This window comes from Bos javanicus, chromosome 7 (genome assembly GCF_032452875.1).
Source record: "Bos javanicus breed banteng chromosome 7, ARS-OSU_banteng_1.0, whole genome shotgun sequence".
Taxonomy (NCBI): domain Eukaryota; kingdom Metazoa; phylum Chordata; class Mammalia; order Artiodactyla; family Bovidae; genus Bos; species Bos javanicus.
Window position 1 is genome coordinate 2,982,284 of NC_083874.1, and position 60,948 is coordinate 3,043,231.

Here is a 60,948-nt window from a genome sequence, read left to right on the forward strand (position 1 = left end):
AAGATAATCAGAGAATGTAGTTTTTAAAAGAGGTTAAGCAACTACTGGGAAGATAATAATTACATAAAAGAGATGAGGACAACTGTATTTCTGAAAGAGGGGACACAGAGCAGGGACTACACGTTTTCTGTAAAAGACCAGATTGAAAATAATTTAGGCGTGAGGCCACACAATCTCTACCACATTATTACATTATTAATTATACTTTTACCATTGGAAAGCGAAAGTGGCCACAGAGGATATAAACAAATGGACATGTAGCACTGCAGTCAAACTTTATTTACAAAAACAGAGAGCTGGATCTGCCCAAGGGTCATATTTTACTGATCCCTGTTACAGAGTCACAGAGCCCACCAAGTGCCTAGCTACATGACATGAATGAAGACCCAAAATACAACACAACATCATCATGACACTTCAAGACATCAGGATGAAGATGAGCCCGGAGAAAAACCACACACAAAGGCTCAGAAATCAAACAACAGGCTTCTTGACAACAATGCCAGCAGCTGCAAGGCAGGTTGTGGTTTCAACGTTTTCTGGGACAATTTTCAGTGGAGTTTTAGGACCAGCCAAGTTATCGGGTATGGAGAAGGAAATGGCAATCCACTCCAGTATTCTTGCCTTGAGAATCCTATGTACAGAGGAGTCCATGGGGTCACAAAGAGTCCGACACGACTGACTGCCTGACTCACACATACAAGTTACGGGGTAAAACCATTGGAAGAAGTCAAAGGTCCGCTGAAGCATCCTACCTCTCAGCAAGCCACTTCCAGCAGGCAGGAAGTACACTTAGGAAGATGCAGACAAAAACCCACAACAGAAGAGTTTTCCGGGCGGCCTCAGGCAGAGCGACAGCCTGGAACTGCATAAGAGGTTCTAGAGAAACCAAGTCTGAGAAAGCTAAGCAAGTGAACACGGAAAGCTCTACAGGACACCAAACGCTAATGTCACTGAATACGGAGAGATTTTGGAGAGAAATGCGTGTACACCAGAGAACTCAGGAAGTAGTGGTACAGTGGCACAGGGGTTGCTCCCTGCAGCGTGGCTCCTTCTCCGTGCAGTGGGCTTGAGCATGAGCAGAGGCCAGGTGTAAGTGCTCCCAGGCGAGTCACTGTCGCGGCCCACCCCTCGGAGCTGGCTCCAGCCCACCTATGGCTGCCTTCCCCAGGTGCTCAGTCCTCTGCCCACTGTGCGGGTCTCCTCGTGCCCTGCCCTGGGCGCTCCTTCCCTCCTCAGGTGCCCTCTCCTGGGGGCTCACCTCGGCCCACCCTGTGCACAGATTCCCAGATGTCCCTTCCCCTGGATTCCCCGTCGTGCATGTCCTTTCCTGGATGTCCGTCCCGGGCTAGTGGTAGTCTTCCCCTAGGTACTCCGCCTCTGGATGTCGTTACTTCTGCCTTCTGTCCGTCCCTCCCCAGTGTCTGCCTCTACCCTTGGGAGCCCACCATAGCAGCCTACCCCCCAAGACCTCTCAGGCCCGCTCCCGGGTGCCCTTTCCCTGGGTGATACCCCGACCCCCGCGGCCAGTCCTGCAAAACGCTCTCACCCGTAGAGAATGACGTCATAGAGAGTGCGTCCCTGTACATTGAGAAAGTGGGCGTAGCCCGCTCGGGCCGAAGTTGACGCCTCGCCAACCGCAGGACCCGGAAGCGGCAGCTCATTGGTCAGCAGACCTAGGAGAAAGGGCGCCGAGTCCGGCCCGCGCACGCGCACTAGGGCACGCTCGCCTAGCAGGAAGCAGGCCCATGTTGCGCCGCTAGCGGAGTCGGCGCCCTGACAGCAGCTGCTGTGAGCCAGGTGGCGCCTCGGGGCCGCGCGCAGCCGCCAGCTCCAGGCCGGGCCGCCGCACCCTGGAGCCGCACCCCTGAGCAGTGCCGCGGCCGCCATCTTGGGGAGGAGTGAGGCGGCCCGCGCAGCAGCTCGGGCGGGCAGCCGGACGCGCGGGGCGAGTAGGGGCGCCGGGAAGCGGTGCGCGCGGGCGCCACAGCGGCCCCTGGCTGCTGACGGGCGGAGCGTGCGCGGGGCGGGGTGTGCACGAGCATGCGCGGGCTGGGGGCCTCAGCGGCCCCTGGTGGCGGGCGAGCGTTCCCTGCCAGAGAGGCCAGGGTGAAGGTGGGCGGAGCGTGCGCCCGGGCGAGGCCTCGGGCTGTCGCTCACACACCCATCTTGGGCTGACTTCTGCTCCTGCAAGTTGGCCTGCTCCTCAGTTCTCAGAAATGTTTCCGCTTGCTTTATTGTGTTGAGACGCGCATGACGTGAGCTTTACCATCTTTACCATTTGGGGGTGCACATTTCTGAGCCATTGAGCGTGTTCACACCGTTTTGCAGCCATCCCCATCATCCACAACTTTCTTATCTTCCCAGACCAAAACCCCGCCCGATCAGATGAGCATCGCTATCTCCCTCCTAGGGAGGCCTGGCGTGTTGCGATTCATGGCGTCGCAAAGAGTCGGACACGACTGAGCTACTGACCTGATCTGATCTGATCTCCCTCCCCAGACCCTGGGAATGCCAGTCCAGTCTGTCTCTATGGACCTGACACCTCTGGTAAACTCACGGAAGTGGACTCATGCAGTATTTATCTAGCTCATGTCTACCAGGTTCCTCCATGATGTAGCATGTGTCAGCCTTTGTAAAGGCTGATAGTCCATTGTATATATATGTATGTGTGTACACACACACACACACTACATCTGGATTATCCATTCACTCGTTGATGGGACATTTATGTTGCTTCCAACACAGAGGGACTTCTTAGGTTGCTCAGACAGTAAAGAATCTGCCTGTGATGCAGGAGACCTGGGTCGGAAGCATTCCTTAGAGAAGGGAATGGCAAACCCTCTCCAGTATTCTTGCCTGAAGAATTTCATGGACAGAGGAGCCTGGCAGGCTGAGGTCCATGGGGTCTCAAAGACTCGGACACGACTGAGCGACTAAGACACACACTCTTGCACACAGCATGAACACATGCTGAAAGTAGAGATGTGCAACTCTACTTTCAGTTCCTTTATTGTGTAGAACTCACACTCCTGTGTATCTTATATTCTGGCACTATCCTTCACTTCTGACACTTCTGATCACTAAATGTGGGGGGGGGGGCGGAGAGTTCCCCACATGACACAATTTTCTGATACCAGCTAGGTGTTTTATACTTTAATTCAATTTTTAATCCATCTACCTGGAGATAGCATCAGATCCCATTAGACTGCGTGCACGCATGCACACAGACACATACATATTTTCCCACCCCTTGCCTTCAGATGCCAAAGTCCAAGTTGCACCCGTGCTTCTGATCCCCCAGCTATAGATCAGAAGTTCCAAAAATCCCCCTCCTTGAGTTCAATTATTTTGCCAGAGTGGCTCACAAAACTCAAAGAAACTGTTTTCTTACCAGATTACTGATTTATTATAAAAGGATATAACTCAGGAACAGCCAGATGGAAGGCTGCAAAGGACAGGGTATGTGGGAAGGGGGATGGAACTTCTCTGCCCTGAGCACAACCCACTCTCCCTAAATCTCCGTGTGTTCTCCAACCAAGAAGCTCTCTGAACCCAGTCCTCTTGGGGTTTTATGGAGGCTTCATTACAGAAAGATGAGTGATTACATTATCAGCCATTGGCTATTGATTCACACCTCCCCAAACGTTGGTGTGGGGCTGAAAGCACTAACCCTCTAATCACAAGGTTGGTTCTCCTGACAACCAGCCCCCATCCTTAGGGGCTTTTCAAAAATTACCACATTAACATAAAGGAGCTCCCTAGGGTTTCCCAGGCCCTTGATCCCCTCCCAGCTGGCTTCCTGGTTGTGACCAGTCAGGTCTGGAATGTGGTTTCACTGGCCTTGCATGGAAAAGGTCATGCTCTGTTGAGCCTGTGTTCCAAGGGTGACCTAGCACCTCCCTGCAAACCCTGTTGAGGGCAGGGAGGAAATCACTCGAGGACAACATGGGGTGGGGGTGCATTCCTCCAGCCTCACGTCACCCCATCCCTCGCCAGCAGAGAACATGCTTCTCACCAGCACGACCCACAGCAAGGGCCAGCAGACTGACCCCGAGCCCCCTGGAACCTGACCTGACCTTCCCAATCCAGTGCCAAGCTCAGCCCACTTGGTTGAGCAGAGCTGCTGCTGCCACCGGGGACTGCTTCAGTGCAATTTAACTCAAATGAAGTCAAATGAAACTTCGCTCCTTACTGCATGGGCCACACTGAAATATCCAGAGCCACACTCAACTGGTGGCTGCCTCTGTGAACAGAGCAGGCGGCACCTCCCACCAGTCTAGTCTCCCAACCAGCACTGCTCCAGGCCCCCTCCAGGAAGCCTTCCCAGGTCTCTGCACCAGCCTGGCCAATCTGACTGCAGGGAGACCTGCACATAGGCACCGCCTGGCTGCTCCTCCTCTGGTCCTCTGTCTGCGGCTTCTCATGCCTACAAGTCTGGGTGGAGGGAACTCGGAACTGAGCCTCAGGGTGCCTCAGAGAACCCCACTCACTGGCCTGGGTCCAGCTCGGGGCTTAGGTTGCTGCTGGATCCCATGCACAGCCTCCTCCCTCTGAGGCCACAGGCCCTGGAGCTGTCCGGAGGGGTGGGGATCTAAGAGCTAAAAAATAAGCAGCCCTGGGGGTCCCAGACCCTGTTTCCCAGCTGGTGCCAGCCAGGGTTGTTTCCTGTTATTCTCTGCTCATGGCCTCCTCCCTTCCCAAAGTCAGAAGAAGGAAGCTGCCCCCATTCTGGTTACCCCCTTCCCTGCAGCCCTCCACGAGCTCCCTGAGCAGCCGGTGAGTTGGCTCCAGCCATGGAAACGGATGAGAATGAGACAAGGCCATTCTGTCTGATCCTGCTCCAGCCACCTCCCTGGCCTGTCCCTGCCCCTGTGCAGACCTGGGTGGGCCCCATACAGCCTGAGGACCCCAGTAGGCAGTGAAGCAGGGTTGGGATGACCAAGGCCCCACACACCGGCCTGCTCCAGAGCAGAGGAGATGAGGGACGAGGAGCAGTGGTTGCTCAGCTCTCCACCCTCACAGCTGCCCAGGCACCAAGAGGTACTGTTTTCTAAGTAGTTACATGAGTGTTAAGTGCCAAGGTTAGCAGTTGGGCTCCACCTCTGAAAATCTTAAATACTATGTCCTGGATAGGAGATCGGAGAAGGCAATGGCACCCCACTCCAGTACACTTGCCTGGAAAATCCCATGGATGAAGGAGCCTGGTAGGCTGCAGTCCATGGGGTCGCTAAGAGTCGGACATGATTGAGCGACTTCACTTTCACTTTTCACTTTCATGCATTGGAGACGGAAATGGCAACCCACTCCAGTGTTTTTGCCTGGAGAATCCCAGGGACGGGGGAGCCTTGTGGGCTGCCGTCTGTGGGGTCACACAGAGTCAGACACGACTGAAGCGACTTAGCAGCAGCAGCAGCAGATAGGAGATGGACATCCTGTTAAAATACTGGAGTGAACCCATGAGATCATGGTTATAACTGTCCCGAACATCAAGAAACGCGTATGACGCTGAGACGGCTAGTGACCTCAATTGGGAGGACATGACTAAATCCTAAGTCACCCCCATCAGAAGCTCACAAAACACACAGGACCGCGGTGGTGCACCCAAGCCCCTAAGTTCCTGAGACAGGAGTCCTATGCCTTAGGATCCCTTCTGTGGTGACTGAGCTTTTAGTTTGACATCTACCTTCTAATGCAGGTCGCACTGCATCCCCCCAATTTCACATTTTGGAACCCTAATTCCCAAAATTAGGAATAATAATTCTCAGAATGGTGCTGTGTTTGGAGATGGGACCTTTAAAGAGGTGGTGAAGGTAAAATGAGGTCCCTAGGGTGCACCTTAATCCAATAGACTAGTGTCCTTGTAAGAAGAGAAAATGAGAGCAGACACACCGAGGGGAGACCACGTGAGGCCCCGGGGAGGAGACCGCTGTCTACACACCAAGCAGAGGGCTCGGGTACTGACACCTTGGTCTCGGGCTTCCAGTTTTCAGTACTGTGAGAAAGAAATGTCTGTTGTCTGAGAACCCAGTCTATGGTATTACACAGACCGAGCTGACTGAGATACTTTCTAGAGTAGCGCCTCCATCTGCAGCTTTCCTCACAGCTGGTATGCTCTTGATAACCTGTGGCTGATGGGCTGTGTATTAGTTGAGGTTCTCCAGAGAGACAGAACCAATTCAATATACACAGAGGAAGAGGAAGAGATTATAAGGAATTGGCTCACCCAACTGTGGAGGCCAAGGAGTCCCCAAATCTGCCATCTACAAGCTGGAGACTCAGGAGAGCCCGTGGTGTGGACCCAGCCCGAATCTGAGTCTGAAGACAGGCGACCAGTGTGCTAGCTCAAGCCGTCAGGCAGGAGTTCTCTCTGACTCTTCTTGTTGTTCCTCTCCGGCCTTCACCTGACTGGACAAGGCCCACCCTCCCTGAGGCCCATCTGCTTTAACTCTGTGCAGATCCAGAATCACCCTCATAGACACACCCGGGATCATGCTTGTTCTGGGCACCCCCAGAACCCAGTCAAACTGACACATGAACGTGATCCTCACTGGCAGTCTGCAGGCTGAATCACTTCTTTGGGAGCCTGCCTTTGCCCTTAAGGGAGCAAAGATTGGATGAGGGCCACCCATACTAGGGAGAAGGGTCTGCTTAATCAAAGTCCCCAGATGGTTGATGTTAATTCCATCTAAAAACACACCTTCACCCCAACATCTAGACTGGTGTTGGACCAACCCACTGCACACAGAGACTCACAAGCTGACCCCACCCAACTTCCATGTCACAGACATGCAGCACAGACTTCCCTAGCAGTCCCTGGGCAGAGCCCTCCTCCTGGGACCCAAAAGCCTCAAACTGCATCTTTGAACCAGTTAGGAGGGGGAGGACTGAGATGCTGGACACTGGACAGGCTACACGGCATAGGGGGAATTGTGGACTGATACCAAAACTGTGGTAAAAGAAGGGGGCAGTGTCTGCACAGGCCCTAGGCTCACACGTGCTGGGGGGCTGTGCTGAGCTTCACACCTGGCTAGGGGGCCTGCGGAAAATGGTGAATCCCTGCTCTGGATCTAGATTCACTTTCCCTCTGAGGCTCTGCTTCCAGCACTGACATCTGGGACTTCATGGGGGTGCGGCTTACCTGGGGCCAAGGCTCACTTGGCACCTCGGACCAGCCAGTCAGACCCCACAAGGGAAAGAGACTCAGTCTGCATTTGGCATCTGACCAGAGGCAGGCTAGGTTGGGGTTCATCTGGGCTTGGAGATTGGCCCTGGGACCTCAGAGAGGGTCTGCAGCCTGAGAGAACCCCTCAGGGTCTGCCGTGGGCTGGAGGGAGTCTGAGAGACAGCAGGGGTCCTTGAAGTCTAGACCAAGGTGGCTCCTTGCTGGCAGCAGCTGTTTTCCCTATTGTGCTCACCGTTGCTCTCCACAAAAGCTGACACTGCAGGCTTTGGCCAGCATCTGGATAATGCCAGGGCCAGAGATAGGACCGCCCCTCTGTTCTCTGCGCTACCACCTTGGGCTCTAAGCATGCATGCCTGGCTGTTCTTTGTTCTCCTCCAGCCGCATCCCTCTCCTTTGGGCCAAGCCTATTGCCTGGTACAGAGTGGTACCCGAGTGTTCCAGGGGGCTACAGGGGCTCAGCCTGGGCCTTGCTCCCTGGATGGCCCCTGAAGAGTGGCTTCCTCTCCCAGTCATCCTAGAGTTGAGCCGTGTGTCCCCAGAGGCCAGTGGTGGACACGCACACACAGGCATGTGTGTGTACTCAGACTCGTGCTCACACCATACCCCACATGCATACAAGCACACACACACATGCACACGAGGCTGTAAACAAAAGTTAGTTTTATTTCACTCCCTTTGTTTGGAGGCTGTGTCTGAGTTGGAGAGGGGGCTGGAGGGAAGAGGCTGTGGCAGGAGCTTCAGAGTTCCTTCCCTCAGCGTGGCCAAAGTCATAGCCCCTGACCACCACCCTGTTGGTCTGAGTGGCAAGGGAGGCCAGTGTCTTTTCAGAGTTTCAAGTATGTGCCCAAGGAAGGGGCCACGCCAGGCCAGCACAGAGCTGGAGAGGGCATGATCCCACCCACCCTAGCCCACGCAAGGCCTTAGCCCCAGACCTGTCTGGGTGGAAACAGGAAGCAGGGCGCAGTCCCAGCCGCACTCGAGGCAGCTCACGCTTGGGACCTGGTGGGGGTGAGGCATGAAGTGGTGCCGCCCAGCACTGGGTGCAGCCCCCACCACTGTGCTCACTGTTTTTCCTTCTACACCAGAAGACCTGGCATTGCCTCTAGCTTTGCAAGAACCAGAACATGGACTAGAAGAGTGAGGGTGCTAGGAAAGGAGTGGGGATAAGCACAAAACCCCTCAACACCCAGGCCAGGCACCCCTGGGCAGTCACACACGGGCTTCTTCAGGGAAGCAGGGCAGGATGGGTAGAACTCCTGCCTGGAGGACCCCCTTGTCCTGAGGGGGCCAGCTGGGTGGCTCTGGGAGGGGGGCAGTGCCCCAGCCACAGCCCTATCTCCCATCAGGGCTTATGGGTCAGAAGTGGGGACCCTTCTTGGTTCCCAGGCTGCCCACCCTACCCTGGAGGAAGACAGGGCTCAGGCAGGGAGGGGTGGTGATGCAGAGAAGGTTGGTGCCCTGTACCCCCTCCGGAGGGGGTGAGCAGCCAGCTGAGGAAGAGGGGGCAGGTTGTGCTCTGCGCCTTAGGTGGTGTCCAGCCCCTAGACTTCCCCCAGAGCCCCCTGCCTCCGCCCTGGGGAGGAGGGAAGATGCAGAGCAGCCGAGGCGAGGCCTCAGATCCACACGGTGGTCTTACCCTCCCTGCTGCTGCTCCCGCTGCCCTTCTCTGAGCCCATCCTGGGTTTGATCCCCTGCCGACCCTGGCCCCCCACAGTGCCCCCTGATGTGGCACTGCCCGACCCCGACGCAGGGGCACCAGGCTTTGGGGGGCCCCTGGCATTCGCTGGGAGGCCCGGGCCGGGTGGACTGTCGAGGTCCCCAAGTGCCCGCCGGTCCTGCAGCGCCTGCAGGGCCAGGCTGGCCAGTTCCTGGTCCTGGGCGCGTGCACGCTCAGCTGTGCGAACCACCAGGCTATAATCAGGCGGGCAGGCCAGGCCTGAAGGCGCAGCGGGCAGAGCGCAGGGAGGCGGCCGCGGCATGGGGCCGGGGGAGGTGGGCAGTGGGCGTCGGCCGCGCACGGCGTCTTGCGCGTTGCCGAGGCCCAGGTGCGCCATCTCACAGAGGTTGAGCAGCAGACAGAGGCAGCTGACCACGTACATGACCAGCAGGAAGACCGTCTTCTCGGTGGGCCGTGACACGAAGCAGTCAACCACGTGGGGACAGGGCTGGCGGCTACACGCGAAGAAGGGCCGCACCTCGAAACCATACAGAAGGTACTGGCCCACCAGGAAGGCCACCTCGAAGGCGGCCCGCGCCACCAGCTGGGCGACGTACACGCGCATCAGGCCCTCGCGCTGGATGCGCCGCCGCCCGTCATGCTGCCCTGCAGGACCCGGGACCCCAGCCACCTTTGTGTCCCCTCCTGCGCCCTTAGCCGCCCCCGTGTCCTCAGCCTCTTCATCTTCACCCAGGCCCTCGGCCACTCCCGGGTCTTCGTCCTCTTCACCCAGGCCCAGCATGGGTTCCTCCTCGCCCAGGTCGGCGGGCTCGGGCCAGCCCGGGTGGGGCGGTGGGGGCAATGGCAGGGGTGCGCGGGGCGCGCGTCGGCTGGAGCGGCGGCGAGAGGCGCGACGGCGCTCATCCTGGGAGGCGCGGGCCAGGCGGTGCACAGCGTAGCCCAGGTACATGACAGAGGGCGTGGAGATGACCACAATCTGGAAGACCCAGAAGCGCACGTGGGACAGGGGTGCGAAGGCGTCGTAGCAGACGTTGTCACAGCCTGGCTGCCGCGTGTTGCACGTGAACTTGGTCTGCTCATCGGAGTAGATGGACTCGCCGCCCACGGCGGTGAGCACGATGCGGAAGACCACCAGCACCGTGAGCCACACCTTGCCCACGAACGTGGAGTGGTTGTGGATCTCTTCCAGCAGCCGCGTCAGGAAACTCCAGCTCATGTTGGTCATAGGGGCAGGGGATACGACCTGCAGGTCACCAGCAGGAGCTCAACCTTGGGCAAGGACAATGGGGGCAAGGGCTGATGGGGTGGGGTGGGGGGGATGGACAGTGGCACCAGAGCCCCTCCAGGGGTACCACTCTCACCCCAAGTCCTGACCCTGCCTTAGGATGGATACAGGGAGAGGCTGGGGCCTCTGCAGCCAGAGGACAGAGTCTACAAGGACAGACGCTGGGCCACCTTGCTGAGCACATGCCCTGGCTGCCCCAAGACCTGGCCCCAGGTCTCTGTGGCCTGGAACAAGGCCAGTCCCTCCCACCTTCCCCTACCCTGCAGCAAAGCAGGGCCCTGGGCAAGACATGCTCGTCCCCCAGCCTGTGGGGACCCCACCCCAGGCCCTGAGAGCAATAGGGAGTCCATCAGGTGAGCTGCCTCTATAGGGGCAACCAGAAAGCAGAGCAGCCTCCGCTCAGATGCCTGCTCCCACCTTGCAGCACCCCGGTTTCTGGAGTCGTTTCCAGCGTGCCAGGGGCCCACCTGAGCCCTGTCTGCCTGGCCTTCACTCTGCAGCCACTCCAGTCCCCATCAGCCCACAGTTCCCCAGGCCCCGAGTCCCAGTGGGCCTCCCTCAGCCTCCAGTGCCCTACTGCTTCCCCATCACACCCTGATCCCATCCACCTCCAGACCCAGTGGCTCTGTCAGCCTCCAGCCCCCTCAGTTCCAGATCTCCCAACAGCACCCCCTCCCAGCTCCCTCCACATCCTAAAGAGGATGTTCACTCGGGATCATGGCCATGCTCCCCCACCCCCACCGGTTCAGCTGTGCCAGGGACTGGTGCCCACCCTCCAGGCTGCGACTCCCTCCTATGGCAGCACTCCCATGTCCTCTGCACAGCCCGGCTGAGGGCGGAGGTAAGCCCAGGTGTCTGTTCAAGGTGGCGCCATGTGCGGCAAGGCCCTCAAACAGCATGAAGCACACGCACAACTACACTCGGGCACCTGAGACACTCAGACAGCCCTGTGGCCACTGGCCAGGCCCTGGACCAGTGCTCCTCTTAGATCAGCTACCTCTGAGGGGGACTGTGCCTAGAAGGGGCTCAGTGGGCAGGAGCGCGCACTCTGGTAGCCCTGTGCCTCTGGGAGGGGGCTGAAGCCTCCTAACACCCACCCTCCTTCCTTCACACCAGTACCTGCTCCTGTGCAGTTTGGGGGCTGAAGACCCCGATGCTTTTGGTCCCCTCTTTCTCGAACAGGCCTGGGAAGCAGTGTGGGCAGGTGTGGAATGGAACAGCAGGGGCATTCAGGGCTCCCGGCCCTCTTTATTGAGCTGGGTCCTCTCCCGGAGCAAGGGGTGGGGGCAGGAAGAGGGGGCAGCCGGGATTCCTGGGGAAGTGACCCTATTTCCTTACATCTGTGTGCAACGCCCCTCTCAGAGCCACACACATGCAAACACTCACAAGTATACAAGTGCACACATATGTATACACACAGTCATATGTGCAATGCACTTGTGTGCAGGCACACATTCACAGGTACACAGATTGGCACATGCCCAGCCCTCCAGGCCATGTGTGATATACCTGTGCCTCAAGAAGGAATGTGCCTCATGAAGGTCGTGGTGAACTCAGCTGGACGTTCTGCCTCAGCTTGAACCTCAGCCCTCTTTCAGGACCTGAACCCATCCCTGACCTCGACAGTCCCACATCACGGGAGGCTGGGGCCCACAGCCCCACTGTGCAGGAACCCAGAAAAGGGATGACAGAGCAGTCCCGACTTTTCTCCTCTCCAAGATGGATGCCAGTGGAGAAACAGGAGGGAAGGTGATGGTGCCAGGACAATCCCGACCCTCAGTGTGTGGTATTTAACAACTGGCTCTTGGTGGGAGAGCCGTGGTGTAGTGTTCACCGACTTCTGTGGTGTGAATGTACCACAAGGCCCATGAGTAATGCCAGGAGACACCTACCGGGTGGCGGGGGGATTGTTCTTGAGACCAGCTCTAGCATGGCACTGGGTGACCGTGCCCTGGGGTGTGAAGGATGGCACTTTGCCCTGGGGGGCTGACCCAGGTGCAGTTAGAGCCTCCCCAGAGACGAGTCATGTGGAGAAAAGAGGGTGCAAGCCTTGTGGGAGGAAACCTCCCACCTTCCCCCAGTGCCAGTGGGGAAGCTCAGGCAAGCTCTGGGTGTGTGGCGGAGGTTCTGGCTCTTTAGATCCAGGGGCCCATGCCTGTGTGCATGTGTGTGCAGGGCCTGTGTCACACACGCAGTCACAGCAGGATGGATCTTTCTGTGATCAGGGGGCTGATGCTGACCAGCTCTGGGCACCATCTTAAGTGCCATGCACTGGGGGTCCCCCGAATCTAGACTTCTAGTGCCAGCTGCCACCTCCACATAGGCAGATGGATGCCAGTAGGCACAACAAATCCCAGAAGACCAGACCCCAAAATTTCCCTCCAAATTGGCTTCCGTCCCACGTGGGCTTATATTGGACAGCTCTCTGCCCTGCACTCCATCTGCTTCATCAGGAGAGACGCCCTGCAGCCCCTTGGGCCTACCTCGCCTCCGCTTGGCACCTTCAGGAGCCCATCGACCTGTGCTCCTGCGACTCCTCCCGACTTTGGAGGAAAATGCCAAGCGACCTGGCCCCAGGGCACCAGCAACCCCCTTTCGCTCCCCACAACGCGGAAGCCCCGCTCTCCCCAGGGTTCTGATAGTACCCATCCTGTCCGTGCCCACGCCCCGCCCACAGCCCCGCCCCTCATCCAGTCCCTCCACCCGACTTCCTGCGAGGCCAGCCCAGTACCCTGCCGGGCGCTCTGTGCTCCTGCGCACTTGGACTGAACCCCGGGCGAATGGGGAGCAGGCATGGCTTCTCACTGTGTGGGGGTTACAGACAAGTGACAGGAGAGGGCTGGAATGTTCCATATGATCATGGCTTAGCATTGGCTATGTGGGTCTGAACTCACCTTCAGCTCAGTATGGACAAGAAGAGGCACTTGCATATACACCATGCCTGTCAAGCCTACATGGAAAAACACCCCACAGCGCTGAACACACCTTGGTCCCACTCTCCAATAAAGGAAACTGGGCTAGTGAAGAAACAGCTGGTTGCAGGGCAGCAGCAGGAAACGAGCCTGAAGCATCTCTTGGTGTCAGAGGAAGGAAGTGCTAACACACACACACACACACACACACACACACACATGGAGGCGAGTCAAAGGGACACAACATGGGAGCTGAGGGAAGTAGATCCCAGTGTCTGAAACCAGATCAATTAGGCCAATAAAGTAAAGTACTATTATCGATTGGTTTACAGATTATAGCCCAAGGTAAAAAATATGAGTCCCCACTGATACAAACGATACAATAACTAACTAAATGGGGGAGAAGGGAACTCTAAATATTCATGCTGCCTCTGTGACCTCCAGGAGGGTGTTCCTCCAGAGAGCACAGCTCGGAGGAAAGGAGGGTGCCTGACAGACAGCAGGCTGTGACAGACATCCCCGCCCAAAGTGAGAAGCCGCATTGAGAGCACAGAGCCTGCTGCCCCTGAGGCCTTCTTCCCAAACCCTCGCCAGAGGCAATCATGAGATATATTGAAACAAGTTCCAGGAGGGGCTTTATAAACTACCTGACCTTCAAAATCCCAAGGGCACCAGAAACTAAGGAAGTCTGAGGAAGTCCCCCACAAGAGGGGTCAAGGAGCCATGAGGACAGTCACTGCTCAGGGGCCCTCAGGAGAGCAAAGTACACGGGTAGAAAGGGAGGCACCTTTGGTTAATGGCAACGATTCAATATTGGTGCACCGATTGTGACAAGCATGCCACAGGGGAACTGGGCTCGGGGGCAAATGAGAAGTCTCCCTGGCCTCTTCATAGTTTCTCTGTAAACCACAGGTGTTGTGAAATAAGAAACCTTATTTAAAGTGGCTTCCTATCCCTCACGACAAGCTCCTTCTCCCTATATTTTCCCATCTGGAACACATTTCTGTGTGTCTGGAGGCTTCACATACACAGCGGGGACTTTCACTAGTGACCAGTCCTGGGGCTGTGGGGTACAAGGACCCCAACACAGAGCTGGAGAAGTGGGAGGCACAGGCCAGGCCCACAGATGTCTGGTGCTAACGGGAGGAGGCAGCCAGTGGGGGCTTGGCCCTGGCTGGGCCAGCAGGAGAGGAAGGTGTATGAGGGGGTGCTGGCCCCTCAGGGAACAAGTTCTTGGCATTTGTTGGGCCCTCTGGCATCTGTTCAAAGGGAATCCCCCCCAGAGCTACATGTTACAGCAAGTGTGGGTAGCGGCCACTCAGTGGGACACAGGACAGAGGGCCAGGTGTACCTGGGGTCAAGGCCTGGGAAGGGGCAGGCCTGGGAGTGCTCAGCGGAGGGTGGAGCTGGGGAGGGAGGGGGGACTGGCCAGTGAGCAGGGCACACGCTGGGGCTCCCGGTGAAGGGAGCTGGCATCACCTTCACCCAGAGCTGCCCGAGGAGGCACCCTATTGGGAGGAGGGTGGGAGGCGCACACTCTGGGCTCCAGGGGCATCAGGATGACCTGTGCTGGGGTGAGCTGGGCCCTCTAGCCCTGGTTCTGGCACCAGCAGAGTGGCTTCTGCAGAGGTGGGCAGCTGGGCACTCTCCCCTTCAAGCTCCTTCCACCCCTGGATATGAATGAAGGCCCTGAGGGGCTGGTCAGAGACTGGGACCCAGAGGTGCCCAGGGCCGCCTCCTGCAGTACAGTGAGGCCCGGCCTGCCCAGCCCCTTCCTTCCCACCCCAGCCTAGCTTCCTCCACGTGCCCCCTCGTGCTGTGGGCGGGCTTCCTCTGCCTGCAGTGGGGCTGCTGGCCTGCTCCCCACTCCAGAGTGCTCGGCTCACCAAGAGGACTGGTGGAACGCTTCCCTGGGAATCGCAGCACCTCAGGTAGCCTCTTCCCCTTCCTGAGGACTCCTGGGTGCAGCGGACACTGGGTGGTCCCTCCTTGACATATGAGCACCTTCAAGGAGCCCAAGGTGGACTCAACCCCAGGAGACTGCGGTCTTTATAAAGGACCAGGGCCTGTTCCGGAAACCCCACCTCTACGGGCCTCCAAGGCTAGGGTCTCCCTCCTGCTGCGTGCCCACCCACCCACCCAAGTACCCTGTCAGGGACAGTTCTGAGTGAGGCTGCAGCACCGCCCACTGCTCAGGCCCAAACACTGCATGCCCAGAGGAATTTCTCCCAGCCTCCACTGGCGCCAAGCCCCCAAGACTGCTCTCCCCACAGCAGGGCCCTAGATGCTCAGATCTCCCCTTGTCAGCTTTGAGATGCTTCTGTGGGTGGTCCTCCACATTCCTGCCCACTCCGGGCCCCTGCCCTAGACGCCTGTCATGTCCTACCTGGACCCCCGGCCAGTGAGAGGTGTGTACCTCCCCCACCTCAGGTGCCCAGAACCCAGGCCTGGGGCTCCTCTACCTTCACCTGCCCCCAGCAACTCCAGGGAACACCACAGCCTCCCACACCATGTAGACACCGGTTAGTGACCAGGTTCCCCTCCCAGCCGCCTACCCATTTCCCTTCCTGCAGGCACCCCAAGGTGGGTCCCAGGAAGCCCAGGGCTCTCCGAACAAAACCCATATCCTCATGGGTCCTGAGGGATGATTACCTGACCTGCTCCTGCCCAGCCCAGAGCTGACCAGCTCTGTAGTCCCTCCTCTCACACATGGATACACACTTACACAAGCATCTGCACACCCATCCTTCATCCTCACTTTCACACACACACACGCATGCACGCCGCCTTCTGCCTTGTACCCCCCTCCCCCCGACCCCCAGAAGTGGCTTTCCTCTGGGAAGTGAGGCTTCCCCACTACATGCTCGGAAGCAATGGAGCTCTGCCACAGCACTGGGTCTGCTGAGGAACCAGGGCCGCCTGTTCCATTCTAGCCTGAACCTGGGAAGTGAGGGGCTTCCTGCAGGGTGGAGGGTGTGGTGGGGCCAAGCCTGGGGAGTGAGTCACAGTGGAGCGGCCGGGATTGCTCCTGCCTCAGGGGAGCCCAGGCCGCAGAATGCTGGGCTCTGGCAGAGGAAGGTGTCAAGAGGAACAAGGGCGGGAGGCTGAAGCAGGACCCCTGCCTGAGCTCAGGGCCCTCAAGGACCTCCCCAGTCACCACTGGCCAAGAGCAGGATGCTTCGCCCCTCAGACCCCATGGGGTGCCCCACTGTCCACCCCTCCTAGCCGTCTACCCTGGAGCTGCCTCAGAATGCCACAGTAAAGCCAGTGCACCCCGCACTCTGCCATCTTTCTCGGTCTGTGGCAGTCACTTTCCCTGCCCTGCCCTAGTGCCTGCTCCCCCGAAGGCCGAGCGTACCACAGGACCGGCTGTGTGCCTCAGCCATGCTACGCCTTGTCAGGACGCCTGCCCAGTCCCACTCCCCAGTCCTGCCCAGCCACCCTGCACACACCCCGACCCAGACGACTCACTCACATCTGTGGCGCAGCAGGGCCTGCTCCTGGAGGACAGGAGTCTGCTCTGCTCTCTGCTCACCTCCAGGAACCAGATCTGAGGAGGCAGGCCTTAGCAGGTGCCCACAAGTGGGGGTTTAGGAAGATGCCCACGGCTACATAAAGGCCAGTCCAGGAGCAAGGTGGACAGCAGGCAGGTGTGCCAACCAGTCTGTCTGTCCATGTGGAGGAGGTGGGGCTCTCCAGCCTCCACCCAGGACTGAAGAGCCCAAGGCCCCAGCCTCTGGACACACCGCAGCTGCCGAGCTGGCGGGGGCTGGCCAGCCCCACACAACCTGAGGGGTCCCAGCTGCTGGGGCTCTCCCCTTCCCTCCTTCCTCATCAGCTAGCCTAGCAGCCTCCAGGGGGTGGGGGCAGACTGCCTCTACCTCCTCCTGCCCTCGAGTTGCACTGCACGCATCTGGCTCCTTTGAGGGCAGGGGACCTGAGATGGACAGACCCCCAGAATGGAGGGCCGGTCAGGTCCAGAACCTGTCATCTCTTGGTGTTGGCTGTTTCCAGAGTCGTGCCTAGGCCCCTGGGACTGCGGACCCAGAGTGAAGAATGTGCCGCTCAGCCCTAAATGGCACCCCACCCATGGTCTCCTGGTGACATCCTACCTTTTCCAGGCCAGGAAACAAGTCCTTCTGAGCCTTTCCACCTGCTGGCCAGCTGGACACAGCCCTCCTGAGTGTGCACCCAGCTAAGTCCAGGGCCCGACCCAGGGCCACCTCTCACCGCCAAGCACAATGTGGGGGGAGGGCCTTCAAGGGCTCCATTGTTCCCCCCGTGGCCCCGGGTCTGAATCCCTGATTGTCCCTGGGGCTGGACGGGTCCCAGAGCGGGAAGCAGCCTCTCCCAGCTACACAGCAGGTCAGGAGGCAGCCCAGCCCCGTCTCGCTGGCCCTCAGGGTGGAGGCTCTGTAGCACCCCTCTGCCTGCCATCCAGCTTTCAGGCCCAGCTCTCACCTGCCCTCACTGTCTATCCGGGCTCTGGGATGAAGCCCAGGCTTTCTGTTCCTGCGCGGGCTCCCTGCCTCCTCCCAGCCTGCATCTACCATCTGTCTGGGTTCCACGGCAGAACATGGCCTGGGCGTGGACCAGGGCCCAGGCGAGTGCCCCCTGTGTCTAGTACTGATACAGCTCAGCTGCCCTGACTTGAGCTGGGTGGCTTCTGAAGGCATCTTCTGAGACTCCAGAGCCTGGAACCCCAACAGAGGCCCCCAGACATCCTCCCCGGGCGGGCCTCTCCAGGGCCAGCCAGATCCCCAGGGGGGCTGTGCACAAGGCCCCAGAGGCAGGCGTCTCCTCCCTGCCCCAGGGCAGGCTCCGTCCCTCTCCAGGTCTGCAGTGTCCCTCTGCCACTCTCAGCCCAGGTCAGGGACCGGGAGGAGGAGTGGTTTGAGAAGGATGACCCCCAGGACCTTCTGACCCCAGCCTCGACGGCTACTCAGATACAGTGGGAGATGAGGTCCTGCACCCACCTGGGGGGGAGTCCTGGGCAAGGAGTGTGCGGCAGCTCAGGAGCAGCCTCTCTGGGGGCCAGCAGCCCAGAGCAACAGGTGTAAGGCGGCTGCTGCCCTCTGGGGGTGGCCAGTCAGAGCAGGGCTGTCCAGAGTGGGGACGGGGTGGCTCTGGAATGGTGTACTGTGGACCCCCCCACCCAGGGCCATGATCCAAGGGCTCAAGGACACTCTAACCCAGCAGTTCTTTATTTGGATGTTGGCCTGGCTTCCACAGGTAAGGGGTTGACAGGGCATGGTGCGGAGGAAGCCTAGAAATGGACGTGGGGCATGGGGGTAAGAGACAAGGTCCTCCAAGCACGGAGGGGGTGAGGGAAGATGGGCAGCGCCCTGTCTCTGGGTCCCAGCTGAGGTGAGCAGAGTCACTGCCAGGAGACTCTGGCCCACTGACGTGGGCGCCAGGCCCTGGGCCCCACCTGAGAGGACACAGCTGGCGGGCCTCCTCAGGACTGACCAGTGCCTTGGGCCTTCTTTATTTCCTGCCAGAGAGAAAGAGAGGCTGAGGAAAGGAAGGTCTCGCCCAGGGCCTGGGGCCACCACATCGCCTGTCCCAGCCTGCTTTACCCGTTTGCCACACAGATGTCTGAGGCCCCACCTCCACCCCAGCCCACCTCGGAGAGCGCCTCCTTCAGGGCCCAGTAGGCCTTGTCCAGACTGTCGTTGACGATGATCAGGTCAAACAGGCCGGGCTCCTTGCCTGAGGGTGGGGGCAGGGTCAGTGGAAGCTCTGGGAACGGAGCGGGGGTCTGGGGACCCTTCACAGGGACCACAGGGCTGGGTGACAGCTCCAGCCCTCCTGCGCCCCTTGGTGGGGGGACTGGTCTCCTGCGGGGTGTGGGGGGGTCTAGGGGAGGCCGCGTGCTGGGCGCCCTCACTCACTGCTCTCCATGTCAGCCCGGGCAGCCGCCAGACGCTTGGCCAGGCTCTCCTCCGTCTCTGTGTTCCGCTGTCGCAGCCGCTGCTCCTGAGACAGAGCACGAGGTCAGAAGGTCCGAGCACGCGGGGCTGCCCCCCACGCCCCGCCTCGGCCCCCACCAGGACATCCAGTGAGGGCGGCTGCACGAAGATGTAGATGGGCCGCAGGTCGGTCTTCTTGATGTTGCGCACGCCCTGCAGGTCCACGTCCAGCACGCAGATGCGGTTCATGGCCTGCACGGCCCGCACGGCGGCCTTGCTGGGGAGTGAGGGGAGGGGAGCCGCTCAGCCGTGGGCGCCCCAGTCCTAGCAGCCCCCGCGGCTTCAGAGAGCCTCAGTGGGACCTCATCCCCCATCCCCCGCTCTGGGTCTGTCTGGGGGTGCCCACAAGGGCCTACTCTAACTGGCATCTGCTCCTTCATTCTGGAAGCACTCCGAGCAACGCTTGCACGAGGGGGCCCTCTGCCGGTCCAGGGGTGGTGGTAGGGAGTGTGTCTGTTAGGGAGTAGCAACCTTCAGACCCCGGCCCAGAGCCTCTCCCTCTCCTGGCACCTCCCCCCAGGCCCCACACCACGCCATCACCTCAACCAGTCCCACCCGCCCATCACGCCTCCAGAAGTGTCTGTACTACCTTCTGGCTCACGTCCCCAGGCTGGTGATGGCAACCCCCTCCCATGTCCTGCCTGCGGGGGCCCTGCATGGGGAGGGATGCTCTGGCCCCCACTGCACAACAGGACACACCCCTGGGCTTTCTCACCTCCTGGCCGCCCTTTACAGGCCCTGGCCCCTCACCCAGGGGTCACCAAGTACTATGTGCTCCTCACCCGCTGGGGGGAGCGCCCCTCAGTGGGTCCTGTGTGTCTCAACAGTGGCCAAATGACCCCCCTCAGTGCCCCACTGCTCTGCCCATCTGCACCTGGGGCAGAGGACGATGGGTCCTGGCGGTGCCCGCCTCCCCCAGCCAGGCAGCTCAGGGACCGGCTGTGCACAGAGGCAGGCCTGGGCCTGCCTGCCTGAGTCAGGACACTACTCCTGGGCCTTGTGAGTCAGATGGGAGGAGCCAGCAGAGACCCTGCTCTGGTTGGTTGGTAGCGTGGGAGGGGGTGCAGCTGCTGTTTTGCCAGGGACCCTTCCCAGGCTACCCTACTGACTGGAGGGGAAGGGCCACATGAAACCTGCAGACCCCTAAGACACAGGTCCCCTGAGTCCTCCCTGCACGCCGGCTCCTCGTCTGGCCCACTTCTCACAGCAGCCTGGCCAGGAGACACAAGTGGGGCTGGGCCCGGAGTGGGTAGCCCGGAGATTTCTGACTCAAGCTCCATCATGACCTCTAGGGGGCTGAGTCCTTGGCCTCAAGTGCCCAGACAGCCGGCAGAGAGAAACCCCAACCTGGGGCCCAGCCAAGGGGAGACCCCCAGGGCCTACAGACACCCCCTGCCTGGGTCACCCACTCCTGGTCCCTGGGGGAATGAGAGGAAGGGAAGGCCCAAAGCACCGCCCACCTGGTCCCATACAAGTTCCCTGAGAACTCGGCGTGCTCGATGAAGTCTCCAGCAGCAATGTCGCGCTGCATCACCTCCCTGGTCACAAAGTAGTAATCTGCAAGGAGAAGGTGCAGACGGGAGACAGGCTCAGGCGCCCCTGACGAGCGTTGGGCTGCTAGCGTCTTGTGCCGGAGCACAGGGCCATCTGGCCAAGCTCACCTTTGCCGTTCTCCTCTCCTGGCCTCGGGTCCCTTGTCGTGTCTAGGAATAAGTAACAGCGATGGCCTTGGGACACCTGGAACCTCAAGTATCCCATCCCCAGGGCCTGCCCCGTGGCCTGCCGCCCATCCAGAGGTGTGGGAAGGGAGGCTACAGACTGGGGTCGGCAGTGTGGGGGCTTCCGCCCCAGTGTGTGGCAGTGGGCGTGGTGCATCAGGGCATGTTAGCAAGGGTCTTTGTCCCCAGTCTCTTCTGGACCCTCCCCCACCTCCCCGGGGCCTCACGGGACACGCTGAAGCCAAAGATGCTGCCATGTTCCTGCAGGAGTTTCTTCAGTAGGGTGCTCTTCCCAGCCCCTGAGGGTCCGCTCAGGACAACGGGCCTTGGTCCTGACATCCCTGTGGGGAGGCGGGGGGAGAGGCAAGTCTCAGCAGGGCCTTGCTCCCTGCTGCATGGAGGTGGACATGCTGCTGCGTATGGTGGTGGCTGCAGTGCCCAAGTGAACTCACCCCAGCAATGAGGCAGAGCCGAGGTACCACCACTCAGAGCCATGCCTAAACCCCGCCTATGCCTCCCTGTGGGTGGTGACATGTGCACCGACCACAAATGTGTGGCCTCCCCAGCTGTCCACTACTACCCTACGTCTCAAGGAGCCTGGACTTTGGCTCCTGGGAGGGGCACATCCAGGTCCCAATTCCTGTGTCTCCTGGCACCACACTTCGGAGGTGTCCTTGGTCAAGGTCAGTGGAACCCAAGGTCTGTTCTGGGAACTTCCATTGAAAAGTGAGGAGCTAATCCCACGGTCCCTGACTCCCCTCTGTGATACCTGGGTCTCATGAAGCCAGCAGGAGAGCAGGGCATCACCCTCCCAGCTCGTAACACAGGTGCCTGCCACAGGTGAGAACACCGAGGGCAGGAAGGGTGGGAGAGGTCTGGAGGGATCAGCTGAGCCTGCTCTATCCCCACTGGACCACCCTGCAGCCCTCATATAGGACCTACCTTCTGAGTAGCCTCTGTGCTCAGCTTGGGGCTGCACTGGCTGAGCTGAGACAGTGGTAATCCTTGCCTGCTCCCCACTGTCTGAGCACTAAATCCCTCCCAGTGCAGCCCGCACCACCTGCTCAACAGAGGGAGACGCTGCTCCTCACCCGAGAAGTGCACCTGCCTCCCGAGCCATGTGACAAGACGAGCTGAGGAAGGTTAGGTGCACTGGGAGCCTCAGAAGACAGGAATCAAGGCTGGCACTAAGCTAAGGGGCTAGCAGGCTATGCACTGCCCCAGAGGGAGGCAGAGCCCAGACGCGCGTGTGATGAGCTGGCCTGCCCCTGCAGTGCTCTGTGTGGAGGTCCCCAGGCAGCAGTGGTGGCCAGCAGTGAGGCCCGGGAGGAACAGGCCACTCTGCGTGGGCAGCTCTCCAGCAGGCCCCCTGGTGGGCACTGCTTTCCTAATCTGCAATGTAGGCCAACCTGGGTAATCTGGCTAAAGCATGGCTATTCTGGGACCATCAGGCTGTATGCAAACGCCCTGAAGAAGGACTCGGGAATCAGACATGACCACCTGCTGAAAGAGATAGAAGAAATGGATCCAGAGGAGCTCACCACCGCTCTGTCATTTCTGAGTGGCCAGTTCTTAGCTCCTTTGTCCCGTCCCAGTTTCCTACTAGAATAGTGAAAGTGAAGTTGCTTGGTCGTGTTCGACTCTGCAACCCCATGGACTGTAGCCCACCAGGCTCCTCCATCCGAGGGGTTTTCCAGGCAAGAATACTGGAGTGGGGTGCCATTTCCTTTTCCAGGCGATCTTCCTGACCTAGGGCTTGAACCCAGGTCTCCCGCACTGCAGGCAGCCTCTTTATCATCTGAGCCACCAGGGAAGCCAACAGTGCATTGTTGTAAGACAGCAAGTCCCACTGACTCACAGCTCCTTTCTGGGGTCCTGATTTTCCCCCCCAGACACAGCGCCACCATACAAATGCCCACACATTTGTGTGTCTGACTCCAAGCCCACTGCTGTTGCCTGCCCAGGAGAGCACAGCACCCTTGCTACCCTAAGGACTGGTGCAAGGGAAGGTCTCACTTCTGCCTCACACTGCCCTTCATAAAGTCCCTTCCTTTGCAGAACGAACATCCTGTGGGCAGCCCAGCCCAGCCTGTCCTGACTTTCTAGGTGCTGAGTGACCAGGGTGCTGGGTGAGTTATGGGGGAGGGATATCGGAGGGCAGAGGAGATACTGGGGGTCACTAGGTCCCTGAGCAAGGTTGCTGCTTCTAGAGGGGCCCTGGAAAGGGAGTATGGAGGCTGGGGTCTGTCACCCACTGGCTGGCCTCTGGATTGTGCCAAGTCACCACTGCACACATGTCCCTGCCAACCTCGCAAGCAGGGGCAGCTGTGGCTGTTCAGCATCCTAGGTCTTCCCAGGCCCCAGCCACAGGAATGTGAGTTTCCCCAGGGCAGGGGTAACACCAAAGTGGACACATGCCAGGTCTCACAAGAGGTGAACCAGAAAGCCTCCAGGGGCCTTGCTCACAGCAACAAACGCTCCACTTGGTGGGTGCACCTGGCACCTTCTGGACCCAACTTGGGGCATCCACCTCCAGGGAGCGGAGGACCCATCACACCTGCCTATGAAGATCCCCCTCAGGAACACTCTGCTCCTTTCCTCACGCCCAACTTGGGCAGGTCCCCCACCCTCACATCCCAGACCCACAACTACACACCTGCCAGCAACACCCAGGCTGTGCCTTACCTGCTCTGTGCTCCAGGCTAGCACAGGCACCCTAACACACTCCCCTGGCAGTTCCTGCTCTGCTTCCCATGCATGCGGCCATGGCTAGATGTTGTGGTCACAAGCTCTAACATCTGAACACTGGAAAACTACACAGAGAAGACACGTCTTCAATCAGGACCAATTACTACACATGCAAGTCCCAGCGCCTGAAACCCTCACGGGCCATGTTGTGCAAAAGTCTTACTCATCGTCTAGCCTCGAAACCCTGGCTTCCATCTGGCTTTATGTCCCATGTCGGAACTCTGGGGGCAGGGACACAGCCCCTGCATCCCGCTGAGACCTCCCACCCCCAGCCCAACCACCACGGGCAGTGACCAGCAGGCACGTACGCGCACCCAGGGGACTGGCTGATGGCTGCGACACTCACTGCCTGCGTGGGTCCAAATCATCACTGCACCCTGCCGGCTCTGCCTCACAGGGTGTCCTCCCGAGTCCCCACCTGCCCCTCAAGCCCAGGCCCCAGGCCTCTTCAGAGCTGTCATTCATTCAACCTTCTTCAAAGGTTACACTGCTGGGCACAAGGGGAGAGGGAACCACCCAGCACCACTGCCTCGAGGTGGGTGGGATCTAGCCGGCCAAGCTCATCTGTGCATCTCTGTAGTCTTTCCTCTTGTGGGGTCCCTCCCTGAGGCTGTCTCCTTTCACCACAAAGGTTTGAACCACACAGACCCCGTCGGAGTGGCCGAGCCTGGCAGAAGGGACCTGGGGAGCTGCTGAGTGCTGGGCTCCACCCAGGGACCACGGTGACAAGAGTGTGCACGAAAGCCTCCTCCGACAGGGGCACCCTCAGTGTGGGACCGAGCTCAAGGCCTCTTGGTCCCAGTGACCAAGTGCCCCAGCCCCCGAGGCTGATTCTGGCCCCATCTCCTGATAGAACTGACTGGCAGTTAGGAATGTTCTGTCGCCCCTACTCCTTGACTATTTCACAATTCCAAACTCCAGCTTCCCGGCAAGATACTGGAAATTTTCACAAGGACACCAATAAGGATGAGGGAAGCAATTTCTGTAGGAATCGCTGGTGCAAGCCTGTGTGTTCTGGAATGCTCTCTTCACAAGGAGCTCCTCAGGCAGACCTGGGGGGTTTGCTCTCCCTTCTGCTTCTACCCGACTTCCCGTCCCGTCCCAAGGGCGGGGCATGGCCACCACTTTGTCCTCTCTGAGAGCCTAAGACAAGGCACAGCCCTCTGGGGACAGAGAAGGGAGAGTCACGCCCCATCAGCACTCTAGACCTGCGCTCATCTGGGTCAGGACGGCTGGCCACGCTCCATCCCCCAAACAGGCTGTGTGGGACGGAAGAACTTCTCTGGCTGTGGCCTCAGGCGCTCCACATGTGGGACGTGTCCTGGCCCAGTGACCTTCAGAAAACACTTCACCTTCAAGAACCTAATTTGAAGTGGGAGAGCCAGTGTTTCCTTTTTACTTCTTCTCACAGTAGGGTGGGACCATGCCTTGCATGGAGGAAGCTTGGCCCTCTCAGGGAAGAAGCAAGAAGCCACACCATGGCAAGAAGTGCACACACTGTGGAGGACTTAGGCCTGTCACAGCACTACACAGCTGCATCTGGGTCTCCTTCCATAGAGAAGAATCGAGATTCAGTCTCATGTGAGAGCCTCAGTTCTAGCCCTAAGGGAAGGTAGAGGGAGCGAGAACGGGGAAAGGGGTCCAGGACATACAAACCATGGAGCAGGAAGAAGCCCGACCCCTTCTGGGTGGAGAAGGTTCACTCTCACAGAAGGGGAAGAAAGGATCAGCCAGGCACCAGGGAGAATCAAGGCCCAGCACACACAGGATCAGAGAGGGACCTGGAGGAAACCACGGCTGGGCACACCAAGGGTCAGAGGAGGACCCGGGAGGAGAAGAGGCCTTGTGCCACTGCAGCCAGGCTCAGAGTCCGAGTGCAGGGCCGCTGCCACACCAGGGCCCCCAAGCCCACCTCTGTGCCCACCCTGTCCTCCTGGAGGACTGGGGCCACCTCCCTCCACCCCAACCACACCGTGACACCTTCCCTCCTGCTCTTCCTCAAATTCTCTGAGCATGTTTCTTGACTTATGCTAAACGCGATGCAAAAGATGGAAATGAACAGTTCAGGTCTTTAAAAAAAAAAAAAGTTTGGGTATGGCTGAAGAACAATGTACAATTTTAGAATTTCCAGAATCTACTTACTACTCAAAGAAACTTCTGATCTTCCCAGTTCCAGACAAAGGTTGGGTCAACGTGTTCTCAGAATCTAAAGGAGAGCCCAGGCAAACTACATCTGTCACAGGTGTGGCACCAACTCAGATTACAAGCTGGCCTGGTGTATGCAGGCAAGTGTGTGAAATCTTACAAGAGGACAGAGAGAGCGTTCATGTGGCAGGAAATTCAACTTGTTAATGATAAGACAGGAAGCCACACCCAGTCCACATTCCTCTTAGTGGTAAAGGTTTTCCTGGGTCCCTCACAAGTCATATGGGCTTTCCTGGTGGCTCAGACAATTAAGAATCTGCCTGCAATGCAGGAGACCCAAGTTGGATCCCTGGGTGGGGAAGATCCCTTGGAGGAGGAAATGACAACCCACTCCAGTATTCTTGCCTGAAGAATTCTATGAACAGAGGAGCCTGAACTACAGTCCATGGGGTCACAAAGAGTTGCACATGACTGAGCGACTAACACACTTCACAAGTCACGGTCTGGGAGGCGAATGACAGCAAAGCCCACATTTGGGCAGGCACACCACCAAGGGACACTCGCATGGGACTCATGCATGAGTGATAGCCATGAAAAGCACATCTTGGCTTCCTCCTCCTGTCCTGGTTGGCCCCATCTCATACTGGCCAACCATCACCTCAGATTTCACCTCCCTCACCCCTATGCTGCTGCTGCTGCTAAGTCACTTCAGTCGTGTCTGACTCTGTGCGACCCCAGAGACGGCAGCCCACCAGGCTCCCCTGTCCCTGGGATTCTCCAGGCAAGAACACTGCAGTGGGTTACCATTTCCTTCTCCAATGCATGAAAGTGAAAAGTGAAAGCGAAGTCGCTCAGTGTGTCTGACTCTTAGTGACCCCATAGACGGCAGCCCACCATGCTCCCCCGTCCCTGGGATTTTTCCAGGCAAGAACACTGGAGTGGGGTGCCATTGCCTTCTCCATCCACCCCTATGAAAGGCAGTCAAAACAAGCGAGGTGGCATACCTCACTGCTCCTCCTCAAACCAGCACCTGGGCAAAGGAAGCTTATTCCCCTCCACTGCTTCCAAAAGAATGTCTAAAAAAAGCAGATGAGCAGCTCCAGCAACCTAGACTTGTGGTGTCTTGTCCCCAGGGAAGCTGAACCCCAACTACCATGCCCCTGTCATGTCAGAAAGGCCTGCCACCAACAACCTGCTCCTGTATGGAATGCCCAACAGGGCTAGGTTGTGGGGCTGGCCAAGAAACTGCGGCAGTCCCAGGGGCCCTCCTGTCTGGGAGTCCGTGGAGCAGTCAGCTGTGCCCACCTAGGACCCTGCCCTGGGTTTGCAATCTGCGGTGGGAACCAAACATAGCGCCAGAGCTGGACTACCGGGAGGATTTCCCTTAAGCGCGGCGTAGACTACGTATTTCTGCAGGCCAGGTGAGCTAATCGGGACTTTGGTGACTCTGCTGTACCAGGGGCAACATAAGGGCCTTCAAAACCCTGATCTCCCAGGGTTTTGGGCTTTGTTCTGTGGCCCTCCTTGGAGAAGGGTGTCAAGCTGCTTTCCCTCTTTGCCCCTCTGCATCCTGCAGGGTCCACAAGGCGTCCAGCATGAAGTCCTCAGACTGCAGGGGTTTTACAAACTGTTTGGAGCTTCCAATGTCAGAATAATTTCCTCTTATATTTTGGGGACTGATACAGGGGAACCAGTTTTTTAATTGTCCAAGTAAAAGTGCTTCTGCACTGCTGCTGCTGCTGCTGCTGCTAAGTCGCTTCAGTCGTGTCCGACTCTCTGCGACCCCATAGACGGCAGCCCACCATGCTCCCCCGTCCCTGGGATTCTCTAGGCAAGGACACTGGAGTGGGTTGCCATTTCCTTCTCCAATGCATGAAAGTGAAAAGTGAAAGTGAAGTCTTTCAGTCGTGTCCGACTCTTAGCGACCCCATGGACTGCAGCCTACCAGGCTCCTCCGTCCATGGGATTTTCCAGGCAAGACTACTGGAGTGGGGTGCCATTGCCTTCTCCTCCAAGTAAAAATAATAACTACCAAAGGCAATTCTAACACAGAGCCACATTGGATAAAACTTCAAAGTGAAGGGAAGCCTCGCTGAATGTAACTCCATGCAGACTACCCTATTCTGGTCTCCCTCCGCTTTGCTTATCCTGAAACAGAGCTCTGGGAACCACGGAAGGACGCCGAGGGCAGTTTCGGTGGCTGGCGAAATGACAGAATTCACGAGCACAACCCCACGAGTCCCAGAAGGAGACCCACGACACCCGCGCTCAGCACGGGGTCCGGGCTCCTCGCACGCGAGTAGCAGCAGTCCCTGCCTCTCTGCCGCGGATTCAGACCGTGACACACGGGCCTGGATCCTCCTGTGGTCTGCGCGCGCCCAGAACTCCGTCCCGCTCTGAGGGGCCTCCACTCACCGTCCGAGAGGGCCCGGCCAAGGGCGGCCGCCGCCAGCCCGGCCAGCGGGCGCCGCAGCATGAAGGGCCGCCGTCGCCGCCGCCCGGGCGGACATACGTCACAGCGTCGCGCCGCGCCGGCCTCTCTCCGCCCCGCAGAGGCTTACGTCACCGCCGCGCCAGACCCGCCTGAACCAGCGGGCAAGTAAGTCAGAGCTGCGCCGGCCTCGCCGCGCCTCGGAAGGCCGTACGTCAGCGCCGCGGGACCCTGCGCCCGCGGATGACGTCGGGGCGAAGGCACACGAGGAGTGAAAAGTAAGTTTACCTTGACTGTGTACTCACTTCTGGCCAGTCCCGCACCCGTTGGCCTGTGGCGGCCGAGCCGCTGGTCCTCGAGGCCGCTCCGGAGCCGGTGAGGGTGGCAAGTTGGTGCCGAAAAGGCGCCGCGTCGCGCGGGCTTGGAGGGCTTCCTTCAAGGGAGGGTCCGGGCCCTGCCGCTAGCCGCCCTTGAGGGTATCACCTGGGAGGTTTATGGCATTGCGGTTTCCTGTTGAGTCATCTCCTAAGGCGGAAGGAGGCCTGCAGGGAATCTTGACAGGGAGGGCTCTTTTCCTGGGGTCGTAATGTTTGAGACATCAAGTATTCGACATTTGAAGCAACTGGTTTATCACCGCGGAAACCTCAGCTTCCCTGGGAGTCAGGACTTAGTAAGCCGCGGCTGCTCTTTGGTAATCCTTACCTCGCTGCATTTTGTGAGAATGAAATGACCTTGGAAAACAGGTATGAGCTAGTCATCACCGTTTACGTTGCATTCCATCCTCAGAGTGCTTTGTCTGACTCAGTAACCCACCAGAATGGGCCCAGGCCCTGCTGCAGACAGTTTACTGAGTCAAAGTTTTGGGGAGTAGAACTGAGGCATCTGTAGATCAGAGACGTCCCACAGGTAATTCTAATGCCAGGTGAGGGCCGAAAGCCTCATAGATTGTTTGGGCAACACTTGCACTGACCTGGTAAAGTCTGTCCGAGATGGCTTTGTTCCTGCCTGGGATTTGTTGAGAACCGATTAGGTGGAAAGTCCTGTCTTTTAAAAAGATCTTTTATTTCCTTGCCTAGCAGTTGCACACTGAGCCAGTGAATGACCCTAGGCCTTCAGGTGCTGCAGGGGCTCTCAGGAGGAATGTCGGCCAAGGGCAGCCTGCTTCGGTAAGAATGGACTTTCAGGCCCTTTGGGACTCCTGTAATGGGGCCACCCGAAGAATCCCGACTCAACAGCCTTAGGCTTTGCAGCCTTAGTTAAGCCTCCAGAGCCAGCGCGTTTTATCTGGAGAAATACATACAAATACGTATGTGTGGGGGTTTCCCTGGTGGCTCAGTCAGTAAAGAATCTGCCTGCAGTGCAGGAGACCCAGGTTTGATTGCTGGGTCGGGAAGATACCCTGGAGAAGGAAGTGGCACCCCACTCCAGTATTCGGGATTTCCTGGGAAATCCCATGGACAGAGGAGTCTGACCAGCTATCGTCCCTGGGGTGGCAAGAGTTGGACATGACTTAATGACTAAATCACCACCACCACATATGTATGGATACCTTAACAGTGTTGAAGGAGGAATGGAAGTGACTTGTGAGTACCTGGCACCAAACTGATGTGGTGGTGGCCACTGTCCTATTCAGAGCCTACAGGCCACCTCTGGAGAAGACCATGGCCTTGGTCTTCTTCCCATCAGACCTCTTCCCATCAGAACTGCCTCCCCATCTGCAAATCTCCCCAAGTGAGTGCTGATGGAGGAGAGAATGAATTCAGGTTTTAAATTGTTTCTGTGGAACCTAGGAAGAAGGATGTAGCACCTGAGCTGTGGGTTAGTATGAAGATGGGGAAGGGACTTGGTTGCAACATTTCCAGAAGGGCCCTTGTGCTGGAAAAGGTTCATGTTGAAACTGCAGCCACTGTTCTGGTGGGAAAGCATTCACTCTTTCTACTCAAGGGTTGGTTCCTGCCCCTTCCAGGAGCCTCCTGAATCACCAACCCCAGATTGTCTGGAGTGGCTGTGCCCTGAGCTCCGTGGTGTTGCTTAGGTACAGGCCCTGCCCAACTCACTGTGGGTTCCTCTGGTGGTGGAGTTCACCCACTTCTTTCTCCCATCTTGCACTTCTGGAGGATTTTGCCAGAATTGACTGAGCACTCAGCTAGGGAGGGTCTGGGACTGATTTCATAGCAAGTAAGATACAGTTCTCTCACCCCAGGCCATCATACTAGTGGAAGAAATGGGCCATCAGTCTGAGGTGTCAGCTGGAAATTGCAGTGGGGTGGCGGGAACCACAGCCAAAGCAGAGGCTGCCATACTGTGGCTGTGCATGGCCTGTGACTGCTTTGTGGAGAGAGAAGTCCTGAAAGTCTGGTGGGAGCTACTGAATTGATGTGAATATCAGGAAACAGATAGATTGAGGCACAATCTGTGGTTCGGAATTCAAGTTTGTATGAAAGCAGGCTGGAAGGGACTCTGTGTGTGGGGACGGGTGTCATGTGGCAAGGTTAGGACAGGGAAATCCAGGTCCTAAGTGGATGAGACAAATGTGGCCTCACGTAGCTGGGTTGAGCGGGGTGTGAATAGGCCCTATTCTGTCACCTTAGAGCATGTGCTCTGCACTGTGCAGAAGAGCTGTGTGCCCATCACACTCAGAAGCCAAGTGGACCGGGTGTCTCAGTCGGCTTGGGCTAACGCAGCAGAACACAGACAGGCAGCATATGAAAACTGGAAGTCTGAGATTAGGGTGCCAGCAGGGTTCTGGTGAACCAGGTTCCTGGTTCAGAGATGGCTGCCTTGTGGTGGTGTCCTCATATGGAGAGAGTTACCTCTCTGGTCTCTTCTTATAAGGGCACCAATCATACTGTGGAGACTCCACCATCATCTAACCCTAATCACCATCCAAAGGTCCTACCTCCTGACACCATCTCACTGGGGTTAGGGCTTCAACGTGTGAATGGGGACGGGGTGGACTCAAATGGACAGTTCACAACACCAGGTTTGCAGTCCCCTGGAAGTCAGCTTCCCATTCAGTGCTATAGTCTAGCACCATAGCCTTGGGGTCAGGCCTCACCAGAGACCCACCAGGGTTCTGGATGTGGAGTGGAGCTGCTCTGACCACATCCTGCCCTGGTGCGCGTTGCTGTGTGCCCCCACAGGAGCTGGGCTGCGTGGCCACTCTGGCCCTGGCGCCAGCCACTGACCAGCACACATGTGTCTGCAGCCTGCTCTGGCAGCGTGGGATGACGAGGGCTGCCCCTGAGAGCTGCCGCTGCCTGTATACGTCCTCTTGGCGGGCTGACTGCAACAGAGCCTCACTCACTCGAGTGCACCGGCAGACCTACGCACGCCTCTACCCTATTCTCCTGGTCAAGCAGGATGGTTCCACCATCCACATCCGCTATCCAGAGCCGCGTCGGATACTCACAGTAAGCTTCCTTCCCCGACACTCCCTAGGATCAGGTCCTGGAGGACCTAGCCTGTAGAGACTACTCCTCCAGGAGCTCGTGGGCTTAGAACCCACCGTTGCTGGACTGGGAGGGGAGTGAGTCATGGGTCAGAATTTTTGGTTGAGGAGAGGGAAGAAGGTGACCTGGAGTGCACTCCACAGACCAAGGTAAGAAAGCAGTGAGCTGTATGGTTGAAAAAAAGTTTTGAAGCAAGAGAAAACCCACAGAACACATAAAACCTAAACTTACGTGGTAGATGATAACAAGGTGAAGCGGAGACCCTGGAGAACATCCTGGTACCCTCCACCTGAGCCGTGTACACACCCCTTCCTCCCCACAGATGCCTGTGGACCTGGACTCCTTGTCCCCAGAGGAAAGGCGTGCACGATTCCGAAAACGAGAGGGCCAGCTGAAAGAGAAGAAGGAGGAGCCAGAGCTCGCTGACGACTTTGATGTGGAGCAGTACAAGCAGTTTTGGACCAAAAAGTGATGGTGCCTGGAAGCTGCTGTGTCCTAGGGAATGCTGTGGAGCAGGGAGGGGCACGTGTCTTTAAATCATGAGTTGATGAAGCTGTATCTTGTGAAAAGATCAATACAAAGGACATTCAAGTAACAGTCTTGACACTGTTGTAAATCCCTCAGAAAACATTTGTTCACCCTACGGATTCAATTCAGGGGCTGGCTAGTGGAGTGGCACCCCTCCACTCACTAGAATTGTTATCATTGAGTCTAATCTGGTCTGCTGTGATGATAAACAGAACTGCACTTGCCCAACAACTAGCTCAGTTTAGTTCAGATACTGACCCATCAGCAGTGACTGCCAACACCTTGGGTGTGACTGAGGCATTCTCTGCGCTGTCGGGGGGAATGAATGCAATGAGGTGTGCTTGCATGCTTCCTCGGAAACTAGACACAGCTGGTCCTCCCGAGGGCGGAGGCCGAGCGTGGCAGGCACGACCTGACCTTGGCCGCTGTCCTGTCTCCCAGGCAGCCGGCTACCTGATAGACACCTCCAACAGCTATAGTTGGAAGCCTTCAGTCGTCTCGTGCCTACCCCTCCAGCACAGCCCCGGGAACACGGCACGCAATGGGAACTGTGGCTCTTGGGCGTCACCCACATAATATGATTTATAAAATTGTCGGTCGTGGCAGCGCGATGCTTAGGTACAGCCGCCGCACCTTTCGCAAGTGCAGATGCTGTGTCGCGTCAGTGTGCAGGCGCTCTGGCTAGGACGCCCGGGGCGGGAAGGGGGACTGCGCAAGCGCGCGGGGCTGGCGCGGAAGTGACGTCACCGTGTGCGACGCCGGAGTGGGAGCTGGGACCTGTAGGGCCTTGGTACTTGGAATCCCGGGGAGAGGGCTGCACGTTACCGCAATGTTCGGCTCCAGCCGGGGCGGCGTGCGCGGCGGGCAGGACCAGTTCAGCTGGGAGGATGTGAAGACTGACAAGCAGAGGGAGAACTACCTGGGTGAGTGGGGCGCCGGGACCCGGAGCTCGCGGGCTGTGGGTTCGCCGAGCCGCGGGCCGTGCGGAGGGCTTGGCGTTCTGTTCCGGCAGGCAACTCGCTGATGGCCCCGGTGGGCCGCTGGCAGAAGGGCCGTGACCTCACTTGGTACGCCAAGGGCCGGGCGAACAGCGCTGGGCTGAGCCGGGAGCAGGAATTGGCGGCTGTGAGGCAGGCGGAACAGGAGGCGCTCATGGCAGCGCTGTGAGTGTGCCTCGGGAGCTTGAGTGGGGAGGCGGTGGCGGGGGGTGTTACTTCTGGGTGGGTGCGCGGCGGGGGTGGGTAGGACCGCGGCGTGGCTGGGGGAAGAGGCGAGGCGAGGCTCGCCGCTCCCTGAAGCTCACGCGCGGCCTCCGCAGAGGCTACAAGAACGTAAAGAAGCAGCCCACCGGCCTGAGCAAGGAGGTGAGATGGGCTCTTTTGGAGGGTGGGGCTGGGTTGGGGAGGGGGCTGATCCCGCTCTCCAGCGAGCACTTGCACTCCCCTCCACAGGATTTTGTCGAAGTTTGTAAGCGGGAAGGTGGTGACCCCGAAAAGGGAGTGGACCGGCTTCTGGGTCTTGGGAGCTCCAGGTGCGGGGCCGGAGGGGGGGTCCTCGGGAGCCCCAGAAATCGCGAGGGTGCGGCTTCTTGGGGCTTGGCACTGTCAGCTGCCTAAGGTGGAAACCAGTGCGGGTCATCTAGGCCAACCACTTCTCTAGGGAGGCCTGGGGATGGGGGCGGCCCTTGTCGTGGGGGTGTTTCACCACAGAGTATTTTACCCACGTTCCCGCAGTGGCTCTGTAGGGCGAGTGGCGCTGTCCCGGGAAGACAAAGAGGCCGCTAAGCTGGGGCTTTCGGTATTCACGGTAATTACTCCCAAATATGCTGGGATCTCATCGTGGGGTGGGAGTCGGTCTGAGCACCTCTTCCAGTTGAGGGCTACGAGGCAGGCCGTCTTTGGGGAGGCTCTCCCAGCTTCTGGCTGGTTCTTCCCTGTCGGTATGCCGGGGCACATTGCACGCCCCCAGAGTGGCATTTCTCGGCAGCACCACCGCGTGGAGAGCAGTCGGCCAGGGACCTCCTTGGCTTTGGCCAAGAAGAAGCTTCGGTCAGAGGAGAAGGTGGAGCCGGGGTAAGGCCCTCCCCCGCAGGGCACAGAACTGCTTTCTCTCAGCATGTTGGCTGCTTCTCCAGTCAGGTTCCCAGCTCCAGCCCTCTTTTTCTTCTGAGGAGCCTTGGGGTGCAGTGAGCCCTAGGGAAGGCTCATGACTGCCCACCAACCCGCAGCAGGGTCAGGGGCACTGGAGGGTGTCAGCACTTGGCCCCAAGAGTGCAGGGGCATCCTAGTGGGAGGGCTGGAAGCAGCAATGAGATTGTCAGGTAGGTGCTGCCCTGCAGACCTTTTGCCATAGTCGTGTCTGTGCTGCTCATGGTAGCTGCTGGCCACACGTGGTACTGAGTTATTCTTAGTGACTTGAGGTTGGAATGGCTACACATGGTCAGTGGCTACTGTGGTCTAGACCCCCCAAAGCCCCAGAGGCTTCTAGCACTCATGCACTCCCCCCTTGTAGTCCTGAAAGTCACAGGAAGAGCAGGAAAGAGAAGAAAAAGAAGAGGCACAAGAAAGAGAAAAGAAAAAAAGAAAAGGATCGTGGGAGGCGGCTGGATTCCTCACTGGCCCCTGCTCCCATCCAGTAGGTGCAGCTGCCTAGGGGTGGAGATGAGGTGTGCTTGGCAGGCCGAGCCCCTCAGCCCAGGCATCTCGTGGTCTCCCTAGGCATGACTCTGACTCTTCAACTTGCTGCAAGAAGCGCAGGCACGACAGTGACTGAGGCCCAGGGGTCTGGAGGACTGGCCTGTGGGGGTTACCCCAGGCTCCCAGAGAGGCTTGAAGTCCCTCAGTCGTGTCCAGCTCTTTGTGACCCCATCGACTATAGCCCGCCAGGCTCCTCTGTCCATGGAATTCTCCAGGCCAGAATACTGAAGAGGCTTAGTTGTGGTCCAGTACGGCTCCTTCTATTTTCTTTGTATTGACCCACTCTTTGTACTTAAATAAACTTATTTTAAGTGGAAAGTGTCTTATACTAAGAAGAAAGTTGCTGTTGTGTCCTAACAGAAAGTGATGTGTGAAATGTGGTAAATCTTGGGAGTTCCAGGAAGGCCATCTGCAGTCACACTGAGGGGCACTGTCCTTTTGGTGGTCAGCATCCTGGGGTCCCCTGTTGGCCTGGGCCCTGCATCTACTTCAGGTGTACCAAGAGCCCTGGATTATGTGTAGTCAGCAGGGAGGGCGGAGGGACCAAAAGCTGCTCAGCTGCAAGCAGGTGACCGCGCTAGAAGGGGGCAGTCTGGGCTGGGCATCTAGGTCATGGGGAAGTGGACTTGTACCTGCAGCCACCCGTGTCCTCCTAGGCCACCAAAGATCTTCTAACCACTGTCCCACACTTAGCCCACCCCCCCACCTCTGCCTGCTGTACAGGCACTGGCTCCCTCCCCCCAGCCCCCACCTCCAAGGCTGAAGGAACACATACGACGTTGCCATCCATAGAAAAAAAGAAAACATCCTACAAACCACACTGGAATAAAGACAAAACCTAGACTGGATTCATTACCGAGGTTCTTGTTTTGCTGCTGATTTTAAAAGAAATGAGAACTGAAAGCAACTCTGTCTTAAAGGCACTCGGCACAGGCTATCAACCTGTTAGAGATCACCATCTAGGGTGCAGCCTGCCTCCTGGGGGAAGGCCAGCTGGACTTTGGCCTACCAAAGTCTGCCCCAGTGGGGAAACAAGGGTGCCAAGAAGGGCTCCACATCAGAGGGGCAACCCCTGCAAAAGCGGGAGGGGGTCTATGGCACAGACACACACATCACCCAGCCAGGCACGTGTCAATTACTGCGGCAGCGACACTGGAGATAGTCCTGCCCCTCCAGAGGACAAGCTGTATGGCCTTGGGGTACCAGAGAGTGGATGTTAGGAAGGGTGTGTGTGTGGGGTCTCCACGCTTGGCCCTGGCCCCTGGGGCATACCCTACATGGTGACCCTGCTGTCCCTCTCATGACTGGGCACTGCAAAGCCTGGGACCAGGGGGCTGGACTGCCAGCAGTGAGACCAATGAGGTGGTTACCACCAGGGCACTGGGACATACACCCGACCACGGCAAAGTGAAGGTGGGGGTGTGGGCAGGGAAGGGATGGGCAGAGCGAGAATGGGGCAAGGCAGAGCAATGCGGCCCTCACTAAGTGAGCAGAAAGTGGCTGTCCTTGCCCAGCTCCCAGAGGGCAGGCTGTCGGGCACCCAAACACAGGAGAGCCATGAAATAGTTAAGAGATTTTATTCTAATAGCTGTAATTACAGTGCTTGTTTGTCGAAATGAAAACTGAAAACAAGTATACAAAACAGTTGATTACTAATTGTGTACTGAAAGCAGTAAGAGGTTCCACGACACCAAATAAACCAGCTCTGAGGTTTTCCCCAAGATAAAGTTTAACAGCTCCAGCTTCTTCAGTGTTTATCAAAATACAAAAGAAAGAAGTAGAGGTTATCATCTTCAATGGCAAATCTGGCCCTTGCAGGCTGAGGGGGTGAAAGCACATGTGGACAGGGGCTCTGAGGGGCTGGGGCTCCAGGATGACCACCCGCACTCCTGCTGGTGAGACCCCAGAGAGCCCGGAGCAGGCAAGCAAGGGGGCTGCAGGGCTCCCGCTCCAGCCAGAGCGTCCCAACCAAAGTGCCCATGCTGACCCGAGAAAAGCCCGGGGCTCTTCCAAGGGCTCTGAGAACGGTGGCTGCAGCCTCCACCCCATCTCCTGGGCGGCCATGTATGCACAAATACAAGCACAAACGCTATGGGGTGTGGGAGGACCCGAGACAGAGCAAATCACAGGGACCCTATTGTGACCATGCAGAATGGATATCATGGCTGGTTCTGCCCCGTTTCATGTTCCCAACGGGAAACAGACCACCGGTGGACTGGACTCAGGCCGTTACCGCAGAACCTACATTAGGCACATTTCTCCCTTCTGTGTGTTCAAGTGTTCTCCTTATTTTGTATTTGTAACTATTTTAAAAAATGCACTGAGTTTGGGTTAAAAACCAACCACCAAAATGGATCTCAACACAGATCTAAAGCCCAGAGGAGGAGTATTGGGCTCGTCTGACACACAACTCCTGGATGACCCGTGTGCCTAAAATCCCTTCTCAGTACTAAACAGTGGGTTGATTTTCTTTTTACAATAAAAAAAAGCTGAGTAATATTGCATAGGAGTACCAGAAACTGCCTCATTGGGAACAAAAACTATTTACATTAAATAAAAACCCAGCTGCAGGCTGCGTCTGCACATTTACAGCATGGTGAAGCACACTGTGACCGACCGTGGAGACAGCTTCTGGCACTCACACCACAGGGGCACGTTTGCCACATGAGAGTAAAGCGAGGGTAGAAGGAGGGAGTGAGAGGGGAGGAGAGAGGAGTACAGCTCATTTCTGGTTCCGGAGCTGATTGGACAGCCAGTCCAGTCCCTCGTAAAGCCCGTCCCCACTGGTGGCACAGGTGGCCTGAATGTACCAGTTCCTGTGGCGCAGAGAGTGCAGGCCCAGCTTGTCCGTGATCTCGGCCGCGTTCATGGCATTAGGGAGGTCCTGGGGGTGGCAGCACAGCAGGCGTGGGTCAGGGGGGCTGCATGGAGCCCTTTCCACCTGCCCTGTGACCCCCACCCTGTTCAGACCTCCAGCCCTGAGAGGCTGGCTGCCTGACACGCACCCCCACCGGCACACAGGGTGTTCAGTCACACATACCTGTTTGTTAGCAAACACGAGCAGAACGGCGTCCCTGAGCTCGTCTTCTGCCAACATCCTCATGAGCTCCTCACGGGCCTCATTCACACGCTCTCTGTCATTGCTGTCAACCACAAAGATGAGACCTGCAGAGGGGACAGTAAGCATGACTGCAGGCACCGGGACACCCTGAGCCCCACTCCTGAGGGGTGTGATGGGGTAGCTCCCTCTTACCTTGTGTGTTTTGAAAGTAGTGGCGCCACAGAGGCCGGATCTTGTCCTGGCCACCCACGTCCCACACAGTGAAGCTGATGTTCTTGTACTCCACGGTCTCCACGTTGAAGCCTGGAGGAGACCTGGGTGAGCCTATCCCCAGAGCCACCACCACCTCCCAGCCTCCCAAGGCCCAGCGTCCTCACCAATAGTGGGAATGGTGGTCACGATTTCACCCAGCTTCAGTTTGTACAGGATGGTGGTCTTTCCCGCAGCATCTAGGCCCACCATGAGAATGCGCATTTCTTTTTTGCCAAAAAGGCCCTTGAAGAGGTTTGCAAAGATATTCCCCATGCTGCAGACCGGTGGGGGCAACACTGGCCAGAGAAACCTGCAGGAACAAGGAGTCCTGGGGTCTTTTTCTGTGCTGCCCAGGGCCAGGCAAGCAGGTGCAGCTCAGAGACCGCTCACCCAGAGCCAGGCTGAGGCAGCTCCTCCTATCTCAGAAGCTGATGAAATTCTGATTCCTATCCAAAAGAAAACAGTCCTGCCCACCTACCTCTTGAGCCTCTAATCACTCTTACAAGGCAGTATATGGGAATCTTAGAACAAGGCTGACTGGAATTTGAAGCTGCTGCTGCTGCTAAGTCGCTTCAGTCGTGTCCGACTCTGTGCAACTCCATAGACGGCAGCCCACCAGGCTCTACCATCCCTGGGATTCTCCAGGCAAGAACACTGGAGTGGGTTGCCATTTCCTTTTCCAATGCATGAAAGTGAAAAGTGAAATCGAAGTCGCTCAGTCGTGTCCGACTCTTCGCGACCCCATGGACCACAGCCTACCAGGCTCCTCCATCCATGGGATTCTCCAGGCAAGAGTACTGGAATGGGGTGCCATTGCCTTCTCCTGGAATTTGAAGCAGCTGCTACCATCATCTGAGGACCTTACACCCAAGGCCTTAGGGCAACTTACCTTTAAGTCCTTCAACTTGCCACTCTGGGGTGCAGTAGTGTGGCTTTCAAATGAATGCTAGATTCTCCATAATCTAATGCAGAGTTCTTCAAGGGGCCAGAAACAACCACATCAAGGCCCTACCATGTCTCCCAACTGTCCCAAGTCTCAATGAAGCAGAGTTCAATGGTAAGACAATGAACACCTGAGAACCTAGGAGGGCCCTGGCCGAGACCAAGAGCCAACGCCTCCTAACAAGCTGAGAGCTCAGCACACCCTGCAGGCAGGACCGGGTGAGTGAGAACACCCAGGGCTCAAGAGCAGCACACCAGGGTATTCAGTCCAAGGGTGAGCCCACAGCATGGCCATGTTAGGGAGCACTTTCCCAAGACCTGTGGTCAGCACTGGTCAGAGAGGCGGCCTGTGTGGTGCAGCCACAAGTGTGCAGTGTCTGCCCCGCCCCCACCCCGGCTCTCCTCACTCAGCAGAGCAGACTGGGAGCAGCCACTGAGCTGACTGGACCCAAGGTCAGAGCCCAGGCCCCGACACCCAGACCTGCAGGAAGGGATAAGTGATCACAGAGGAAGGGATCTCCTGTACTGTAAGACCCACGTATGGCCTCTCAACACTCAGTACATTCATCCTTCAACTGTTTTATTTCCAAACAGGGCTTTAGGAAAAAACAGTCACTTTCTCAAATGCTTAGGAATCAGGTGAAGTCAAGCTGTGGAGGGCTGAGCAGCCTTCAGCTAGGCAGATTCTGTGTGAGTGTTGACAGAAAACCAAATGAACCACAGAGAGCTTGTTCTAAGTGATGGGAGATGCTCACACCTAATCACTGGGAGAGTGCTGGTGGTAGCTATAGTCAAGGTTGGGAAAGAGCCTTGCCCTGCACACCTAACCCCCCAGAAGTTAACTATGAGCTCCCCAGTGTTTGAACTTTGGATGGACACTGCTTGGGTAAGAGGCCAGTCCCATGGAGGACGCAGATATGGGCCTGCCACAGGCACTCCCCACTCCATTCCACCTAGGGGGTGTGCCCCAGATCCCCACCACCCCACGTCAACTCTGATGACAGGCTGACATGGAGCTGCCAGGTCTCCATCGTAAGTTCCTTTCTGCCTTAGTCATCAGTGAGCATTTGGGGACTCTGCACATGTTCCACTCCTTATCCAACTTCCACCCTCTAGTTTCAGCATTCTGACATTTCCTGGCTGAATTACTGCCCTGAGGACTGTCAAATGGTGGTTCTCTATGGAGTCATTCCTTCCAGCTTTAGTCAGCCTTCTACCCAAAGAACCACCATTCTCTTCTCCACATACTGATCCGGTGTGAACTCAGGAATTCGGAGTCTGCTCAGTGGGTCAGACCACCACTCCACTGTGACCTAGGTGCTCCAATGGTCTCAGGGGCATCCAGCGGAGCCCCTTCTAGCAGGCTTCAGTGCTCTGTCAACATTTTAAAATTCTTTTTGGTTTTGAATAATATTACCTATTTATAAAATTAAAATTTAAAAAGATCTTTACTATGGTATTTCCTTTTCGGCAGACAACCACTTTTCCTAAATATATAGAGGATGATAAATTATGGAAAACAGAATGAACGCATATTTATCTCAGCTTATTTCTGAAGTCACTACCAATAAAGACATAAAAGTGATGACTGACTCAAAAGGAGAGAGAGAAGGTACAATTCTGGTGGGGTCTGACCCTGACCAAGCACTCACCCTCAGCCCTGCAGGAGAGCCAGGCGACCTTTTTGGAGCAACTGAACCAGGGGTCCTGACTCTGCTCTCCAGTCGGAGGAGGGCACAGGGTGCACTGTTCTAGAAACAGGAATATGGCGAGATCAACAGGGAGGCACACTGCCCCCACAGACCTGCACATGAGACGTGGAGGCCTCGAGGCCAGGACTTAACTCTTACACCTGGAGGCCCCCAAACATCCATGCCCCTATCTCCCTGTAAGAAGCCCCCAATGGAACTGACTGAAACAAAGAATTTGGAGAGAAGCAAGACAGAAGAGAATTTAAAAAGAAAAGTAAACAAACAGAACCCCCAAGCCACACAGCCCTAGCACCAACGTGGTGGGGATCTGGCGCCCATCGAACAAGAACAGGGCGTTAGGACAGACATGGCAAAGCTCACAGCCAAAATGAAAAAGACCCCCACACACAAGAAGCTCAAAACAGGGAAACTGGGAGCAACGTAAAAGACCAGCATCTCCCTTGGGCTGGTGATGACTTTTGAGACACGGCACCAAAGACATGATCCCATCAAAGAAAGAGCGGCCACTGTGAAAACAGTTTGGAGGTTTCTTACAAAACACTCTGAACATGTAACTCAGCCTTCATGCTCCCAAAGCGGCTGCAAACGAGCAACCACCAGACACCTGCACACTGCTGTTCACAAGTCTTACTCATGACTGCCATAGTCTGGAGGCAACCATGATGTCTTTCAGTAGGTGAATGGCTAAACTGTTTGGTAAATCCGAACAACAGAATGTTATTCAACACTAAAAGAAAACTGCTAATACACAGACAAATGTATATTATTATTACAGTATAAATGTGCATTAAGTGACAATCTAAGAATCTAAGAAGCCAATCTAAGAATACTATACAGTGTATAATTCCAACTACGTGACATTGTGGAAAAGACAACTGTGGAGACAGTAAACAGATCCTTTCCGTGGCTCTGAGGGGTTGGGAGGGAGGGAGGACGAGCAGGTCGAGCACAGGGCATTCTCAGGGCAGTGAGACTATTCTGTGTGATACGACAGTGGCTGACACACGTCACAATGCGTCTGTCCAAAGCCAGAGAACACACGACAGCAAGAGTGAGCCCTAAGATAACTCTGGGCTCTGAATGACGGTGTGCCAACGCAGGCTCATCAGCTGTAGCGAATGCGCACTCCAGCGGGGACACAGTGAGGAAAGCTGTGTGTTTTCCTCAATTACGTGGCAAACCTAAAACTGTTTCCTGCAAAGAAAGACGCAAACACTGCTCTCCACCTGCAGTTCCGTGTCAACCAAAGTATGGGCTCAGTGAAAGGGCAGGACAAAGAGGTCACAAGTGCAAAGTGTCACACGAGCCTTGTCTCCAGGTCGCCACAGGCAAGGGCAACACTCCCCGCCCCTGCCCAAGGTGACAGAGGAAGGCCTCAACAGCAGCCGGCCCAGGAAGGAGAGCTCCAGGAAAAGAGGAACACATTACCTGTGTGATTTAAACACGGGGCTTGGCAATGCTAAGGGAATTGGGAAAAAATAATGACATACACCCAGAAAAAAACCCAAGAATGAAAATGAAGTCATTTTAAGATTTCTCAAGGGAAAACATAATAAGCCAGTCACCACTTGACTCAGCAGTGAATAATATTTATTTAGTCATGATACTTTGACTGGCACTCCTCGGTACTGGGAAGCCAAGGACAGAACTTGTGGTCTCAAGGGCCAACCCTCAGTGTCCAAAGCTGACATACTTAGAGACAGTATTTGGCACCCTACTCAGAACAGTGAGGCATGAAAGGCTATCCCTGTGAAGCAGGCTGGAAGACTGCTGTCTACATTTGTTTTAGCATTAAGTTCATACAAACTGACACAGAAACCTGGGCACTAGGAGCGAAACCGTTTTCTATGCTTCCCCAGCCCCTACACGGCACTGATGGAGCACTCCAGGAGAACTGGGCCCAGCAGCAAGCCCACACGGCAGGGCAGCCTGAAGATGCAGCCAGCCGCAGCCGCAGCAGGCCAGGGGCCTCCGCTCCCTCCCACCAGCCCGGCGTGTCTGCCCACTCACAGTCCCTGGCCTGCCTTGGCCCTGCAGTCAGCTGAGCCCTAATTATCAATCTGGTCCCTTTCCTCCACACAATTTTTCAACTTACCCAACTTCTGTAGCCCCAAAGGGAAAGTGGGCCATATATTTTGGTGGCTGAACCTAGATGGGGATGAGCAGAACTCTGGGCTTCCCTGGTGGCTCAACGGTAAAGAATCTGCCTGCGAGATGCGGGTTTGATCCCTGGGTCAAGAAAGTGCCCTGGAGGAGGGCATGGCAACCCACTCCAAAATTCTTGACTGGAGAATCCCACGGATGGAGGAGTCTGGCGGGCTACAGTCCACAGAGCGGCAAAGAACCAGACACGACTGAAGCGCCTGAACACACAGCACAGAACTCCAGGGGACGCTGCACACAGCACCTCCCACTATACAAGCCATCTATCTATGTCCACCCTGCGCCTGGTCCAGGGACCCTGTCAGCTCCTGATCTAACGCAGTGTGTGTCACAGTGGAAAGGCTCAACAGTGACCTCAAGAGTTGTTCTGTGGCCTCTCCATACAGGTTCTAACTTTTAGGACATCCAGCCTAAGCCTCTTTCACCCTTTCCTCCACCAGGATCCTTTGCACTCCGGCCAAAACCTGTTTTTCAGGTTCATGGTAACGATCGTATTTGTAAGCAGTGAAGACATTAGCGCTGCCCTGCACCTGCCTGAGTTTGCACCTTTGTGCGGGCTCATAAAAAGAGTAACAAAAGATCATCTCTTTCCTGAGACAGAAAGCTCTGAGCAGATGCAGCCCCTTAGGAACATTTTTTTCTTTTTTCTGGTTAGGACCAGAAACAAGACTGGGTGGCGGTTCAACACTATAGCAAAGAACAGGACACAACTGGCTGGCCACATTCCTATCCGCAGAGATCTACTACTAGGCTACAGGCCAAGGCCAGACAAGATGCCGCCCCAGGAAAGCCAGGAGAGGGAGGGAAAAAATGCAGCTGTGAGTTTACACCTGTTCCACGCCAGTAAATGAATCCAAAGTAACTGGTTTACAGCTGTTAAAGAGAAATATGGATCTCCAAGACCTCTACCTGTGCCCGCTGCATCTCCTAACCAATCTCAGAGGATTCGGGATGAGCGAGGGAAACCTTCCCCTACAGAGCTGTGCAGCTTACTTCTGCAGAAGGAAAATCTGTCACATTTTCTGAAATGGCTAGGAGCTGGTTTATTTAACAGAATCTCTGTAATAACGGATATCAAGATGACCCAAACTACTGAGAATCATTAAGAAGAATAAATCACTAACCTAGAGCATGGCTTGGGAAATGAAAGTGTGACCCAGGAAGGCAAAAAAATAAATAAACCCACGTGTTTTCTATTCTGTGCTTCAGACCGGGACAGGCTGCTCTGGTCCCTCTGTAAATAAGAGATCACATGGGTCTCCCCTACTCAAATGAACAAGCTAAGTGACATCAGAGCTTTTTTTCATTTCATTTTTTTTTGGAAGTTTATTAGGTGGAAGTACAGCTCAACAGTTCATAATGTCAGTTTTAATACCTAATTTGAGAAAAAATAATAAAGTGAAGATCTTCCCGAGGAATTGATATACATTATAAAACATTTTCTTTAACTGTTTCATTTATTCTTTTAGCAGAATGAATGTGCTTAGATTATCAACCACTCAAAAGCCTAATTCATCTCTGACGTGTAGGATTTCATTTTAAACTGGAAGGTCCCCTACTTCCATAAGCGATATGACCACATATTACTACCTGCTACAAACTGACTTTTGCACACCAACTTAGGGTCCCGCACATCAGCAAAATAAAGCCTAAGGCACTGCTCTACTAGTCCAGCACTCCACTTCTGTAGCTCGGACATTTTTCTGCAACTGAGTACACCACCACATACTGTCACCATTTTATACAAATTAGTGTAAGAAAACTGAACATCCCAATACTAATGATAGGTAGATATGCCTTACAGGCCTAACACAACACTGACAAAGCCAAGGATCAAGAACATGTTCAGAGGAAGAATATTCAGACTGAGACGCTCAAAGGATATACTTAGGTTGACTGAACTGTATTATACTCAGGTGTACAAAATAATGATCTGATATGTGTATTTATTGTGAAATGATCACCAAAGTTTAGTTAACTTCTGTCTCCTCATACAGTCACTCTTTTTTCTTTGTGATGAGAACTTTTAAGATTTCCTCTCTTAGCAACTTTCAAATATACAATACAGTATGGTGAATTAGTCACCATACTGTACCTTACATTTCAGGGTTTATCTATCCTTATAACCAGAAGTTTCTATCTTTTGACCACCTTCACCCATTTCACCTACCTTGACTCTGAACTTTCAATACAAAGAAAAATAATAAATGAAAGAACATGCAAAAACATTCTAGAACAGTGTAATTCTCGCCTGCATCTAAAGGTGAGTTCCCGTGAGACTGATTTTTGTTTTTCACAACAGGACGTTCAGGATGTTTTGCAGGAATCAATCAATTAGACACTAGACCTGGTCTCTATGCAGCAGTCACCCCCAGTTCCTGCCCCTAAAGAAGGACGAGTGCAGAAACCCAAAGGCTAGTACAGTGACACCGGAGGGCTGGTCTCCAGTTGCCCTCCAAGTTGCTTCCCAAAGCTGAAGGAGGGGACTTCCGGTCAGGTCTGATTCTCAGGAGGAGCAATCAGTGAAATTCAATTTACATTCCTCTCTGCCATCTTACGGAGAAGGCCATGGCACCCCACTCCAGTACTCTTGCCTGGAAAATCCCATGGACGGAGGAGCCTGGTAGGCTGCAGTCCATGGGGTCACTAAGAGTCGGGCAGGACTGAGCGACTTCATTTTCACTTTTCACTTTCATGCATTGGAGAAGGAAATGGCAACCCACTCCAGTGTTCTTGCCTGGAGAATCCCAGGGACGGGGGAGCCTGGTGGGCTACCATCTAGGGGGTCGCACAGAGTCGGACACGACTGAAGCAACTTAGCAGCAGCAGCAGCTGCCAGCTTAAGACTCAAGGTGAAATTCTTAAAATGACACCAAGAAATAAGCTTCATTCATGAATAGAGCTCTTGGTATACACTAAAGTGAACATTCAACAGCCACTGTCCAGTGCCTAATGGAGCAAGCCCACTAAACCACAAGGCAAACACTGAAACAGCGTAACTGCAATTAACCCTACTTTTCAATAACTGCAAAAGTCAAAGCAGTAACTGATGAACATATTTAGGTTTTGCAGTTCCTTCTCATCCATAGTCTTTAAGTTTTATTTTACTACTTTTTAAAAAAACCATAACTAGACACTTAGATCAACCTGAAATCTACAGATGAGACCAAATAACCAGATGATCTAGCCCCAATGAAAACAATATCCACGTAGGACCTCTGAACACAAATGTCACATGGCCTTCACCTGGGGTGAAACAAGGAGTGGGTGATCCCTCCAAGTAGAGGCTTCGCTCAGATGCCCCGTCAGGAGCCTCTCTCACAGCTCTGTGCGTTTGTCCGGGCAGCAGACGCTGGCTGCTCCTTGCTATTTCTTCTCCTGGATTTGTCCCTGAGCTCGAGGCCTTCCGGGGTAAACCTACATTCCTAGTGCCTGGCAGCTACACAGGACCATCCGAGTATGCTCTCTGTGGGATGCAATGGCTTTGCAGGTCCTGCAGACCAGTGCTGGGCACCTGGGCTCTCCACGATGGAGCAGCTGGCACCATGGACCCTAACGAGCATTCATATTTTAGGAGTCAGGGCACATACACCCTGACTCCAAACACACTTAGTCTGAAGAAGTTGTTCCTGGGAGGAAAAAACAATCAAAAGACCCAAAACACAAATTTGCATCAACCTCACAACATTAAGTTCCCTGGTGGCTCAGAGGGTAAAGCGTCTGCCTGTAATGCAGGAGACCTGGGTCCGATCCCTGGGTCGGGAAGATCCCCTGGAGAAGGAAATGGCAACCCGCTCCAGCACTCTTGCCTGGAAAATCCCATGGACTGAGAAGCCTGGTGGGCTACAGTCCATGGGGTCGCAAAGAGTCAGACACGACTGAGCGACATCACTCACTTCACAACATTAAAATGTGCAACAGGGACTTCCTTTGGTGGTCCAGTGGTTAAGAATCGGTCTTCCAATGCAGGAGACTTGAGTTTGAACTCTAGTCAGGGAATTAAGGTATCACGTGCTGCAGGGCAACTAAGCCTGCGCACCACAACGAAGGAGCCCACAAGCTGCAATGAAGACCCCACACAGCCAAATAAATACTAAAACAAAGACGTATAACAGATTAAACAGAAAATGCAGGAAACAAAGCAACTTATGACTAAAATAAAGCAGGATACGAGAAACTACAGGCCACTCTACACCACCTGTGCTGTGCTAAGTCACTTTGGTAGTGTCCGACTCTTCGCAACCCCACGAACTGTAGCCTGCCAGGCTCCTCCACCTATGGATTCTCCAGGCAAGGATATTGGAGTGGGTGGTCATGCCCTCCTCCAGAGGATCTCCCCCTAAACCACCTAGACTCCCTGAAAAGCGCCCTACCACTAACTCCTTACTAATTCTGCACATCGGCAATCCTTTGTTCAGATCTTAGCTGTGCTCCCAGTCCCCCTTCACACCGTTCTCCATGTCATGCCCATCAAGCCCTTCACCCAACCTCTGAAGGCGAGTTCAGATGCCACCTTTCACGAGAAAAAGTCCTTTCCTTTCTACGTTTTTCAGTGCGCCCACAGCACACGGTGGGGTGAAGTCACCACACTCACGGTGAGGAGCAGCTGTGTGATGAGTGCAGCTCTGGGCGCAGAAGCTCCAGATTCAGAGACCAACTAACAGATGTGAAACACGAGTTCGACAGCGACATGCGCACCCTCCCAGCCTCACCTCAACGGTAAACGCTGTCAAACGCCAAAAGACTGACCCACAGCTCCACTGGGGCCCAAAGCGTTAGCGTGTGCACGCAAGGGCATGCACGCACGCACACACACACATATCTCCAGCTGCTGAAGTCGCAGTCCCCATGATCCTGACAGAAAAAGCAGGCACACCTGTCAAACAGCACAATCCTTGTTTTAGTTCTAGAAGTAAGAATGAGAAAGAGATGGCAGTTCAGGATTCTGTCGTGAAATAACTCACATTAATTGCTTTCGTCACTCTACTCTAATTATGTCGTCACCACAGATGTGAAGCCTCTGTGGTTTCTGTTCTGGGGTCTTCTCAAAAAGGCTGCCTGCACCTACGGTGCAGACACAGGACCCTCTCCAGGCACGAGGGCAGGGCTCTAGGGAAGCCAGTGTTGCCGAGACCCTTTCCACACCCTTGAAGAAAAAGGGAAGTGCAACCAACTATTAGCTTGTCAAAGTGCCCAGTTCTTCTTCCCCAAAGTTTCTCAGAGTGGCAGGTGTCCCCAACCCCCAGGCTTTTTCAGAACAAGAAAACTTTGTGAACGACTAAAGTGATTAACGGAGCTGCAAAGAGTTGGACATGACTGAGCGACTGAACTGAAAATGATTAAATCAATCTCCAAAACTTGATTTTTTTCCTGCAGAGAACTTTCACTTTGAAAACAAAATGTAAAAAAGATCACAGCCCTACCTCTTTTTCTGAGAGATGGGCTTCCCAGAGGACAGAAAACAGGGGAGAGCAGCAATGATTCAGAGTCTGTTCGATCCTCTACCTCTGACGCCCCCTGCCAGACCCCCTTTTCTGAGACCCCTGTTAGAAGCACCCAGAGATGCTGCACCAGCCCAGGGCACTCAGGACACCCTCGCTGGTCTTGCCTGGGAGGCCAAAGTGACTGGGTGAACTTCTCATTGGCCCAAACAGCCAAAGCAACCCTCTCAGTTGGCCTCTTCCTACTCTGCTCACATTTTAAACTGGGGGCAGCCCTGGACTCAGGGAAATTCCATTCACATACCTGCTCCTGCCAGCCTCTGCTTAAAACCTCCCAGCAGTCCCTGGCGCCCCTCTCAGGTGACCAGAGGTCCCATCAGTCCAAGACTTGGTGTCTTGTACTTTCACTCACTAGCACTGCCCCTGTCCAGCCATTCAATCCCAGAGGAATGCAACCCCCTATATGGCACCCCAGCTGAACCTTCCTTTCATCTCCAGACTTATCTCCTATTTCCCTCTCAATTCATGGATCTCCCATCAAAATCTAATCCTCAAATATAAAAGGACCCTCTCTTTCCCACTTTAATCCTGTGCAACTTCCTCCCAGTTCCTCAGACCCAAACCTCAGAGATACCCACAATCCCACTCTGTCCCTCTCACCCCCAAATCTGTTCACTGGCAAGTCCCATCATCTCTTTTTTCGCAAGGTGCTTCCCCGTCACTGTCTGCCTGTGCCTGGTCCTGGCCACCTTATCTCCCGCCCTCTGACATTTCCAAAGCCTGTAGCTTTCACTCCACAAGGTGTTCTTGATGCCAGCAAGAGGGGACTATTAGGAAAGATCAGGGCCAACACTCCCATGCATCTCACAGCATCAGCTCTACCATTCAGAAGGAAGCTAGGAGACAATATAACCAACATACTCACTGGACTGCAAAAAACCCAGGCTGCCCCAGATAAAATGTAACTGGGAAATGAAAGACAGTGTCGTATGATAAAACGTGACCTTCAACACTGGTCATGACCCCAAGTTCAAGGGAGGCAGGGAGAGAACTGCCAAATGAAGACTGCCACAAATGCAGCAGCATCTCAGACACTCAAGGCCTGGTGTGTCCACCAAGTTTTTTTTTCTTCCCCCACCTGGAAACAGAGAACAACTCTTGGTACGATTCTGCAAAGAACCAAATACAATCACCCTTAATTTACAAGGTATTCATTCCTTGAGAATTCAGAACATCTATTAAAACTAAGGGCTTCCCTGGAGGCTCAGATGGTAAAGAATCTGCCTGTAATGCAGGAGACCCAGGTTCAATCCCTGGATTGGGAAGATTCCCCTGGAGAAGGGAATGGCAACCCACCCCAGTATTCTTGCCTGGGAAATCCCAGGACAGAGGAGCCTGGCGGGCTATAGTTCATGGGGTCACAAGAAGTCGGACACGCCTGAGCGACTCACACCTTCAGTTAAAACCATACACACACAAGTTGACTCTGCACATAAACAGAATTAGGTTTAAGAAATAAACAGCTTTTTCCCCTACATGAAAGTCATGCAGAATGCATCCTTGCTTCTAAATATCAGTATTGCCTCCCACCTTTGACAGAGCCCAAAATCATCCCACGCATTTCCAAAATACCCTTTCTGTGGGGCTTCCCCTTCAAGGACCACTGGCACACACCAGCAGGCTTCCCTCCCCTCCTCTGCTCCTAGCAAGTCTCCAAAACCACTAAGCGCACTCCCAGCTAAGGGCCTCTGTTGCTGTTTTCCCCTGCAAGGGAGAAGCTTCCTGTTTCTTCCCAAGACCCACAGGAGGCCCTCCTTCACACCTCTGCTCACAGGACACTCCTCCCCGTCCCTCCGGACAGGCCTGACTAGCCACACTCAGCGCCCACTGCTCCTTCCGGGCCCCGTGGGCCTGCTTTCCCATTCCACTCTCTGCCCCACCTTCCGTCACTCATCTCCCTATCTCTACTTGTCTTTCTCCACTGGTCACCTCCCTGGGCACCCAAGAGATTCACAGACAAGGAGAGGAGAAAAGAATCACAAAAGAATATTTAAGGGCTTTAAGAATTAAAAAATAGAAAGATTAATCACACACAGTTTTCTAAAGAATTAGTCTGTCAGAAAAAAAAAAACCTATCAAGTCAACGATGACTCTCACACTGGTGTAAAAGTACCCGTGAGTGTGGTAGAACCCGACCATCTCTCTGACACTCCAGTGAGGAGGAAATACGAGACACAGTTAGCTACTCAGGGCAGACGCGTGCAGCTCAGGACTGCTCAATGCCACAGAAGGGGCGTGAACACAATCTGCTTCCTAAACCTGCCCCGGGGTACCTGCGACTAGTGACTAAGAATACATCTGCACTGATCTCCTCAGGAATTTGCAAGACCTCGTATCTCTTTGATGAAGAGAAATGTTAAAAACTGTAATTATTTTAAGCAAATAATAGATTCAATGAGTTAGGAACTGCATGCTCATCTACAGATAATAAACTCCACAGGAAAATGTACTCTTCATAGCAATTTTTAAAGATATCCTTTATTCTGAAACCTGTGCTCAAAATGCTGGCACATCTAACTTTGCCTTTATTCCTACTTTGCACATATGAGTTTAGACAGAATCTTGAAATTGTTTTCTTGGCCATTTGTCCCTATGTCAAACTGACAGGATACTTAAAACTTCATGCCAAAAAATTTCCAGGGCCTCAGAGACCTAGCACCACTCAACTTTCTGTTTAGCGCCCACATGTAGCACTGCAAACATAATCTGACATACAATACAAACTGAGAGATGCCGGCTATTTTACATATGACTTGCTCTTTGGAGACAAATTCTACCAACTTGCTAGCATCCTTTAGAGGACAAAAACTTACTAAATTCTGAAAACATTAATTAATGTTTCTAAAATGTACTCTACATTTTTAACTTCTGGAAATGTGCGTGGATCATAACTGGGGCTTTTGTTAATTTATGCTGTATACTAACAGTCACCTCTGTCGCTTCAGGTGTGTAAAAATGTTTGCCTCCTGAAGAGAATCACTGCCAAGTGCTGTGTGTGTAAAAATCGGCCTGCCTTGTGTGTTTCCTGTCTCTTTCAGCCAGTGAGAAGTCCTATTCTTCCCTTCCTATTTGCCGATGACAGGCTGCCCCGCAGTCTCCAACATATGCAAAAATCAGGAAACATGGTCTGTTAGGAATATTGAGGTTAGCTCCTTGCAACAGATAGCTTCACTATTTCTACCCACTCATATAAGGAAGCTTATGTGAAAGAACTGGGTGAGGGCCTAACAGACTCTCCCATGAATAAGGAGCTTTGATGTGTTTCTGTTAAATTCTGCCACATTTTTCCTAGCTAATCAGGCCATCTGATCCATCTAAGAATGCTGAAGTACCTTCCAGAATAGTGTTACAGCTGTATAGTTATAATAGGTGCTATATTTTAAAGTATTTTTAACAATCACAAAAGAATAAGGATGAAGTACTCCCCTCACCTTGGCTCACACTCTGAAATTAACCAACCCACCTTTCTCACACTCACACATTCCCAAGCCCTCCTTTACTTGCCAGCAGGAAGCATTACACCCAACCCACTGTTAGGTCAAAAACATTTCCCAAAGACCACTTCAAATGGTGCTAGGAGGACATTTCTAATACCATCCACATCAATGAGGAGCAGACAGATCACAAAAGAGGTTAAGTTCTTACCTAATCTTAAGATCCCAAATGAAGGGAATTTTTCATGTTTCTTTTCCAACCTCTGACAGATGTGCATTTTACTTCCTTCATTCTCCTAATCCTACAAAGGTTGGAAGGTCAAAGGGGAGACTATGGAATGCTGTGCACAGAGACAGTCCTAAGTGGTAAAGGAAGCACAGGCTAGATGGGTTTGAACACCAGCTCAGTAAGTGATCACAATCCTCAGGAGAGCTACAGAAATGCTCGGTGAGCCTGACCTGTGATCAAGAGCAGATTTAAATTCAAGTATCAAGGCAACATCCAATTTGAAGAACTCAAAGAAAATTGATTCAACTCTCTCAAACCAAGTTAATATACTATTTATGAACTTACACAAGGGTTTCCCCCACTTTGTTAGGTTTATTCCTAAGGCCATTTGACCATGGAGATCAACTCGAGGGTCCATACTAAATTTTACTAAAGTCAAAGAAAAGTCAAGGCGTACCCTGTTGCAGTTTCAAGCCTGTCATGATCTTTGGAAAAGGTGGCTTAGCAGGTCTGAACGGCCCCTTCACATTGCGCAAGAGGCAAAGCAATAGCTAAACCACACAATTTAAAAAACCAGAACTGTGAGAAGCACAGAACCAGTTTTTGCTTTCTAACTTTCTTACAATGATAAGCAGACAGCATGTGAGTCAGCTATCATGCAAACCAACTATTTTAAATCTTTCTGAAGTAGCAATTTTGAATACTTGTATCTGAAGTTAGCCATCACAGGAAACAGATTTGTAATGCCCAAGTGACAAGGATTTGTGTTCAACAGGACATTCCCAGTGAAGAGACACGTTACACTCTACCCATTAACTAGAGAAAACCTTTATGGGAGGGAGACAGCACATAGAGTGGCCATATTCGTGACAAACACACACACTCAACTGCTCCTAATCCTGGGCTCAGCAACACCAAACATTCAAAGTTCTTCCAGTTTTGGCTCCTCATGTTGGTTTCTGAAAACTCCCAAGGACACAGCACACGCCATGGCATCTCACACTCCTTCAGACACTCTGCCAAAAACGCAAGAGCAACCATGCAAACAGCCAGCAGGGGGGAAAAAAAAAAAAAACGCTGACCACTAGTTCTGAAACAAGACCAAGAGCTGACTACTCCAACACCAACTGCATCAGTTACGACTACATCAATTACACAGTTCTCAACAGTGACTTCCGGGGACACCCAAAGCGTTTGAATTGCCCGTCTCCTGCCAGTGATTTCTTGTGCAATTTCGCTAGTTTTCGCTAGAAGCAGCAACTTGGTGTTCTGTTGAGCGCTCAAAAGTGCTCAACTGGTTAACTAATATTTTAAGTACTCTGAAATTAATTGCCAAGCCTTATTAACAAAGCTACTGTTTTACCGTCCGTAACTGCTTGGACTGGAAAGCGTTAGGACGCTCTGCTAGGGAGGCTGCCTCAACTCCGGCCAGGTCGCGTTATACAGATAGGTTAAAGATTCACCAGCTCGGAAGTGTATTCTAATCCATGCCAAAGGCACCCAGGAAGCAATCCCGGGGTTGCAGCAATCTTGGATAATGGAACCCTTCAAAGCCGTAGGCGCGTCCATCGAGGGCTTCCTGGGCCATAGGCGCTCCTACTCAGACCCAAGCGCCACAGCAAGCGCCTAGGAACCCGGGGCTCCGCCCGGCCTCGCCGGCTCTGTTCTCGGAACAAACAGGAACTGGGCTCAAACCCTGGCCATCGTGTGACCTTGGCCATGTCCCGGGCTGCGGGCCTCAGTTTCCTGGTCCTTGCGACCCCGAGACAGGAGGCCTCGGAGGCGGAGCAAGAAGCGGGGCTTCCTGGAGAGCCCGCGTTGCGGGCCGGACTTCCGGGAGCTCGCCCCGGCCACTCTGGGGGGCTTGGTGGGAGGGTGGCCAGACAGACGCCCTCCCCGGCCCCGACTCAGCCCCCGCCCCAGCTCGGCCCCGACTCGACCCCCATCCCAGCCTAGACCCCTGGCCCCGCATTCCGCACCCACCCTGCCCCGCCCCGCCTAGGTCCCCAGCCCAGCCTGAAGCCCCAGCCCGGCCTAGTCTCGCCTCAACCCCCGGCCTCTATTCTACCCTGGGCCCGCCGGGCCTTGGCTCCCCACCTCGACTCCGCCTCGCCTCGGCCCCCGGCCCGGCCTCACCTCGGCTCTCACCTCGCCCCTCGCCCGGCCTGGCCTCACCTCAGCCCCTGTCTCGGCCCTCACCGCCCCGGCTCAGCCTCGCGCTGGGTCTCAACTCGGCCCCCGCCCCCGCCTCGGCCCCAGCCCAGCCTCACCCTCGGCGGCCGCGGCGCAGATGCTGCTCGGAGGCAGGCGTTGGTTTCGCTCCCACAAGATGGCGGCTCTGACGGCGGCCACGTCAGTGCCTGCTGCCGCGGGGGACGCTGGGGAACGGGGCAGTCCCCCCCGCAGTCCCACCCACTCGCCCTTTGCTGTGCGCACGCGCAGACTCTGTGCGGGAGGTAGGGACAGGACCTTGGGTAGGCGACGCCTCGCTCACCGCTGCGCTTGCGCGCGCCCCCCGCGTCCCCAGCGCGCCTAGCCCAGGCAGAGTCCGGCTGCGCCTGCGTGCGCCTGTCGGTGATCTGCCCGGGGGTGAGTTCTCAAGCCCATTTGGCAGATGCAGAGACTGAGTCCCAGGCGGTCCCTGCGGTCCCGGGGCGGCGGTTCTGGGTGCCAACTCCCCTCTCCAGCCTCAGGGACTGGAGGGACCGCAGGGACACACGCTGTCCTGTGCGCGGTCGTGGAGCGACCTGGAGAAGCAAGAGTCAAGATCAAATGGAGAAGGCATCTAGTAGCACGGGTGGAGCAGATACCTGGGCAGGGAACAGTGCTGCCCTGGGGTGCCACCTGAGCGGGATCCAGGTGACACAGGGGAGCCCTCCTCTGGGAAGCCTCCCTAAGCTGATCAGAAGGGAGAGGGGGCCTACTGTGGTTGCTCTCCACATTCTCCAGGCTCGGGCCTTACTGTGGCCCCCTGCTTGGGAACTCTCTGTGGCCTGCCGACGTGAGCCCCGTACCATCACTCCACTCCTGCGCTACTTGAACTCTCTCCTGTACTATCCTCCAGCTGCAGTGATGGGAGGCATAGGTGAGATTGCTGGGGCAGCCTTCACTCACTATCTTGCATGTTGTGGAGAGCACGAAGCAGGTCATCACCTGGGCCTTGGTCTAGGGGTCTGCCTCTTGGTCCAGGGACCTCTCTCCTGTACTCCCCACCTACCCACTCCTCTTGGGGCCTCCTTACAGCGCTGGGGTGGTTGGGACCTCACCAGCTCTCCCTGGGGCTGCCCACTACCCCCCAGGCAGCCCTCCTGCACCAAACACTGATGACCTCCTCTTCCGAGAGGCTGAGGGCCCTACATCTTGGGAGCCAGACGCTTGCTTTGAGCTGCAGCCTCCCCAGCCCTCATCATTTATGGAAGACCTAGCCTGTGCTCCACACCTCAGCTTCTGCCTCCTCATTGCTGTAAACACATCACAGTGCTCACTCAACATGCCCTCAGGGTTTTGTGTCTCCAGAGAGGGGCACAGAACCTTCTGGTGCTACTGGTTCTCTTCCCTAGAGAACTGACCCACAGCTGCTGCTACTGCTAAGTCACTTCAGTCGTGTCCGACTCTGTGCGACCCCATAGACGGCAGCCCACCAGGCTCCCCGTCCCTGGGATTCTTCAGGCAAGAACACTGGAGTGGGTTGCCATGTCCTTCTGCAATGCATGAAAGTGAAAAGTGAAAGTGAAGTCTTTCAGTCGTGTCCGACTCTTAGCGACCCCGTGGACTGCAGCCTACCAGGCTCCTCCATCCATGGGATTTTCCAGGCAAGAGTACTGGAGTGGGGTGCCATTGCCTTCTCCAGACCCACAGCTGAATGCCTGCAAATGATTGTGTCCTCAGGAGCGTCCTTAAATAGACAGGAAGGAGCATGTGAAAGATACATACACAGTTTTAAAAATAAGGTGGATTGCTATGTAAACCCGAGGTTACCGAATTTACCTTCTTCCTAATTCTTTTCTCCTGGTCTTGGGAAAAGAGGGTGTCTTCAGACCAGACAGGTATGGGGGCCCAGGGTGGGCACATCAGGGGAAGGATCCCTGCCCCAGGCAGGAGATGTTAGAGAGCCAGGAGGTACTAGGCAATTGCCTAGGGAAAATGAGGCCCCAGTGCCCACCAGGACCTCCCTGTCCCCTTTCCAGGGATGGAAAAGCTGTGTACCTGCCCAGCTTTGGCCAGGAGAGGGCAGAGTGAGCCCGCTAGAGGGCCTGCCAGCATCCATGGCCATAGCCATTTTCAGGTTCAAAGCCCCCAGCCCAGATCTCACCTTCAGCTTGAGCTAGAGCGGAAGTCTGGGGCTAAGTTCCTCCCCTCTTGGGGGGGGTCCCTGAGTCCAAAGACAAGATCAGACACAGGGATGCTGAACCCTGGGAAGGGTGGTTAGAGGCACAGAAGTGCCAGAAAGAGCAAAAGAGCTGAGGCAGGAGGGAGAGGGAATATGAGTACACCCTCTAAGCCCCCCAGCCTGCTAAGTACCTCATGCAGCTTCTATGTGTGGCACCTGTGAAGCGGGCAACATTTATGCCAGGCTAATGGCAGTCAGAGAGGCTGCAAGCCCACCCAAGGTCACACAGTTAGAACTGAGCCCCTGGATCTCGGATCTTAGCGTGTTTGCTGCCAGCGTCTCTTCCTCTGTCCCCACCCTGCCTCTGAAGACATTGGAGCTTCAGTGAATCTGTAGGTTGCAACATTATCTTGGGTTCCTCCAGTGATGGGGAGCTCAGTACTTACTAAGGCACACCCAAGACCCAGTTGCAGAACTGTATCCTCTTAAAAAACTTCTCGGGATGGTGGGGGGATTGGGGTGTCTCTGCCTACTTGCCCTCCCCTGGTGAGCTGGCCTCTAAAGAACCCCTGGGCCCAGAGGGGACCCTGAGACAGGTTTCTGTCCCAGATACAGGTGGGATGTGGAGAGGGCCCAATCCTTCCCTCTGCTCAGCTCAGAGCCCTTCTTCTCTAGGACCCACCCCCAAAGCCCTCTCTCCTGTGTGTCTCTCTGGTGCAGGCTTCAGGGATTATGCCAGCTGTTCTGGTGGTGTGGGTCCTGGGATGGCACCTGCATGCCCTCCATGCTCATGCCTGTTTTCCTGCCCCATCCCCACGCCATTCTGCCCCTTGTCCTGGGCCTGGGTTGGAGTCTGGGGACAGCTAGGTTATGTCAGAAGCCTGTGTTTGGCATGGGGGTGAGCCCACCGAGAGCTGCACAGCGGTCAAGGGTCAGTGGGAGTACCATGGCCCAGTTCCATGCCTATGAGTGGGCTGACTCTGGGGCCTCTCCACCTTGAGACTCTTTGAGCGTACCCATTCCTGCCTCAGTGTCCACATATCATGCAGGCTCCTCCCTTCCCTGCATCCTCTCTCTGGCCCAGCTTACAGGAACAGCCCAGGACCATTCCCTACCCAGGGCTTTTCTCCCTCTTCCTGGTAACTCTCTGGGAATGTGCAGTTCTTGAACACTCGTCTCGGCTCTCCTGAGCATGGCAGTGCTGTCTAGAAGGCCAGCTTCACTGGGAAAGATGCTTCTTACCTGGTTCTTGGTCTCACTTCATGCCTGGGCAGACGATAGGTAAGGCGAGTCCAGGGAGTGCTTCTCAGTGAGCTTCGCGCTGGGATGCCAAAAAGCACGTCTTTTTAGGACCCTCTGACTGACATTTACCATCCCCTCCCAGTTTGAATATAGGTAACATTCCCAAATAGCGGTATGCACTGGACCTATGATGTTGTCAGCAACAGAAACCTCAAGGCAGTTTTATGTCCTGTCATGGCCATTGCAGGAACCATGAAATCTTGTTTCTGTCCCCTGCTCCACTGAGATTACAGTGGTTTTCAGGCTGCAGCTAGCGTTTTCATCTCTAGCACTGGCAACGGAGGCTGACGGAAACGACAGCCCTGCATTCCGCGCCCGCTTCTGCACAACACTTCAGTCCCACGTCTGCCAGCATTGTGGAGCTGAATGCAGTCAGAAGGGCATGCTGGATGTACGCAGTCTGGAAAGTGCTAACTGCACTCGGTACATTTTGGAAACCATCATCCTCGTCGAGATCATAGAAACCTGTTGCCCCTGAAGTCACATGCCACAAAAATCTTAAAACTTTTGATAACTGGGTCTGTTTCTGATGGTGCATCATTTATGCTGCTGCTGCTGCTGCTAAGTCTCTTCAGTCGTGTCCGACTCTGTGCGACCCCATAGACGGCAGCCCACCAGGCTCCCCCGTCCCTGGGAAAAATCATTTATGTTAGGTAGTAATAAAACCGTATTCTGAGAAGGAGCTCATGGACTTCCCTAGCCTGCTAGGGGGTCCCTGGTGCCTACACAACCTCCCCGCTCTAACTTCTAGATGAGGTCAGTAGGGGAGGGAGAGAGGCCCCACTTGGGGATGGCAGGGGACCAGCAGAGATATCCGACATGGAATTTGAGGGGCAGGAAGACCCCAGTGACTCAGGCACTTTCCGTGGTGGTCACTGCAGTCTGGCTGGAGGCCAGGAAGCCAGCAGGAGGAGATCATCGGGACCAGGCTGACCAGGGTGTGGAGCCATGGCACTCAGCAAGCTGATGGGGAGGGGAGGGAGGGAGGAGGGGCATCCCTCATCGGTCTGGGCACAGATTGTATCATAGACTGTGAGGGGGCCTGCAGCCCTCGTCTCCACCTGGACCAAGCTGTTCTCTTGGGACTCACCCTCAGGTTTGAGAGGGCTGGTGTCTGTTCCTCTCTCTGGGGGGCCCTTCTCCCCCTTTAAACCCCCAGACAGGGAACAGCAGGAGGGAGGGACCCAACCTGTCTTGGGAGGCATCTGATGAACTCAGGGTTTCAAAAACCCTGGGAAAGGGAAAAGACTGTTGGTCCCTGAATGGCACCCCACTCCAGTACTCTTGCCGGGAAGGTCCCATGGATGGAAGAGCCTGGTGGGCTGCAGTCCACGGAATCGCTAGGAGTCGGACACGACTGAGAGACTTCACTTTCACTTTTCACTTTCATGCATTGGAGAAGGAAATGGCAACCCACTCCAATGCTCTTGCCTGGAGAATCCCAGGGACGGCGGAGCCTGGTGGGCTGCCGTCTATGGGGTCACACAGAGTCGGACACGACTGAAGCGACGCAGCAGCAGCAGCAGTCAGCCCTGTCTATGGACTGGTGACAAGTTCCACAAACCCTAGTGGCTTAAAATAACAGTCCTTATATATGCAGTCTCCTTGGGGGTTAGGACCTAGGAGCATCTTGGTGGCATGTACTGGTGCAAGGATTGCATGTGGTGCAGCCAGATAATGGTAGTACCTGGGTTTACCCCACAGGATTTTCAGGGGGTGAAATGGTATCCCCCCAAAGTCACATCTGTCCAGAATCTCAGAATGGGGTCTTGTCTGGAAATGGTGTCTTTGCAGTTGTAATTAATTGAGAATCTTGAGGTGAGATGATTCTGGATTAGGGCCCTGGATTCAGTGACAAGTGTTGTTACAGGCAATCTGAGACAGACCCCGGAAGGTGGCCACCTGACCACAGGGGCAGAGATCGGGGTGACGCAGCCATAAGCCAATGGACACCCAGGCACCAAGAACCAGGAGCAGAAAGGGTCTGCCCCAGGACCTCTAGAGGGAGCACACTCCACCCACACCTTCATTTTGAACTTCTAGCCTCCAATCCCAGGAGAGAACAAATTTCTATTGTCTTAGCCACTACATTTGTGGAAATTTGTCATGGCCTCCCCAGGGGCTCGTGTGGACTGGTTTCTGGGGCTGAAAGTATGGGGGTCCCCTAGACACCCCTCTTTCCTTCACCTGCCTGTCCAGGTGGTATCTGCACACATTGGCCCGAGGGTGGCCAGCTTCTTGCAAGTGCAGCTGGGTGTGTGTCCCCCAGTGGGCAGCTGTCCCCTGCTCTGACTGCCACACCTCGCAGCGGTTCTGGCTCTTGGGGTTAGAACAGTCCTTTCCTGGGTTCCCCATGCCCTGCAGCCCCTGGCAGGACCAGGGGAAGGACACTCTCTCACCCCGTTTCCTTCACGCATCACCCCCAAAGCCCCAGGTCTGGAGGGAGCCAGCCGTGGAGGATGTCAGCCTTGTAGCGGCAGTCATCGCAGAACTGTTCTGAAGAAAGATGGGCAGCTGTGGGGTAGGACTCACGTGCCTGCCTGCCACCGTCTCCCCCAGAGAGCTCCAAGCCCAAGTCTGGACTATCCTCAGACTCACAGAATCTGTCAAGGACTCACAAGTGTCTTGCTTGCCATTCCACTGAGCAAGGCCAGGGGAGCACCAAGCAGATTGGTGTCTGAGTTACGGGGGTCAGGCATTCTGGTTCCTGGAACCTAGCAGGTGGCCCAACTCAGAAGCCCCATGTGGTCCTTGTCCACCTGAGTGATGCTGAAAGCCTTCCATGCCCATGACTTTCTGCTGTCTGGCTCCCTCTCATTTTATTTTTTACAGTTTGTATTTATTTTTGTTGATTTCTGGCTCTGCTTGGTCTTCATTGCTGCGCAGGCTACTGTCCGGCTGTGCTGTGCGGGCTGCTTGTTGCAGTGGCTTCTCTAGTTGTAGAGCAAGGCCCCGGAGCACAGGCTCAGTAGCCGTAGCCCAAGGGCTTAGCTGCTCCGCAGCATGTGGGATCTTCCCAGACCAGGATTGAACCGGTGCTCCCGGCACTGCAGCTTGGATTCTTAACCCCTGGACCACCAGGGAGGCCCTCCATCTCATTTTAGTTTGCTGGTATCGGGCAGCTAAGGTGTGCCCAGGGTTCTGACCCAAGGCCTTTGCACTGACTGCCCCCTTCGAGAGTTTGCTTTCTCCTTCCTTCCTCTTTCTGAGGGTCTATGCTCCTTTGAACTCCCCTCTCCATTGAAAATAGCCCTCCCTTCACTCCACTCTC

The 60,948-nt window shown here is 55.3% G+C and overlaps 6 protein-coding genes across 19 annotated transcripts in view; 2 read left to right on the forward strand and 4 right to left on the reverse strand.

Annotated features, from left to right (window-relative positions):
* The window catches only part of IBA57 (iron-sulfur cluster assembly factor IBA57), a 10,773-nt gene extending 8,770 nt beyond the window's left edge, over positions 1–2,003 (reverse strand). The window contains exon 1 of one of the 2 annotated variants that reach the window (XM_061421377.1): positions 1,550–2,003. In XM_061421377.1, the coding sequence (XP_061277361.1) occupies positions 1,550–1,890 (341 nt within the window). In that variant the 5' untranslated portion in view covers positions 1,891–2,003. The other variant, XM_061421378.1, reaches the window with a different exon arrangement.
* Positions 2,004–7,829: 5,826 nt separating this feature from the next.
* Positions 7,830–17,959, reverse strand: GJC2 (gap junction protein gamma 2). 3 transcript variants are annotated; one of them, XM_061421375.1, is made up of 2 exons: positions 17,174–17,959; positions 7,830–10,107 (listed from the first exon to the last, which is right to left on the reverse strand). In XM_061421375.1, the coding sequence occupies exon 2, from the start codon at positions 10,087–10,089 to the stop codon at positions 8,800–8,802; it is 1,290 nt and encodes a 429-aa protein (XP_061277359.1). In that variant the 5' UTR covers positions 10,090–10,107; positions 17,174–17,959; the 3' UTR covers positions 7,830–8,799. The 3 variants fall into 3 exon arrangements, with proteins under 3 accessions (XP_061277359.1, XP_061277358.1, XP_061277360.1); XM_061421374.1 differs by having other exon boundaries at positions 7,830–10,133; XM_061421376.1 differs by lacking the exon at positions 17,174–17,959 and adding an exon at positions 11,269–17,167 and having other exon boundaries at positions 7,830–10,133.
* Positions 17,960–18,048: 89 nt separating this feature from the next.
* Positions 18,049–28,188, reverse strand: GUK1 (guanylate kinase 1). Of its 6 annotated transcripts, none has more exons than XM_061421383.1 (8): positions 28,060–28,188; positions 20,979–21,092; positions 20,695–20,736; positions 20,494–20,590; positions 19,112–19,250; positions 18,956–19,040; positions 18,688–18,773; positions 18,243–18,555 (listed from the first exon to the last, which is right to left on the reverse strand). In XM_061421383.1, the coding sequence occupies exons 1-8, from the start codon at positions 28,118–28,120 to the stop codon at positions 18,520–18,522; spliced, it is 660 nt and encodes a 219-aa protein (XP_061277367.1). In that variant the 5' UTR covers positions 28,121–28,188; the 3' UTR covers positions 18,243–18,519. The 6 variants fall into 6 exon arrangements, with proteins under 6 accessions (XP_061277366.1, XP_061277364.1, XP_061277363.1 ...); XM_061421385.1 differs by lacking the exon at positions 18,688–18,773 and adding an exon at positions 19,390–19,486 and having other exon boundaries at positions 18,467–18,555; positions 28,060–28,167; XM_061421384.1 differs by lacking the exon at positions 18,243–18,555 and adding an exon at positions 19,390–19,486 and having other exon boundaries at positions 18,687–18,773; positions 28,060–28,167.
* Positions 28,189–28,218: 30 nt separating this feature from the next.
* MRPL55 (mitochondrial ribosomal protein L55) lies at positions 28,219–32,124 on the forward strand. 4 transcript variants are annotated; one of them, XM_061421390.1, is made up of 4 exons: positions 28,247–28,353; positions 29,152–29,241; positions 31,284–31,488; positions 31,850–32,124. In XM_061421390.1, the coding sequence occupies exons 2-4, from the start codon at positions 29,174–29,176 to the stop codon at positions 31,997–31,999; spliced, it is 423 nt and encodes a 140-aa protein (XP_061277374.1). In that variant the 5' UTR covers positions 28,247–28,353; positions 29,152–29,173; the 3' UTR covers positions 32,000–32,124. The 4 variants fall into 4 exon arrangements, with proteins under 4 accessions (XP_061277377.1, XP_061277374.1, XP_061277375.1 ...); XM_061421391.1 differs by having other exon boundaries at positions 28,248–28,353; positions 29,155–29,241; XM_061421392.1 differs by lacking the exon at positions 28,247–28,353 and adding an exon at positions 28,360–28,450.
* A 660-nt stretch (positions 32,125–32,784) lies between these two features.
* Positions 32,785–35,069, forward strand: C7H1orf35 (chromosome 7 C1orf35 homolog). Its single transcript, XM_061421386.1, has 8 exons — positions 32,785–32,978; positions 33,068–33,218; positions 33,374–33,419; positions 33,507–33,586; positions 33,789–33,861; positions 34,042–34,127; positions 34,567–34,689; positions 34,773–35,069. Exons 1-8 carry the CDS (start codon positions 32,885–32,887, stop codon positions 34,825–34,827), a joined length of 708 nt encoding a protein of 235 aa, XP_061277370.1. The 5' UTR covers positions 32,785–32,884; the 3' UTR covers positions 34,828–35,069.
* Positions 35,070–36,312: 1,243 nt separating this feature from the next.
* On the reverse strand, positions 36,313–54,432 carry ARF1 (ADP ribosylation factor 1). Of its 3 annotated transcripts, none has more exons than XM_061421387.1 (5): positions 54,316–54,432; positions 38,190–38,374; positions 38,005–38,115; positions 37,792–37,916; positions 36,313–37,635 (listed from the first exon to the last, which is right to left on the reverse strand). In XM_061421387.1, exons 2-5 carry the CDS (start codon positions 38,335–38,337, stop codon positions 37,474–37,476), a joined length of 546 nt encoding a protein of 181 aa, XP_061277371.1. In that variant the 5' UTR covers positions 38,338–38,374; positions 54,316–54,432; the 3' UTR covers positions 36,313–37,473. The 3 variants fall into 3 exon arrangements, with proteins under 3 accessions (XP_061277371.1, XP_061277373.1, XP_061277372.1); XM_061421389.1 differs by having other exon boundaries at positions 54,182–54,325; XM_061421388.1 differs by lacking the exon at positions 54,316–54,432 and adding an exon at positions 54,221–54,307.
* Between the last annotated feature and the right edge of the window lie 6,516 nt (positions 54,433–60,948).

Excerpts from the sequence above, each read along its gene's own strand:
- GJC2 (XM_061421375.1), bottom strand. The coding sequence starts at position 10,089 with ATGACCAACATGAGCTGGAGTTTCCTGACGCGGCTGCTGGAAGAGATC.
- GUK1 (XM_061421379.1), bottom strand. The coding sequence starts at position 28,120 with ATGCTGCGGCGCCCGCTGGCCGGGCTGGCGGCGGCCGCCCTTGGCCGG. Across the intron at positions 19,041-19,111 it reads CGCCCTCACTGGATGTCCTG|GAGCAGCGGCTGCGACAGCG; the intron begins GTGGGGGCCGAG and ends GCTCTGTCTCAG. Across the intron at positions 18,556-18,955 it reads CCGGGCTGACATGGAGAGCA|GAAATAAAGAAGGCCCAAGG; the intron begins GTGAGTGAGGGC and ends TCTCTCTGGCAG.
- MRPL55 (XM_061421390.1), top strand. The coding sequence starts at position 29,174 with ATGACCCTAGGCCTTCAGGTGCTGCAGGGGCTCTCAGGAGGAATGTCG. Across the intron at positions 29,242-31,283 it reads GCCAAGGGCAGCCTGCTTCG|CCTGCTCTGGCAGCGTGGGA; the intron begins GTAAGAATGGAC and ends ATGTGTCTGCAG. Across the intron at positions 31,489-31,849 it reads AGCCGCGTCGGATACTCACA|ATGCCTGTGGACCTGGACTC; the intron begins GTAAGCTTCCTT and ends TCCTCCCCACAG.
- C7H1orf35 (XM_061421386.1), top strand. The coding sequence starts at position 32,885 with ATGTTCGGCTCCAGCCGGGGCGGCGTGCGCGGCGGGCAGGACCAGTTC. Across the intron at positions 33,420-33,506 it reads CCACCGGCCTGAGCAAGGAG|GATTTTGTCGAAGTTTGTAA; the intron begins GTGAGATGGGCT and ends TCCCCTCCACAG. Across the intron at positions 34,690-34,772 it reads CTGGCCCCTGCTCCCATCCA|GCATGACTCTGACTCTTCAA; the intron begins GTAGGTGCAGCT and ends TGGTCTCCCTAG.
- ARF1 (XM_061421387.1), bottom strand. The coding sequence starts at position 38,337 with ATGGGGAATATCTTTGCAAACCTCTTCAAGGGCCTTTTTGGCAAAAAA. Across the intron at positions 38,116-38,189 it reads GACCACCATTCCCACTATTG|GCTTCAACGTGGAGACCGTG; the intron begins GTGAGGACGCTG and ends GGTCTCCTCCAG. Across the intron at positions 37,636-37,791 it reads TCGTGTTTGCTAACAAACAG|GACCTCCCTAATGCCATGAA; the intron begins GTATGTGTGACT and ends TGCCACCCCCAG.